Source organism: Urocitellus parryii, chromosome 7 (assembly GCF_045843805.1).
Source record: "Urocitellus parryii isolate mUroPar1 chromosome 7, mUroPar1.hap1, whole genome shotgun sequence".
Taxonomy (NCBI): Eukaryota; Metazoa; Chordata; class Mammalia; order Rodentia; family Sciuridae; genus Urocitellus; species Urocitellus parryii.
Window position 1 is genome coordinate 162,729,943 of NC_135537.1, and position 67,130 is coordinate 162,797,072.

At 38.8% G+C, this 67,130-nt stretch overlaps 4 protein-coding genes across 4 annotated transcripts; all 4 read right to left on the reverse strand.

Moving 5' to 3' along the window:
* Window positions 1–13,843: 13,843 nt before the first annotated feature.
* Krt25 (keratin 25) lies at window positions 13,844–19,666 on the reverse strand. The gene is made up of 8 exons (XM_026386990.2): window positions 19,238–19,666; window positions 18,832–18,914; window positions 18,265–18,421; window positions 16,057–16,218; window positions 15,844–15,969; window positions 15,021–15,238; window positions 14,284–14,351; window positions 13,844–13,953 (listed from the first exon to the last, which is right to left on the reverse strand). The coding sequence occupies exons 1-8, from the start codon at window positions 19,664–19,666 to the stop codon at window positions 13,844–13,846; spliced, it is 1,353 nt and encodes a 450-aa protein (XP_026242775.1).
* Window positions 19,667–28,277: 8,611 nt separating this feature from the next.
* Window positions 28,278–34,357, reverse strand: Krt26 (keratin 26). Its single transcript, XM_026386811.2, has 8 exons — window positions 33,914–34,357; window positions 33,158–33,240; window positions 32,138–32,294; window positions 31,868–32,029; window positions 31,657–31,782; window positions 30,677–30,894; window positions 29,147–29,205; window positions 28,278–28,429 (listed from the first exon to the last, which is right to left on the reverse strand). The coding sequence occupies exons 1-8, from the start codon at window positions 34,355–34,357 to the stop codon at window positions 28,278–28,280; spliced, it is 1,401 nt and encodes a 466-aa protein (XP_026242596.2).
* Window positions 34,358–39,086: 4,729 nt separating this feature from the next.
* LOC113181405 (keratin, type I cytoskeletal 27) lies at window positions 39,087–43,359 on the reverse strand. The gene is made up of 8 exons (XM_026386949.2): window positions 42,916–43,359; window positions 42,340–42,422; window positions 41,790–41,946; window positions 41,378–41,539; window positions 41,174–41,299; window positions 39,541–39,758; window positions 39,329–39,378; window positions 39,087–39,226 (listed from the first exon to the last, which is right to left on the reverse strand). The coding sequence occupies exons 1-8, from the start codon at window positions 43,357–43,359 to the stop codon at window positions 39,087–39,089; spliced, it is 1,380 nt and encodes a 459-aa protein (XP_026242734.1).
* A 6,253-nt stretch (window positions 43,360–49,612) lies between these two features.
* Krt28 (keratin 28) lies at window positions 49,613–58,555 on the reverse strand. The gene is made up of 8 exons (XM_026386971.2): window positions 58,139–58,555; window positions 57,406–57,488; window positions 56,719–56,875; window positions 54,241–54,402; window positions 54,034–54,159; window positions 50,889–51,106; window positions 50,262–50,317; window positions 49,613–49,755 (listed from the first exon to the last, which is right to left on the reverse strand). Exons 1-8 carry the CDS (start codon window positions 58,553–58,555, stop codon window positions 49,613–49,615), a joined length of 1,362 nt encoding a protein of 453 aa, XP_026242756.1.
* Window positions 58,556–67,130: the final 8,575 nt, after the last annotated feature.

A 67,130-nucleotide genomic window follows, 5' to 3' on the forward strand; every position in this document is an offset into this window, starting at 1 on the left:
ATCAGTTCACAAAGTTTCCCTTATCTACTCTTTGCTTAGGTTTTTCTGCTTTTGTTAAAAAGACATTTAGTTAAGAGGACCTGTACATACTTCTGATAACTCATTTTATGGTTGGGATCTCTGTGTCTGTTCTGAAATCCAGGGCCCTCCCAGTTCACTTTCTGCTTTGTGTTGTTCTGTCCCTGACTACTATAGATAATTTCCTTTCATTTCAGTTTGTAGCTTCTCTGGTTTAAAAGTATCTTTTAAAAACCTGGGTAAGTGGGGTGGCTCATGCCTATAATTGCGACAATTTGGGGGGCTGAGGCAGGAGGATGGCAAGTTTGAGGCCAGCCTTAGCTCAGTGGTATTGAGGCCTTGGGTTCAACCCCCACTACAAAAAACAAAAAACAACAACAAAGGGGCTGGGGATGTGGCTCAAGCGGTATCGCGCCATGCCTGGCATGCGTGCGGCCCGGGTTCGATCCTCAGCACCACATACCAACAAAGATGTTGTGTCCGCCGAGAACTAAAAAATAAATAAAAAAAAAAAAAAGCAGCCTGGCCTAAATAATACAGATAGGTACTATTTAAAAAAAAAAAAAAAAAAAAAAAAAAAAAGAACAAATACTGTATGATTCCACTTACATGAGATTCCCAGAGCAGTTAAATTCGTAGAAAGAGCAGAATGGTGAATGGGGGTTAAGATGTTGTTGTTTAGTAGATGTAGAGTTTTAGTTTTGCCATGTAAAAAGAGTTCTGGAGATCAGTTGCAAAACAATGTGAGTGTATGTACCACCACTGAACTGTGTGCTTAAAAACTGATTAAGATGGTAAGTTTTGGGGGGCTGGGGTTGTGGCTCAGGGGTAGAATGCTTGCCTAGCACACGTGAGGCACTGGGTTCAAACCTCAGCACCACATAAAAATGAAATAAAGATATTATGTCCACCTACAACTAAAAAATAAATATTTTTAAAAAGATGGTAAATTTTGTTATGTATATATTTTACCACCATTTTAAGAAGATTGTTTTTTAAAAAGCATAGCTGTTTCCAAAAAAATATTTCTTAACCTCTTTAGTTTTATACTTATGTAGTTGACTTGTGTTGATTTAAAACTTTCTTCCTGGTCTACTTGGTCTCCATTGAATTATGTGCATGCTTTAATATACTCAGTCATTTGTTTCCAATGTCCTGGCTTCTCTTAATTTTTCCTTAAACTGCTTTTATTGGGATGCATTATTAAATTAGATGAGGATTTCCTTTATGTAGCCCTGTAGGTTATCAGGTTTTACTTTACACCTGCAGTGTTTTCACACTAGCATGATGCTACTTCTCACATTTATGTGAGATGCCTGGTGGCATCTCTTCAGGGTGTATAAGGTGTTTTACAAGCATTTTTTTTTTTTTGTCTTTTCCTTTTTGGAACAGGGAATTGAACCCAGGGCTTTGTGCATGCCTATGAGGCAGGCATTTTACCAGTGAGCTACATCCCAGCCCGTGTTTTGCAAGCATTTTAATGGAATAATTGCCACAATGCCCTTATAAGGTGGTAAAAAAAAATGTCCCAAACATAATATGTTGGTCATCTTGCCTCATCTTTTTCCCAAATGATGAAAACAAGAAGGCAGTCTAAATACTAATGATAAAAGGGTATACAAATGTTGGAGATGTGGGGATAAGTCAGGTTTCTCTCCTTTTTTAAACTATGAAATAGAATTCTTTTCATTTTTAAACGGTCATTGGAAAAATAGAAAATTTAAAGAAAGGAAGAGTAGCTAAGTGAAAGAAATCTGGTAGAACTTACAAATTTCAGAGCCCCTGGGGAAAGAGCCTTACGTGCAAAGAATGAGGGAGGACAAGTTTTAATATTATCTTTTCCCTCTGAACTTGGCCTGGGGTTTGTGAATTTTTTTTTTGTAGTTATCATCTGAATTCAGTTTTTTTTCCATTTTTCCATCTCGTCTTTTGCTTTGTAAAATTAGGTTCGAAATTAAGTTCTTATGTTTCCCCAGGTCTGTTCAGAATTGACCGGCAGGAAGGGCGTTAATGATTAAAACAGCCATCACTGACTCAAATTCTTTGCCTAATGAATCAGCATATAAATCAACATATAGACAAATCCACAGGATCTTCTTCTTGTCTCTATTTCCTTAAATGCATTTCATTCTTTCTTTCAGGTGTATCAAGGTGACTTTCCTTTTAAATGATGACAAGACTGTTAAACAGGCTAATCTTAATTCTGTGGTTTGCAAACTGCCTAGAACATTGGTGTTTGGTGGATTAAAGGGTTTCAATCACATATATAAATACAATTATGTTCTTCACTGAAGTGTTAGAATTCTTTGGTAAACATGAGTTCCCATTGTTTTGAGCCAACCTCAAATTTAATACTCTGTTTTTATTTGAAATAATGACTCGCCAAAGAAAACAAATTAGTTCTTGGCATTTCCTTCATCTGTACATTGGAAGCTTCGAAAATCTGATGATGTTCCGTGAGGTAAAATGTTCACAAGTGCCAGGAGTTGTTTGATATATGATAGTTTAAAAAGAAATAGACTGAGTCCCACATATCTGGGCTCCCAGAACAACTCTCTGCCCTTAGTTATATGCTATTTTTTAATAGTTTGTGATTAGCAATTTATTTTGATTTGTAAAGAATCATTTACACTACATTTCATTATAGAATATGATTTTTTGTGGTACTGAGGTTTGAACCAGTAGCTCTACCATTGAGCTACAACTCTAGCCCTTTTAATTTTTTTTTTAAAAATATTTATTTATTTATTTTTAGTTCTCGGCGGACACAACATCTTTGTTGGTATGTGGTGCTGAGGATTGAACCCGGGCCGCACGCATGCCAGGCGAGCGCGCTACCGCTTGAGCCACATCCCCAGCCCCTCTAGCCCTTTTAATTTTTAAATTTTGAGATAGGTTCTTACTGAGTTGCCAAGGTTGGCTTTGAACTTGTGATCCACCTGCCTCAGCCTCCTGTAGAATATGATTTTTTTGTAATAACTGCAGAATGACTAGCAAATAGCAAATATTATTATTATTATTATTTTAATGAGGCAGATGACTAGTATTTTAAAAATTTCAGTTGAACATATTACGTGTATTTAGATTAGCAAGAAAACCAGATATTGCAAGGTGTGGCATATTGCTCCTGATGGAACTTTGCAGATTTGAGAATAGAACTCAGGGCTTTGATCTCTTGCTCATTCCAGAGAATATTCTATTATGTGTTTTTCAAGTAAGGCATAAGATCAAAATAATTAAGAGAAGTAATCGGACATAGAATATTTGTTGAATGGTGATAGAACTTTTTGTGCCGGACAACACAGAAAAATTGGGAGTGCAGATGTGAGGTTTGAATACTCTCACTGTAATGCTTGGCATATTTTAGATGGTGATAAATATTCCTTGAACGAATAAAAAAATTATGGTCTGATTTGCTTCATGAACATCCTGGATCACTGATTATTTTGTCCTTTTTTATATATATTCTGTTTTCTCTATCCTTGTTTTTATTTTTGGATATGATCCTGGGTTTATGATTCTCGCTTTTGCTGGCTTTGAACTCATGATTCTTCTGCCTCAGCCTCTTGAGCTGGTGGGTGGTGGGGAGGGAGGGTCAGTGAAGGCCATTCAAGATCACACGGACATTCCCTGTAGAGAATCATCGTTTCTGTTAGCTTTTTGGTTAGCTTGGAAGGAAAAAAAGTTTTCCAATAACATGTGAACTGAGAGAGACCACTCCTGTGGGTCCAGGTCTCGATGGGCAAAAGGTGCAATTTATGCAGTCCAGGGGGAGAAATAAAGAATGTCCACACGCTTCTGCCCTTTTCAATGCTTTATGCACTCAAATCACTCAATACAATTTCACTGTATAGGTTCTTAATTGAGAAAATGATAATCCTTAATGCTGGGCACTGCAGTAGACATAATCAATTCACAGCAAACAATCCAGATTAATTCTAAGCACTGCAAACACACTTAATCATGACAGGCTCATGACAGACATTCCCTCTGCCTGCTAAGCTCAAGTGTCAGATCGGAAGTCTCAAGCCTTAGGCTCTAAGTCCAGCAGATGCACACTCACTCAGACCGGGGTGATCAGATCAGGAACCAAGGCAGGCTTCTCCTGGGGTGAAGCTGACGGCTGGTTGAGGAGGTGGTCAGAGGGAGAAGTCCTTTTCTCACCAGAGTCAAGAGACTGCTGTAGAGTTAGAGAGACTACTGTTGAATTAGAGAGTCGTGAGAACAACTCAGAGGATCAGGCAGATGAGAAGAGTTGGGATGTCAGTCCAGTTCCTCATCGGGCTCTCAGGCTTGCGTGTGTCAGTGTCGGCTGGCTGAATGTCTCTTCTTTTGCTCCATCATTTATACTGAATTTTGGAGCTTCTGACTACCTTTCCATCCCTATCAGCTGCCACTGGATTTCTTGGTGATGTCATTTTCCCTGGGGTGCTCAGGCCCAAGGCCCAAGGCCATCCTTACAATCAAGTTTATTGATTCTAGTCTGGTGCTATTGTCAGACCCAAAGAAGATCTTCCAAGTGCTGTGGTGGGGCCTAGTGCAATGTCTTTTGTTTACTTCCCTCTCTTTTCCCCAAGCAATTGTTATCTTTCTGGGCTCTGCAGCCTCAGCTTGGGAGAAGGATGACACAGGTCATGTGCAACTGTCCTCTTACCCTCTTCATGCATGTTTTCTTATTATAATGCTCTAACCTGGTGATCTGTCACTTGGTGTATTTAGCACTAGGGAAGGTATTTTCATGTGTGAATAGTTCAAATTTATGTTTCTTTAGGACAATCACTGGTAAGCCCTGTTCTACCACCTGGCTCCACCTTCTGTTCTTTCTCTTAATGCTTCCTCTTTGCCACCAGCAAGCATCCGTTTGGTCATGTGGCTTCTGCTGGAAAGGCTGACAGGACAAGATGATAGAGTGGAGAGGCTACAGATTCAGGTCAGGCTGGGGAGCGTTGGCTGTGGGGTCACCTGATTGGGTTAACAGATCATGGAAGGGAACCTGGAGGAATATCGACTGCCTAACCAAATCCTTCCAGGGACAGAGAAAAGGAAAAGATTCAGCTTTGATGTGGGGCTGATTCGATGGAGCAAGGAGTGGGTCCCAGCAAGCAACTGTTTTCCTTTGGCACTCATGCCCCAGAGGGAGACAGAGAAGCCAGGCTCCAGGAAACCTTGGTTGAAAGGTGCCAGGTAAACCTCATGTCCCTCCCACAGTGGCATTCAATAGCAAGTCCAAAGCCTACCATTGTCCTTCTGGGTATAGAGTGAATACGAACAATACCCAAGGCTAATGGGTGATAACATGTGTACTAACTTCTGACACATTCACTGTAGCTGACTGTTTCTAGAAGAACTTTTGATGTGATTGATCTTGGAAGAAGACCTACCACCCACCCTGTTCTTTTTCTTTTTTTTTTCTTTCCATGAACCCCAATTTTACTGACTTTCCAGGGCTACCTCTTTTAGAAAACTTTTCTTGTCCCTGCTTCAACGCTTAATTCTAGTTTCTTCTTCCCTCACATAATTTTTTTCCTTATTGTTTTTAGTTTCTACCATACTATTTACTTATTACTCGACTATTCTTGTATTTTTTTTCTTGAAAATAAATAGGGTCTTCATTGTAAAAACATTTAAATGTGCAAATGTTTTTTTCTTTAGAATTTAAAAAATTTCCCAGTAATACATGCTTATTTCAGGAAATTAGAAAATGCATGTAAACAGGCAATAGAAAATAATTCTATTTTATTTCCACTATCCACTATCCTATCTTTCTACTCTTCCAGAACAGCTTTGTTAACATGTTGGTACATATTGTTTTAGATTTTATAAGCATATATGTAACATGTATGCAATTATTTCCTTACAAAAATGGGTCATATTGTATATAATACCTTGAAACTTTACTTTTTCTCAATAAATGATTGACATCTTTTCAGGTCACTGCATGAACCTTTTTAGTGGCTGCATGACAATCCTTTGATGGATGCTGATGGGTGTTTCACAACTCAGCTTATTGATTCTTCATTGTTAGATATTTTATTATGGCTAAGGTTTCACTCTGATAAACATAACTGATGGGAATAAACATGTTAATAATTAATTATGTAAGGATAAATTCCTAGAAATGGAACTGTTGGTTCTAAAGGTATTCCCTTCCCCCCCCCCAGGCTTTGATATCTGTTGCTGAATTGTTCTCTTGAAGATTTTTCCAATTCATACTCCATTCAGCAAGGTATGAGTGCTTTCCCTCTACACCCTTGCAAAAGTGGATATTTGTTATATTTAAACAAAAGGACCTGTTTTGATGCTACAAATGACATTTCTTTGTTTAAATTCACTAGAGATGTTGGGCATGAGGCACTTTGTAATGTTTGGGGGCATTCCTGTTTTATGAATTGCTGGTGTGTATCATATACCTAGTTCTTATTGATATTATTATCTCTAATATTAGATCCATTCATGAGTTTATATACATTCAATGTCAATGTAGTTACCTACTAGACATTGGCCACACAGGACAATCGCAGAGAAAACCCGTGTTATCATGGGGGCGCTGTTGAAAATATAGAGCTAAGATGGTTGGGGGTTGCCCAGGGAGGCTGGGCTAATGTTCTTATATTCTAGCGACAGCAGGTGGCGCTAAACTATAGCCAAGAGGAGATGACTTAAATGCTGCCGTCCAAATCCAGACTTTTGGATGCTTAGGTAGACATGGTTCTCCTTAGTATCAGGATAGGTTTTTACCATATTTCACTAAAGCTTGAAATTTTTTCTTTTAATTTTGGTTTTCTTCTTTCTACACAATATTTTCTTGATACAAACCATCCTTTTTTTTTTCTATTCATGCGTTGTGCTTTGTGTACATAGACATGTTTTAAATATTTTAAAATATGGGATCACATTGTGCAACATTTTTTTTACTATTGGCTTCTAGTTATTAAAACATCCTGAGCATATTTCCAAATCAATCATTACCTTCTATAGTAGCAGCAGCTAAAATAAGACCTGTGGGCCAAACTTGGCCAACTATCTGCTTTTGTGAATAATGTTTTATTGGAACATATCTAGGCCCCTTTGTTTACACATGGTCTGTAGCTGCTTTCACACTGCAGAAATGAATAGCTGCAACAGAGACCATGGAGTCTGCAAAATGAAAGTATTTATTATCTGGCCTTTTACTGATAAGTTTTCTGACTCCTGTTGTATAGCATTATTTTAATAATTATTTACGTTTTTCTTAACTGGATATACTACTAGGCAGATTTAACCATTCCACTAATGTTGGATCTAATGTTGAAATGAGGTTGTGCTGAGCATCCTGATAGCTCAATCTTTGTAGGCATCCATGACTCTTCTCTCACATGGACCCCAAGGTTGCAGTGAGTGTGGGTGCACTGCCCAGGACCCCCAGGAGGACTGAGGCACTCCACTCCCCTTCCTGCTTGGAGAATTAGTAATTGGGACTCTCAGCTGAGACCTTGTCTGGGAATCACACTCCCTGAGTAAATAAGTGGGAGCTAGGAAAGATGCAGAGATGAAGTTGAATTCTTTTTAAGACTCACTGCCCAAAGCCTGTTAGCTCCTGCAGGGTTCTCCTTGCTCTATTCTTGGAACTGACCCTGTACAAGGACTGAGTGAGGCAGCAACAGCCAAAGGCACTCTTCTTGAAGTGGCCACTAGCCAAGGACTGGCCAGCACAGGGCTATAATGTTATGGTGGAACAGAAATCTAAAATATACCTTCATTTTGTGTACTAATATATGTGTATGTGTGTGTGTGTGTATATATTTTTTTGACAAACATTGTATTAATTGAACTGTTCTTCAGCTTCCTTCTAGTTTTGCGTGACAAAAATTTCATGTTATGTTTATCATCATTCCAATGTCAAGACAGGTCTGCAGCTGGGGAAGTATTGCTCTTGGGAATTGTGCTACTACTGGAATATTCCTCTATCTTGTTGCCTAATTAAAAGAAACAGAAAAAATTAAAATGATCTAAAACAAAAAAATGTATATTTCTGCCTTCTGATTCTTTTTACTGCAATAAACTCTAAGGAAAACGATTATTTTGGAGGGGAGGTAGAAAAAGCACAATTCCTTTTTAGGATAAGTCGTATGTTTCAGTTTGGTTCTCATATTCATTTATGGGTCGACAGCTATTGAAGTTTCTAAGACATTACCTGTGCAGTTGATTTCCACTTTGTACTGTGGGTGAACCCTATTTTGATAACAATGTTTTTGAAAAGTGGCTAAAAATTGGTTAAAAAAGAATATTTCCAAAATATTTTCTATTAAATATGTTTTTTTCCCATTATCCAATGTAATGAGGAAAATTATTTGCTACCTAGAGAGGATGGGGAATTTAAAGTAGGTTAGACAAATTTCTCCATTTAAAATTAAGACTCAGAGAGGTTATTTCCTCAAGACCTTAGTTAGAGGTATTGCTTGAACCAAGAATCCAGACACTTACATTTTTATTTGCTTATTTACTGACATTCAAAGATTATTGTTCTTTACATTGCTTTGTAGATTTTTTGGTGGTATATCTAAAGAGGAAGTCAGATCAAAATGTATGATTGAATTAACTTTCTAAACTGCAGCTTTTATAAATTAAAAAATGGCAGTTTTTATAGCTTCAGGGTAATTTTAGGCAAAGATAGATTCAAAGCCTGTTTTATTTGTCACTTCCATCACATACTATATTAATAAGATAATACAATTATTTGAAATTCATTACTGTTTATGATGAATACAGAAGCTAACAGATGAGGCTCTTGTTTCATTTACTATTCACTTATTGTGTTTCTATTAACTTATTTATTATTACGATCCTATTTGTTTATCAAGTTCTCTACTTATTCTATTATTTGCTTTCTATAATTTATTAACTTTATCTGGTTACTTAGTTTGCATTTTATACAAGACTAATAAGTCAAATCTTATCAATTATTAATTTAACATCTTGCAAAAACCTTCTGTTAGATTTTGGAAATGAAAGGAACCTGTCATTGTACCTGCTCTTTTTTTTAAAGAGAGAGAGAATTTTTTAATATTTATTTTCTTTTTAGTTTCCAGTGGACACAACATCTTTATTTTATTTTTATGTGGTGCTGAGGATCGAACCCAGTGCCCCGCACATGCCAGGTGAGCGCACTACCGCTTGAGCCACATCCCCAGCCCCTGTACCTGCTCTTAAAGAACTTAGTGCACACCAGTCTACTGAGACATCAGCAAAATCTGTATGTCCCATGTTACCTCATCTTGGAAGCCTCAGTTCCAAATATGAGTGGAAGAGAAGGCAAAGGAGGCTCCTAGTTAGGGGCTGAAGGAAGAAATTTTAAAGTCTGACTCTTACTACATCATAACCAGGACACAGGTATTTGTTCTTAATGTGCTACAGGACTTCCTTGGATATTAGCAGAGTTATTGTTTACATGAAATTTCATTGTTCTTTTTATTATTGTAATATTGTAATTTATAATATTATATGTATTATTATCTTACATGAGTGATTTTTAAAGTATATAAATTCCTGGGGAATAAAAAAAAGGATTTAGTGCACAATTTTTGCAGTATTTTACATAATCGTAACAAGGATTCTCTTCTGTACTTTTCACAATGTGGAGAAACTGTCAGAAAAATAATTAACATCTTTTTCCCCACTGAGAAACAATAGGGAGAGTAGTCACTGTCCAAGTGTTGACCTCGATGCAATCTCTGGGTCCCAGATGGCTGGCTTATTATCTCCCCTTGCTTACAAACAGCTGCCCTAGTTAGAGACCCAGTTTCCATGGAGCTTGGCCCCAGAAGCTCACCTTGCCAGGCCACTGCCTACTTGTACACCTTCTGTCGCAGACTTGCAGCCGCATCCTGCTACCTAGCGATACAACCCAGATTCTCTCCCAGTTTCGCTGCAGAGGTTTTGTGCTGCTAAAACCAACAACCCCATCTGTCATCTGCTGTCAAAGACTGTGCCACCTGCATCAGACCCAATTGCCCAAATTCCAAAAAGTTAGCATGGCATCATGCTTTAAAAAAAAAAAAATCTTGAAGTCATGGTTTTGTATATTCAGCTTCCCACTGGTTATCTGGCCATTCACTAGCTCTGTGAACTTGAGAAAGTGACTTAACATCTCTGTATCTCCTTTTCCTCACATATAAAATGAAGATACTAGTTCCTCCTTTATAGAATTATCATAAGGATTAAATAAGTTATTTTGCATAAGACCAGGAGTAATGCCTGGCATAGAGTAAGTGGGAAATGAGTTAAATAAAAACATTTATAAAGCACTTTTCAAAGATGCAGACAAAGGGAAAACTACTATTATGCTACTTTATTTATGTGATATTAAAAAGATCTTGCAACTTTATGACATGATTCAAATGGACACTGGGAAAGTCTGGAGCAGGATCCTGGAGGTGCCAGTTTAGTTACTGGATAAGTGGGAAGGGAGAAGGTCTTGGGCAAGGCCAGCTGCCACAGTTGAGGGCCTTCAGGGGGCTCTAGGCAGTGACTACTTAGCCTTGTGAGGCATTGGTATTTTAATGATCTGTACCAGTCCCTTTGTAGTTCTGGATTTAACTTTGTACAATTTAAAGAAGGGTATTTCTCTTCCTGGGCACCTGGCTTGGGGAGGGGACTGTGGTCTGGCCACCCTGGTGTAAGGCATAACCTCTCCATGCTTTACAGTTAAACTTTTATAATAACAGTGGAACTCAACTGGAAGTGGGGTGGGGAGTGCATATCAGAATTTATGGTGGGTCTGGCTTACTGTTTATCATTGTTGCTTTATAACATTACCAAGGCAGTTTGTCCATGTTAGTATAGAGGGCTTTCTTGCTTTAGTACAGACAATGGCCAACATTTTGTTCTAAATTATCTCAGGAAAACTAGTCTATAATTTGTTCCCCCCACCTCCAATTGATTATCTGAATCTCATTTAAAAATTTAATAAAGTTTAGCGAAATTTATATTTATTATGCTAGTATATCTATTCTAATATATATATATATATATAATGAAATGTATTATTATGTTTATTCTAAATATGGTACAGAGTGGAGTGACCTGAGTTTATTTTGTTTATTTTTGCACATAAGTGTTTCAATGATTAATCATTTAACTTCCTTTTAGTCTTTAGGGGCAGTTTCAAATTGTTTTCTGGTAAGAGCCTGGCTCACATCATTCATTCAGCTCTGAATCTGGTTCTGTGCCAGATGCTGAGGATTCAGAGATGATAGAAATATGCCCTGCCCCAAGAGCTTACAGTTGGCCAGATCATGAGACAAATGGCTGAACACGATTGCCACAGAGTGGGGATATTTGTGGTCATAGGTCCTGCCCAGTGTGTGATCTGAGAGGAGGGATCCCAAGAGAATGAATGCCTGCTGCCACCAGCCTATTACATAGAATATGCACATATGCAACTTTGTTAGGAAAAACCAAACAAATTTTCAAAATGATCGTGTTTACAACCCCACAAGAGTGTTAAAGAGTTTCATTGTTTGGCTGGGGTTGTGGCTCAGTGGTAGAATACTTGCCTCATATAGGTGAGAAACTGGGTTTGATTCTCAACACCACATATAAATAAATGAATAAAATAAAGCTTAATCAACTCTCTCTCTCTCTCTCTCTCTCTCTCTCTCTCTCTCTCTCTCTATATATATATATATATATATATATATATATATATATATATATAATGTTTCATTGTTCCACAGCCTCGACATTTGCTACATAAGGCTTTTTGATATTTGCCACATTGCAGAGTTTGAAATGGAATTTCATTTTGATTTATCTACCTATCTTTTTCTTTCTGTGCTGAGTTCCAGATAATTTCTTCAGTATACTTTACAACTTATTAATTCTCTCTCCCACTGTGTGTGTGATTTAGTGTGGAATCTAAGCATTAAGATTTTAAATGTAATTTCTTATCTTCTTTATAGTTAGAAATTTACATTTGGTTCTTTTGGGAAAAAATCTTCTGTGTCACTCTAATGTTTTTTGGATTCTGCTCCTGTTTTCAAGGTTTCCTTTTATTTATTTAAGTATATTCATTCGTTTTAATTCTCTATATTTTAGAATTGTTTCTGTTGTTGCTTCCTTATGTCGTCTTGATTCTCCATGTTTTGTGATTTTTGATTAACAACAGCTAATTATCCTGAGGATTTTTATTTGTGAGAATACTTTGAGGCCTGGAATGATGATGAGTTTTTCCAAAGAGAATTTATCTCTGTGAGGCTCCCTGGACCCCTTAAAATAAATTCTCAGCTTAAAGTTATTTTGGAACAGCCAGATAGTGTGAATTTTGGCTTGCTAATCTCAGAGGTCATTTCCCCCTTTTCTCTTTACTTCAACCGTTGAGACAGGAAACTTCCCTTGTGCAGTTCCTGGGACATGGGGTGAGTTGTTTCTAGGTCATGCTTACAACTGATTGCATGGCCCAGTGGGGTTTGAGCTTGCAGGGAGGGTCTCTGTTTATAAATACTTCCTGCTTTATCTTTTGTCTTTCTTACTCTGTGGGGTTCTAAAAACTGAAGTCCAAGTTAAAGCTTCAGCAAATGTCAGGATTTATTTACATTTGGAAGCATTACCTGAGCCAATGGAGAGAGGATTAGGATGATAGGTAGGGAAGAGGCGGGTAGATGGCCTCAAAATTTGGACAATTACTAAATGCTTTTTTTTTTTTTTTAAAGTGGAAATTTCTTTGAGATTGTAATGTACTTATTTCATGTAATCTGTTAGGGAACATGATTAGGCATTTTGACTCTAGTGGTCCCTGGCTGAGACTGTATGAGAAAACTGTAAATGTAATTTGAGAATAATTACATACTCAAAGGTGACACCATCACCTTTTCAGCTTAGTATTTCCACATGGAACCTGTAATCGAAATTTCCTGAATGGATTACAGTATAGATAATTCATCCAGAGAGGACTCAAGTCTCAACTAAGTATCTAGGGGTAACATTTGGTCTGAGGAATTATGCTTTCAGTTCATCTAACATATCTCCCTTTAGTAGGGATGAATCCATGAGTCAAGAGAGTTATAAACATCCATCTTGACCTTGTAAGGCAAGTGGGTGATGCCATTAACTTTGGCTTTAACCTTTCTTACTTTTGGAATACTGTTTGCATATATATCCATAAGGAAAATGAGATTTGAAAATTAATTAATTGAATTGAATTAATTAACTGAATCAAATAACTGAATTAATTAATTCAGTATAAATATTGAATATTAAAAAAGAGATAGTAGTTAAGTGTCCTACCAGTGTATGTTATAAAAATTTACATTAGTCATTTGAAAGAAGTGCCTTCTTTATCCCCATTTATAGATGAAGAACCTGAAATGTGTACAATTTAGTCTTTCTCTTATATCAAGTATGGCACATTAAGGATTTAAATGGAGATTTTTTAATATCTTCTGAAACTGTTATGATTCAGAATTATTGGGAAAGGCTCATGAAATTCTAGTTAGAAATCAGTTAACTATGTTTTAAAGTATTCATGTAGATTGAAAGCTGTTCAGTGCTCATACAAAAACTTTCTAAAGACAAGACAAGATCATCGGTAATAACTTGCTGAAGGAAGAAGGTTTATTGAATATAAGGAATCCATAACAGATTTCTGTATGGTCATCTAGGTAGTCAAATGAATCGTCATATTTGTATGTGACGTTCTTCCAGATGAATGGGGAGGTACCTGTTGATTGCCCAGAAAGAGAAAGGGACAGAAAGACAAGAGGATAGGCGTTTCTTAGACTTGCTCACTTTCCCAGACTAATATAATAATGCCTTTTCTTCTGTGCTGGTCTTTGGCATATGTTCTATTTTAATTGCTTTGAGATTTTTCTTCCAGGGAGTGGAGCCTGGTGGTTAGGATTTTGCTGCGTTGATCAACCTCCTCAAGAACTTTCTTAACTACAATGGCTTTGGCTGGATCTAGAAATTAAAGTTTAAAAGGAGATTTTAGAGAGTTATCAATTAAAAGACTAATAGTATTTTTATATAGGATGGACTATGCAGTCAGTGCAAAAATTTAAAGATTCATTTTTGGTGAATTTTTATTACTTGAATAGGTAAAATCATAGTGACATATGACTGTTTAAGATGAACACGTGTCACTCTAGTTACTAGACATCTAGGAATCACTGATATCTACTACAAATCTTCATTATGTCTATCTAGTCTTGCTAAGCCACAATCACATAAAAATAATCAACTGTGCATTGGAAATGAAGTAATATAATAGTGGGATTCCATCTTAATTACCTTTGATTTGATTTCCCATGTTTCCAGATCCATAATCTTTAGATTTGTAACCTCCAGACTTACAGGCCCTGTGAAAACATCATGGAAGAGAGTGATTTGGAATCAACCCCTTTGATTTCGGATCCACTATTAGGTTTTCTTTAGCTCTTTGGTAAGAACATATTCAGTGCGTTTACACTGTAGAAACTGCTCTTCATTAGCATCAAGAGATGGTATTTTAAATCTTCACACCTTAAATACAGGGCTTGAATTTTGATTTTGTAAAATATTGCTAATTTGTATCTTGGCAGTAGAGTATTATGTTTAATACTTAGCATGAATGATAATAAATGTGATCATAATAATTTCTGTTCACTTCTAGGAGTCTAAGTTTCAAATTTCAGGAGAGTCATCCTTCAATATTGTTGGGGAACTGGTTCCAGGACCCCAGCAGATCTCAAATTCCAAGGATGCTCAAGTCCCTTATATAAAATGGCATAGTACTTGCATATAAAAACGCATCCTTCCCCATACTATAAGTCATCTCTATATTGCTTATGATACCTAGTACAATGAAAATGTGAGTCAAACAGTGTTACATTGTAGAGAATAATAACCAAAAAAAAAACTGTACATGTTCAGTACAGATGCAAGTTTTAATTTTTCAATAATTTTCACCTGTGGTTGGTTGAATCGAAGGGTGTGTATACTGAGGGCTGACTGAACATGACATCTTGCATGTACGTTATTTGACCTACCCATCATCTCCGCCAATGAGGAGGCAGTAGGTCTCAATTTCCTTCTCCAGGTGGACCTTGAGGTCCAGGAGCTGCTCATACTCCAGTTTCTGGCCCTCAGTCTCAGTCCTGACCTGGTGCAGCTGCTCTTCCAGGGCCCCAATCTGAGCCTGGATTTGCGCCAGCTGCGTGCAGTAGTTGCCTTCCGTCTCTGTCAAGGAGCACTCCAGGGACTGTTTCTGTTAGGGAACAAAAGACAGAACCTGAGATGGATATATATATATATATATATATATATATATATATATATATATATATATATATACAGAAATTCCTTTGATATGATTTTCTCCTCATTAATGTTACCTATAATTGTTTTGCATTTCACTTTAACACATAGTAACACTGACTCTAGATCACTGTTTCAATATAGTCAGATCTTTTTTTTTGGTGGAATAGACCTAAAGAGCTGGGTGGAAGAAGCATGCCTGGAATCCAAGCGACTTTAGGAGGCTGAGGCAGGAGGATCACAAGTCCAAAGACGGCCTCATCGACTTAGCCAAACCCTGTCTCAAAATTAAAAAAAAGAAAATAAAAAGGACTGTGAATGTAGCTCAGTGATAAAGTGCCCTCGAGTTCAATTCCAAAAACAAAAACAAAACAAAAACCTAAAACCCTGGTGTTGCTCTTTTAGCTCTTACACAGTACCATTCTTGTTTTAGGATAATGATAAGACTACATGTGGACATTTTTTTTTTTTTTCCCAACACGAGTATGGTCTTTAAAACCAACTGGTTCATATTTTAAAAGAACCTAGGAGTTGGTAAGAAACTGCTTTTCCTACCGTGGCTAAGAGAGACTGCAGTTCGATTTCCAGGGTCTGGAGAGTGCGCTTCATCTCGGTCAGCTCGTTCCGGGCGGAGGTTGTGGCTCCCACATCCTCAGAGATCTGCTGCTGCAGAGAAGCGCTCTGAAATGATGGAAGTGAGGGAGCAAATCTTAGTTTTTGTGAACATCACAAAAATGCACAGTGATTGTTTTCTGGACAAAAGTTCACCTTCTCGTTGAACCAGGCCTCGGCGTCCCTGCGGTTCTGCTCAGCCAGGGCCTCGTACTCCGCTCGCATGTTGTTCAGCAGCACCGTGAGGTCCACCCCGGGGGCGGCGTTCATCTCCACGTTCACGTTGCCTCCCGCGGCGCACTGCAGAGCCTGCATTTCCTAGAGGCAGAAAAGTGTACAGCTCAGTGACGCAGGAACCTTACGGAAAGTCTGGAAGCTTGGCTTTGGAAGAGTTCTTAGGAGTGACTGGTGGTCCCCTCCCAGACTGTGCAGAAACCCTCCCTCTCCCCTTTCCTATTTCCTGTCCATTGGGCTCACTCTCAAGGAGGAGTCACTCCCTATCACCTGCAGAAGCCTGTTTTATTCTAGAAGTGTCATTTTTTCCGGAGTTACTAAAACTCCAACTCATCGGTTGTAGTTCTGCTCCTCAGAACAAGTCTTCGTTCCTTTTCCAAAAGAAAGTCCTTAAAATACTTGGGATGAGTTGTTCTCTTATTCCAGGTGTTCATAGTGTAAATGTCTCCACCTTTGCTGATGCTCTTCATTACCCTCCAGACCCACTTCAATGTGTTCTCCACTAAGCTCCGCCCTGAATATAGTGTGGACGTGGTCCAAGGATTGAGTCTGAATGATTGGAATGATTATAACTAACTAAGTAAATGTGTTTGTGTGTACATTACGCACCCCCCACTGGAAGGAAAGAATCCAGATGTCTGTTCAGCTGACAGAGTGACATCATAGTGTCTTGTTGGTCAAAGCTCTATGTAAATTCTGGTTCTGTCTGGTATTGGCTATGTAAATTTGTTAAAGTTGATTAACCTAAGTTTCAATTTACTTATCTGAAAATTGAAGCTAATTAAAAACCCGTCTTTGGGTTGTTACAAAATAAGTAAACAAACTAATAATAATAAGACTTCTTAACAATGCCTGGCAGATAAATGTTGGCTATTAGGATTACTATCCCCATGGAAGCTGGGATCTTGTAGGCAAAGTCTGCATGCCATTCTGCCTGAGCCTGAGCTGCCTGTGGTTAGGATTCAGTGTCTAAGACCAGATGACAGGCATCACTCCTAAGGGGGTGTAAATTGAAATCTCACAGATCATCCTGTGTCTAGGTGTTAGAAACCCTCCTCCCCTCTCCTAGACAGGTCTGAATGGCAGTAACTGAAGCTTTCTTTCCTCCCTGCAGCACCCCTCCCCTCCCCCAGGCTGTTCTGGCATTCTTTCCTGTACCTTCCCCATATCCATGGGTACTTTTCCCTCCTGAGGATTGAGCAAAAACTCCCCTCCCTCCCCAAGTTCAAGCAGTAAAAGAAAAGGATGTATAAATGGGGTCACCTATAAGGGAGGCATTAAAAAAGTTGATTGTTTCCAATTCATCCTAAATGTATTGAGCACCTATCATGGATTATAACCATACTTGAACTTTTATGGCCACGTGCTGCTGCTCAGTTAGTTATATTTATCAGACATCATGACTAACTAAGTAGCTTCTTCGCTTGAGCTCCTGTTTATTTAAGGATTTGGCTTGACTGAAGAAGTCTTTCGGCTGTTTAAAAATATCAAATTCATTTTCAAGGGAATAAAGAAATCTTGTCTTTTTTAGAAAACAGTGGCTCTAAAAATAATCTAAAAGATGAAGTGGCTGCATGATCTGATTTTGAAGCTCGCTTTCAAATTGAACATTTGGAAGTATATTATATTCTTCGAAGTGAAAATTCTGGTCTAACAGTTCATCTGCAATTTCATTTTTATAGCCATACCTATTAAGAATGTCTTAATGTTGCCCGCACACACATACTTAAATGTGTGTAGGCAGTTTTAGTGTTTTAAGTCTGCCACTGTTTTGTAGAAATTTAGATCTAGTCTTTTTTAAAGATGTCTGTAAAGTATATTCATTTTATATAATTAAATATAATCTCCTAAAGTGGACTATTTTAACTTAGCTATAATTACATAGCCAAACATTGATCTTATAACACTGATTGGTCTGGAAAACATGGTTCCTTTTTTCCCATGGGAAACTGGATGAAAGAGAGTGTAAATCTCTAAGAATAATTTGATACTTACAAAGATGAGTCAGATCTCAGAACTGGCAATGGGTCTTCACCATCACCTTCTCATTTAAGAGGTGAGGTACATTATCTCCTGGCAGGTGGATAGTGTGTGTGGAGGAAGAGCAAAATGCAGATGTTTATCTCTTACCTCCTTATGGTTCTTCTTGAGGTAAGTCAATTCCTCACTCAGGGTTTCATACTGAATCTCCAGGTCAGTTCTGCACAGGGTTATTTCATCCAAAACTCTGCGTAACCCATTGACATCAGCCTCTACGCTCTGGTGAAGAGCCAGCTCATTTTCATACCTAAAAAAAAAAAAAATGTTAATGATTTTTCCAACTTGTATACATGGCTGGAGACAGTCACTGATCAAGGATAAAGGCTAGAATTTTAGAATTTCAAAGTGGCAAATTTGGCCTCAAGAAACATCTTTGAAGGATTGTATAATAATTATTATTTTAAAAATTTCGGGGTATTTGACAGAAAAGTAGATTATTGGGCACTAGTTTTCTGGCCGTTTACTAAGACTAGCCAAATTATACAAAAATGATAAACATTCTTAATTAAAACCCAAGTTGATTTTAAATCCAAGTGTTTCATAGTCCTGGTATATGAGTTGGTAATTTTTTTTTTTGGTGGAGGAATTAAAAATGGATTTTGATTTAATCTTTGCATTAATCGCCATGAATTCTTTTTACTCTGTGAATCTACTTACTTGAGTCTAAAATCATCAGCTGTCAGTCTGGCGTTATCGATCTGTAGGACAGCATTAGCATTGCTGGTGGTGGAAGCAATGATCTAGAAAATGGGGAGTGTGACTTTTAAAAAGGCAATTTATCACAATGAGAACAAAAACAAAAACTTTGTTTTAAAGAAAACAAACCCAAACTTTTGTTTTATATTAGGAAATACAATCAAAATCCATACAATTAGTAGGCAGTCAGTAACATTTTTATCATAAGATTAACCGAAAGCACTTATTTCCAATGCGAAATTGAAATTCCCTTTAAGAAATCACACACACACAAAAAAAGGGATGGGTAAATGTTTTTCAGAATTTAAGCGAAAAGAAATTTAGAAATAAAAGTATTTACAGGCGATGGCAAAATACAGTTTCTTACCTGATTTTTAAGATCCTCAATGATTGGGAAGTATCTACTGTAGTCGTGATCGAGACCCCGGCAAGAACCGGGTCCAAATTTCTCATACCAGCCCTTGATCTTCTGCTCCAGGTCGGCGTTGGCCTCCTCCAGAGCGCGCACGTTATCCAGGTAGGACGCCAGACGGTCGTTGAGGTTCTGCATGGTCACCTTCTCATTGCCAGACAGGAGGCCCCCCTCGTTCATAGTGAAGCCCGCGCAGGGGTTGCCTGTCCCTGCGTTTCCTCCTGATGAACTGCCCCCAAAGGCGCAAGAGAAACCACTTCCAATGCCTGGAAGACCGCATGCATTCCCAGCCCCGAAGCTGGCTGCCCCGCTGGAGAGCCTGAGCGATCCGGTGCTGGGACGGGTGCCGGACCTCCTGGATCCGCTGGAAAGTCGAAGAGACATGATCTCAGGGCAGGCGTCACAGAACTGTTATTCGTGAAAGCCAGAAAGGAGCACCTTCTCACCTGGGCAGCTTGCCTTTATATAGACAATTCCCAAGGGGGTTCTGGATGGGATTCTGCCTACATAGAATAAAACACAGCTTGCCAGCCTCAGCAAGTTAGCGTAATTGGATCATTTATTTTTTTTTCCTAATTAGTATTTAACTTTGCTGGGCTCATTTCTGGAGGAGGGTAGTTGCCCTCAGGTTGGTGGTTATCTGAGAAATGGGTCTGGGTGGAGCAGTGTCCAGGTTCATTATTACATTTTAAAATTGCTAGTGAGTCATTCCTCACTTCCATCCTAAGACGATAAAGTGCATCTGTCCATTACAGGATAGAAGTGCGGCATCCTGGTTTGGGACCAAGGTGGGTTTTAACGTTTCTGATTTCTGCTTTTCTTTTAAGGTCTTTCCACATCAGTGGAGAATAGAATTGGAACCTTGACCTTCCCAATCTGGTCCTTTCCTCATGAGGTTCTGGTTTTTGTTTGTTTCTAATTCCTCCTGCCACTGTTTCTGATGGGATGTTAACTTCCATTTTGGCTGACGTGCCACATACTTTGTTGACACTTATGACGGGATAGTTGTCTTCTCTTATCCATTGTGGTAATTGGGAACACACCCCTAATTGCTGTTATGTTTTGTGGGAGTTTGGAAGGATGTTAATTTATTTCCTGACCTTGCACATTTTTGAAGTGAACCTGGAAGGAACTATTCCATCTGTGTTTTTTTTTTTTTTTTACTTCTTGAGGTTTATTTAGTTCAGGTGAAAGTCATAAGTAAGTTAACTCTTTACTGAGTGTGGATTCCCACAAATTTGTTGGAAACCCTAAATATTACAAGAAATTTTTAAAATTGACAAGTAAAAATTTGTATATTTATAGAGATGATGGTTCAACATAGGTACACACTGTGGAATGGCTAAATCAAGCTAATTAACATATCCATTACCTCACATACTTAATATTTTTGTGGTGAGAACATTTAAAATGTACTCTTAGCAATTTTCAAGTATAAATCATTGTTATTAACTATAGTCATCTAATTGTACAACAGCTCTCCTGAACTTATTTCTCCTAACTGAAATTTTATATCCTTTGTCCAGTTTCTCCCCAATGCATTTTCCTGATAATTAGTGATATGGAGCATCTTTTCATGTGCCTATTGACCATTTGTATGTCTTCTTATGAGAAACGCTTTCAAATCAGTTTTTTTTTTTTTTTGTCATGGAATTTTTGAATTCCTGATGGGTTTTGGTGTTACACTTTTTTCAGATAAAAGGTTTACAATATTTTCTCCCAGGATGTGGGTTATCTCTTCACTATGTTAATTGTTTCCTTTACTGTGAAAAAATTTTTAGTTTTATTCAATCCCATTTGTCTGGGTTTTTTTTGTTGTTGTTGTTGCCTGTGTTTTTAAGAGTCATATAAAAAACTGTCCAGGGGCCAGGGATGTGACTCAAGTGGTAGCACACTTGCTTGGCATGCGTGCGGGCTGGGTTCGATCCTCAGCACCACATACAAACAAAGATGTTGTGTTCACCGAAAACTAAAAAATAAATATTAAAAAATTCTCTCTCTCTCTCTTTAAAAAAAAAAAGAAAAAAAACTTTGTCCAGACCAATATCAAGGAAATTTCTCTCTATGATTTCTTCTAGTAATTTTACAGTTTCAGATCTTAGGTTCAAGTGTTTCATTTGTGTTCTTGACATTTACTGAGAATTGAACCCAGAGGTGTTTTACCACTGAGCTATATCTCCAGCCCATTTTTTAAACTTTTAATTTTGAGACAGGGTCTTGCTGAGTTACTTAGGGCCTTGCTAAATTGCTGAGGCTGGCCTTGAACTTGTCATCCTCCTGCTTTAGCCTCCCAAGATGCTGGGATTACAGGTGAGCACCACCACTTCTGGTTTGTCATCTTTTTTTTTTTTAAATATATCGATTATAAATGCATGGATTTATTTGTGGGCTCTTAATTCTGTTCCCCAGGCCTATAGGTATGTTTTTGTGTCAGTACCATGATATTTTGATTACTATAGCTTTGTAGTTAGATTTTGAGATTAGGTAAAGTGATACCTCTAATTTGATCCTTTTAGCTCACTATTCAGGATTTTTGGTGTTTCCAAAGGAATTGTAGGGTTGCTTTTCTTTTCTCTGTGAAAAATTGCATTGGAATTTTTAGAGAGATTGCAAAGATCACTTTGGCTTACATGAACATTTTAGCAATATTAACATTTTTAGTTGATGAACATGTAATATCATTCTATTTATTTTTATCTTCTTCAGTTTCTTTCATAATACTTTAGAGTTTTTAATGTAAAAGTCTTTTACCTCTTTGATTAAATTTATTCTTAATTTTTTTATGGTTTTGTAAAAGGGGTTGTCTTCTTAATTTTTCAGACAGTTTGTAACTGTTGAGTAAAAATGCTATTGATTTTTGTATCTTGAAAATTTATTGAATTCATTTTTTAAACCAAGTGTCTAGGGTTTTCTATCTTTAACATTATGTCATTTACAAAAAGACAGTTTGATTTCTTCCTTTCCAATTAGGATGCCTTTCATCTCTTTTTCTTGCCTAATTGCTCTGGCTAGAATCTCTAGTACTATGCTGAATAGAAGCAGTGAGAGTGGGCACATTTGTCTTGTTCCAGATCTTAGAGGAAAAGCTTCCACTGAGTATGATGTTATGGGCTTGTCACATAAGGCCTTTATCAATTTGAGATACACTCAGTTTATGCCTAATGTGTTGAGAGTTTTTATCACAAAAGGATGTTGAATGTTATCACTGTGCTTTTTCTGTATTTATTGAAATGATCGTATGGTGTTTTCTTTGTCCATTCTGTTAATGCGGTGTAGCACATTTATCAATTTGCATATACTGAACCTTGCTTCCCAGGGATAAATCCCACTTGACCATGGTGAATATTTATTTTAATGTGCTGATAATTTCAGTAGTATTTTGGGAGAGAATGTTCACATCTATGTTCTTCATGGATATTGACCTATGATTTTATTTTTGTGTAGTATCTTTGGCTTGGTATCAGGGTAATGCTGCCATCATAAAATGAGTTTGAAAGTATTACCTCCTCTTTAGTTTTCTGGAAGAGTTTGAGAAGGCTTGGTATTAGTTCTTCATTAAATGTTTAGGGGAATTTAGATGTGAAATCCTCTGAAAATTTAGATGTGAAACCTCCTAGTCTTTTCTTTGATGGGAGACTATTTATTACTGATTCAATCTTCTTACTTTTTGGTTTGTTCAGATTTCTTATTTCTTCATCATTCAGTTTTGGTGTATTTTATGTTTCCAGGAGTTTTATGTATTTGTTTATCTATCTATATAAATATTTATGATTCTTTGTACTTCTGTGGTAACATTTATATCTTCCCTTTCTTTTCTGATTTTATTTAAGTCTTTCCCTCTCTCCCCCCCTCCCCTAACTAGAGTTAGTCAATTTTGTTTACCTTTTCAAAAAAACCTTCTTTTTGCTTCATTGATATTTCTAATTTTTATCTCTATTTATTTCTGCCCTGTTATTGGTTATCTTCTCCTATTAACTTTGGGCTTACTTTATTCTTCTTTTTCTAGCTCCTTGAGATGTAAAGGTAGGCTGTTTATTTGAAACCTTTCTTCTTTAATGTTGGCCTTTATTTCTATAAGGTTCCCTCTCAGAAAGGCTTAGACTGCTACAGTTTAAGGCTGTTTTTTTAACTGTGAAATGGAGAAGATGGGAGACCTAGGGGAGGTACTACAGAAAAAAAACTGAAAAAATGAGATTGTACACATGTATGAATATGTAACAACGAACCCCACTAATGTATATAATTATAACTCACCAATAAAAATTTAAAAAAAGGCTTATGTCATGTCCCATGTTTTGCTGTGCTTCCATTTCCATTTATTTTAAGATCTTCAAAATGTTTCTTCAACCCCTTGATTATTCAGATGCATGTTCTTTAATTTTCATGTATTTGTGAATTTTCCAAAGTTCTTGCTATCTATTTCTGGTTTCCTATCATTGTGATCAGAAAAGAGACTTGTTATTATTTCAACCCTTTTTAAATTTATTTGTTTGGTGGCCTAACACATTCTCTATCCTGGAGAATGTTCTTTGTGTGCTTGAAAAGCTTTTGTGGTAATGCTCTGTATGTGTCCATTAGGTCCAGTTGGTCTAAAGTGTAGTGTAATCTCCATGTTTCCTTATGGATTTTCCGTCTGGATGATCTATCCATTGTCAAAAGTGGAATATGGAAATCTTCTTCTGTGTGAGTTGGCTTTTCCTCACTGTCACCAAAATACCTGACAAGAACCACTTGGAGAAGAAGAAGTTTGTTGTGGCTCATGGTTTCAGAGGGTTAACCCATGGTTGGCTGAGTCCATTATTCTGGGGCCAAGGTGAGACAGAACATCATGGTGAGAGGGTATGGTAGAAGAAAGCTCATGGTGGCCAGGAATGAGAGAGAGAGAGAGAGAGAGAGAGAGAGAGAGAGAGAGAGAGAGAGCGGGGGAAGGGGCCACAGGGGAAGATGGACCTTTCCTGGACATGCTCCCTGTGACCCAGCTCTAGCTCCACCCCCTGGCCTAGAGTTACCATCTTGTTAGTCCATTCATGGGCGGATGAAGCTATAGCTCTCATAACCCAGTAGTTTTACCCCCAAACATTCCTGTATTACCACAGGAGCTTTCGAGGGACACCTCATGCCCACAACAGCTACTGTGGTAGTATTGCTATCTGTTTTTCTCATCAGATCTATAAATATTTGTTTTACATACTTAGGTGTTCAATGTTGAGTGCATATCTATTCACAATTGTTATACCTTCTTAATAAATTTATAATGAGATAATGACCTTTTACATTTCCTTTCATTATTTTTGATTTAAAGTCCATTTTGTCTGATATAGCACCCCTTACTCTTTTTGGTTCCATTTGTATAGAATATGGAATATCTTTTCCTATCCCTCCACTTCAGTCTATATGAATCATTAAAGATGAAGTGAGTATCTTATAGAAAGCATATGCTTTGGGCCTTATTTTTAAAAATCCACTCACTCACTCTGTATCTTTTGATTAGAGGATTTAATTCATTTATAGGTAACTTTTTTTTAGTAGATACTTTGTTTTTTTCTCTTGCTGTACTACTTTGTGATTTGATGGCTTTATTTAGTGGTATGTTTTGATTCTTTTCTATCTTTTGTGTATCTACTATTGGTTTAACTTTGTGGTTTCCATGAGACTTACATAGAACATCTTATTATTATAACAGTATTTTATTTTATTTTTTAATTTATTTTATTTTTTTTTAATATTTATTTTTTAGTTCTCCGCGGACACAACATCTTTGTTTGTATGTGGTGCTGAGGATCGAACCCGGGCCGCACGCATGCCAGGCGAGCGCGCTACCGCTTGAGCCACATCCCCAGCCCCTATAACAGTATTTTATACTGATAACAAACAACTTAACCTTGATCACATACAAAAGCTCTACATCCTAATTGGCCCCCATTTGGTGTTTTTTATATCAAAATTTGCATTTTTATGTTGCATATCCATTAACAAATTATTGTAGCTATAGTTATTTTAAAAATTTTTTGTGGTTGTAGATGGACAGAATGCCTTTATTTTATATGTTTATTTTTATGTGGTGCTGAGGATCCAACCCAGTGCTTCACATGCTAGGCAAGTGCTCTGCCACTGAGCTACAGTCCCAGTCAGTTATTTTGAATAAGTTTGTCTTTTAAGCTTCATACTAGATATAAGTGATATATATACCTCTATTATAATATTCTAATTTGTATCTCTATTAGTGAGTTTTTAATTTTCATGTTGTTAATGAGCCCTGTTGTTTCAACTTGAAGAACTTCTTTACCATTTCTCGTAAGGCGGATCTAGAGATGATGATCCTGCTTAGCTTCTGTTAGCCTGAGAATGTCTTTATCTCTCCTTCATTTCTGAATTACAGCTTTTCTGGGAATAGTGTTTATGGCTGACAGTGTTTTTTCTTTCTTTCTTTCTTTCTTTAGCACTTTGAATACATCATTCAATTCCCTCTTGTCTTGCAAAGTTTCTATTGTGAAGTCTGCTGCTAGCCTTATTAGGGTACCCTTGTATGTGATACATCTCTTATTTCTTGCTGTTTTCTTCTTTTTTGACTTTTGACAATTTGACTATAGTGTGCCTTGGAGTATTTTTCTCCAGGTTGATCTTGCCTAGAGTCCTTTGAATTCCATGAATCTGTAGGTCACATGTCTCACCCAAGATTTTGAAAGTTTTCAGATCCCATTTCTTTAAATAATTTTTAAAAAATCTTCTTCTATCTCTACTTTCTTTTGAAATGCCCATAATTTGTATATTTGTATGCTTGGTGGTGTTACATAGGTCCTTATGCCTTCTTCACCCTTTTCTATTCTCTTCTATTTTTGTTCCTTGACTTTACTCATTTCATGTCTGTAGTAGGTAGCACGTAAGGCTTAATTATGGAATATTGTTTCCATTGGAAACAATTGTCCCACACTAGAAACAACTCCACAATGGAATGCATAATTTGTGGCAAAAATTTTAAAAGTGTTTCCAGGTTGTTATTTAGGTAATGCTATTCAATATAGCTTAAATTTCTCTGTTTCTAGTTATTAATATAGTCAATACTTTTCCCAAATTTATGGACAATTTGGAATTCCTCTTAGAATGTTGAAGATATCAGTCTACTGTCTTTGACTTCCACTGTTGCTGTTGAGAAGTTGGTATGTATTCTCATTATCATTCACTTGAAGGGAATGATTTTTTCCCCCATATGACTGATTTTGAAGATCTCTTTGTTGCATTGTACCTTTATTATGATTTATTTATATGTGAACTTCCTTTTATGTTGTCTTTAGATTCGCAATTGGTGGTCTCAATTAAAGATATCCAATAAGAATTTTGAGATTTGTCAAGTATTGGTGACAGTCTTTTATCTTTAAAATGCATGTGTCTGTGTATATTTTTTGTTTTTATTTTTTTGCAAATGTTGACCATTTGGAAACAAGGAGAGGACCTAAATTTTTTTCCATTTTGAGTAGTATAGTTGCTTATTAAAAACATGCGTTTTGGAGTAACAGTTTATTCTTATATTAACTATAAATCCATCTTATGTAGATAGACATGTCTGTTTATCTGTATAAGTAGAAAAAAGCGGACACAGAAAAATAGAAGTTATTTGAGTGGTTCTCGGAAAGAAAAACAACTCTATTGGGAGCAAGCAGGAGTGACTAGTATTAGTACTGGTAGTCCCGAGAGAAAGAGCATCCAACACTGTGTTTGGAAGGTGGTAAGTTAGCAAAGGGTTTTGAGAAAGCAAGTGTGTGGCTTTAGTTCTCCTTTATAGGACATAGAGCTTTTATGTGACCCTAATATCCAGAATGAAAGAGTAATAAAGCATAATGAGGGAAACTGTAGCCCAAGGGATGGGGGCATCCAGTGACCAGGAGTTAATACAAGGACTGAGGAGGGAAGTGCAGGCAGAGAGACTGGAGGTGATTAATGACAGAGAGAAGAATATAAGCAGGGTGTAGACCCACTATACTAGAAGCCGTGTTCCTGGGTGTGTCATTGATGATTATTCATACAAGATTCTGCCTGTTTGTGGTCCCTCTTTGGTGTCAATGGAATCTTAGTGTGAAAACAGAATGTGCTTCAGTGAAATTATTATGCTGATTTTGTTGTGTGCAGTGGGACTCTGGTCACCATGGAGGAGAAGGTGATCGGCATTTGAAACTGAGCTCTACCACATATCAGCTGCATAGGAAATTCCTTAAATTCCTGCGGAGGAAATTCCTTAAACTGGTTGAATATCGCTTTCCTCATATATATAAAGTGAAGATAAAACACTTAACACATGAGCTTTTATAAAGATTAAATTGGTTAATGATTGTAAAATGAGTTCAAGCACACTTAATATAAAATATTGTCATTATAGTTCTGCAATCAAAAGCATTTCTAACCTGGGACCAGAGATTAGGGCTGTGATCTTTGCCATTTATCCTGTTATTTTTTTGGGGCAAATGTGACTTTGAATTGAAGAACATGATTTCATTAGCATGTCTTTAGTATTGTCATGTGAAAATTAAAAAGAAGCATATTTCTTAAAAAACAAACAACTTGCGGTGGGTATGGTGGTGCACACCTATAATCCTAGCGGCTTGGAGGCTGAGTCAGGAGGATCATGAGTTCAAAGCCAGCCTCAGCAACTTAGTGAGGCCCTAAGCAACTCAGTGTGAACCTGTCTCTAAATAAAGTATAAAAAAGGCTGGGGATGTGTCTCAGTGGTTAAGCATCCCCCAAAAATCCACAAAAACCCCCAAAAATCCACAACCTTGCAACGGAAAAATATTTTAATGAAATGTTCCCCCAAATCAAAATGAAACTAGGGACAGAGCAAGATTTTCCCCTTCTTTTAAAAAAGGGCGACATGCAAAAAACATGAGAAAAGTAGGAGAAGGAACCCAAATTTCAGTCCTTTTATTTTTAAGAAATGAAAATTTCCATTTGGCCCATGGAATTTTGCTAAGGCAGCAATTTTCTTAAATGATTTTTTTTCTCATTATGATGCTTTAGAAGGTACTCGTTGCTCCATTGTAATGTTGCTTATCTTAGAAGATTTTTCTTCTATGGAGTGGACTCTCAGTGAAACCAGATTGCCAAGTTGATCGAGTTCTTCAACCACCGTTTTGACAAACACTTTTTCTTTTGAGTCTAAAGGAAAATCAAAGTTCAGAGATCATTTTCAGCAGGTTGAAAAGTAGTCATGACAGGTATGCTTTCTAAAATTGGGATTTTGCAGAGATGGGGTGCAGCTCAGTGGTAGAGTGCTTGCTTAGCATGTGGAAGGCCCTGGGATCAACCCCTAGCACTGGCCCCTCCCCCTCCAAAGTTGTTTTTTGCAAATTTGCAGAAAATTGAGATACTATGTTTAAAGTCTATGTTTACCAAGATTTGAAACTATCTTTCTTATATTAACTACTGGTTTTTAGAGCAATGGGTATCTAGATGCATAAAGGAAATATGGATTAAAAACCACCTAGTAACAGGCAGGTATAGGCACGGAGAAAGTAATGCCTTCTTTTAAATACTGACTTGTCCTATTTTTTGTGGCTTAAAAGGACATTTTTTTTTAATAAAATTAATAATAAACAAAGTAATTGTTTATCAAAGCATTGAAACAATGAAAAAGAATATGTTCAAGGTAAGGAAGATATTGAGGGATTCAGTCCTTATCCAGTCATTTCATAATTTGACCACATCTGTTCCACAAGGATATAAAATGCAAATATTAAGAATGATCATAATGACTCCTCATTTCTTCATTCACTAGAACGGAACTTAAATTTTATTTGGTTCACAAATAAGTGATTTATGTTATAAAACAGAAGAAATTTTAAAGAATTACATCAAGGAAAAAGCCTTCTGTACCTTTGATTTGATTCCCAGGTCTGCACCCTTTTGCTTTGTAACACGTGGGTGTGCTCCTTCTGTGAAGATAAGAGTAAGTTAGTGCATTTTTTTCTTTCAAGAGGGAGCTCATAAAAAATAGGGAATTGGGAACAAAAGTTCTGGAGTTCTGGTTTCACTAAGATATAATTTTTTCTTATGTTTAAGGACATAAATTTTTTTGACATAGTGAAAAAAGAGATGTTGATGAGCAGATGTTGAGCAGAAATTTCCTCCTGACCAGATATTATCTTTTTCATCTCTCAACGTGGGGACTCTGAGTCTCACTATGCCTTTTCATCCACCTGGCTAACGAGCATGTTTGGAGCGCCTAAACTGTGTACAAGGGGAAGTCGAGGTGCAATGGGGCTAAGAAACAGCTGTTTGCATGGCAGGAAATAAAGCATATTCATGTAAAAATCTGTAGCATTTCATGAAAGGTGCTGTCAGTTCAGTGAAAAATGAATGGTGTGAAAGGACTTTGTTCTGAGAAGGGAGCCATCACTGTTGGGTTCTTGTGAGAATAAGCTGAAGAGGGCTCACCCTGGCCTTCCAGAGTACATACGTTACCTACTCATGGGTGTGTCCATGGGCAAGCATTGATTACCAAGTACTTTTTTTTGTGTATAAGCCATTGCCAGAAGCACTTTACACAGCAGAGTGAGATGCTATGCTAAGGATAGGCAACAGTATGGTTTTGAGCTGGGCATGGTGGTGCAAGCCTGTTAATCTCAGCAACTTGGGAGGCTGAGGCAAGAGGGTGGCAAGTTTGAGGCCAGCCTCAGAAATTTAGAGATTCTCTAAGCAACTTAGTGAGAACTTGTCTCAAAATAAAAAGGGCTGTATATGTAGCTTAGTGGTACAGTATCACTGGGTTCAGTCTCTAGTACCAAAGGGAAAAAAAAGATAAATAAAAAAATAAAAATAAAAAGTTTTGGTGTTATCACAGTTTTATCAGTGAGGAAATTGTGATTCAAAGAGGTTCAACCACATGCTCAAATTCACCAAGTATGTGATTCTCAACCAAAGCTGTAATTCTAGGGCTGTTTTGCTCTTGGATGATGAACTATGGTGCCTCTCCAGTTAGGTCTTCCTAATCATCATTGCTCCGCTTTTAGAGAGGGTGCAGGTGGGGTAATGAGTGATGTAACAATAAGATAGAGTGAGCTACTTAATTATAAGAAATATGCTCAAACACTAAATTACAGAAAGCAATTTCTGTAGAATCTCCCCCTCGGATTGGAATATTGTAACTGTTAAATATTTCATATTTAATTGTTCTTTATATTATCTTACATAACAAAGACTTGACATACTTAGAAATTTGATTTTCAGACTTCTGCCTGTTTTCATTTCACTTGAATGCGGCAGTGTCCATAAGGGAGACTACATTTGTAATAATGGGCATGATCTTCAGCACGGGAAATTCCAGGATGCAATATGGCAATATTTCTCCAGGAAAAAATACGGTTCCTGTGAGATTCATTTCCCCCCCGCACCATTCATATTTACCTTTCTTCTCCATCTAGTAAGTTGCAATATGTCTCAATTTCTTTCTCCAAGAATACTTTGAGATCGAGAAGCCGTTCATGCTCCAGCTTCTGGCCTTCCGTTTCCGTTCGAATCTGCTGTAGCTGCTCCTCCATGGCCCCGATCTGATCCTGGATCTGCTGGAGCTGAACGCAGTAGTTTCCTTCGGTCTCGGCCAGGGAGCATTCGTAGGAATGTTTCTGAAAGAGGAGTGAAGTCAGGCTGGACTGTGTAAAAGCAAAGGGCATGCTCCTATTTTAAGCATTCTCAAGGTGGAAAGAAATGTTGGCACAAGAGAGCTAAGTCTTTTCAGCTGAAAATTGAAATTGGTTAGAAGAGATTTCTTCTCCATTGGAAAAAGCCATTTTTCAAGTTTTGGGGTGGATGGGTCAGAAGTAATGTTTATTTTTCATAAACTTGTATTTTTAATTATATGTACTTAGATACACTGTACTTGTGGTATAGATTCATATTTTTATATATGTGTTTTCTTGTACCTATGCACACACACACACACACACACTCACTTCTATGGTTTGAATATGGTTTGATTGTATCCCCCAAGCATTTGTGTGTTGGAAGCTTAGTTCCAGTGCAGAGATGTTAAGAGGGGGTGGACCTTTAAGAGGTGGAGCTTATTGACAAGTAATGAGGTCATCGAAGGTGCTGCTCTCAGGAGAAACTGATGTAGTTCCCATGGAACCCTATTTGGTTCTCATGAGAGGGTTGTGATAAAAGAATGAACTTGGCCTGTGATCTCTCCCTCTCACACACACTCATTCCATGATGACATTGACCATGGTGTGTCACAGCAGGTGCTGTTTAGACTTTCAGCCTCTAAAAACCTTGAGCTAAGTGAGCCTCTTTTCTTTATAAAGCACCAGCCTCAGGTATGTTGTGAGAGCAATGGAAAAACGGGCTCACACACACACATATTCAATTCAATGGCAATTCCTACATACCATAGCCGTAAGGGACTGAAGTTCTATTTCCAGGGTTTGTAGGTTGCGCTTCAGTTCTGTCAGCTCATTTCTGGCTGCTGTGGTTGCTCCTGCATCATCTGAAATCTGCTGTTGCAATGATGCACTCTGAAGAGGAATTGTCAGAAGGGTTAGTGGCTAGCTTGATTGTTCCCTGAATAAGCCCTTCGCAGGTAACTTGCCATAGCTGTACCTTCTCATTAAACCAGGCCTCGATGTCTTTACGGTTCTGTTCAGTCAGTTCCTCATACTCAGCCCTCATGTTGTTCAGCATATCAGTTAGGTCCACTCCTGGGGCTGCGTTGACCTCCACATTCACGTTGCCTCCTGATGCATGTCGCAGGACTCCCATTTCCTAGAAAGGGGTCAATATTAATATCTGAGGGAGGATTTTGACTGGTATCCAAACCCTGCTTTGAAATGAAGAGTGGATTGTACATAGCAGCTCTGCAGGCTTCCTTACCTCCTCATGAGTTTTTTGGAGGTATGTCAGTTCCTCACCCAGGGTCTCACACTGAATCTCCAGGTCTGTTGTGCCCAGGGCCAGCTCCTCCAACACTCTGCGGAGACCGTTGGTGTCCGCCTCAACACTCTGGTGCAGGGCAAGCTCGTTTTCATACCTTAAAGTTCATGAAGGTGTTTGAGAATTGTAACCCTAGGCAGGTGCCAAATGCAACTTGTGAAGACACTTCATGTGCCAAAAGATGTGAGGTTCTGTATACACTTCTGAAGCTTTTTGCAAGAGCAAACTGTTAAAATACTGTAAGAGAACTACTGATGTATGAATATCATTTTGGAGGTGTTATTTCTTCAGAGTTAATTTTTTTTTTTGTCGTCCAATGTGTTAGTTGAACAAAATATTGCTAGATTTAAAATGTTATGATAGTTCTCTTTTTAAGGGCATATTTAAAGTTCTTTTTAAAAGGGCATATTTAATTTAATTTCTTTACTGATCTAGTATGGCTATCAATGTTTTAATATTAAAACATTTGGGTTTTAAAAACAAAAAAGGGGTTGGGGATATAGTTTAGTGGTAGAGTATTTGATTTGCCTAGCATATGTGAAGCCATGGGTTCAACCCCCAGCACTGTAAAACACTCAAATAAGACATTTAAATAATCAGTAAGAGGATTGGGGATGTAGCTCAGTGGTAGAGAGCTTGTCTAGCATGTGTGAGGTTCTGGGTTCAATTCCCAGTGAGTGTGGTGTGTGCTCATGCGTTCTTTAATTTAATTTTAGTATTTTTTTTTTTCCTGGTACCGGGGATTGAACCCAGCGGTGCTTAACCACTGAACCACATCCTCAACCCTTTTTATATTTTATTTAGAGACAGGGTCTCACTGAGTTGCTTAGGTAGGGCCTTGCTGAGGCTGACTTTGAACTTGCAATCCTCCTGCCTCAGCCTCTAGAGCTGTGATGCCGGGCCTCAATTTTAGTATTTTTACCTTTACAAAAAAAAAAAATAATAATCATTATCACCTACTTCAGTCTGAAGTCATCAGCAGTCAGCCTGGCATTGTCATTTTGTATAATGATGCTGGCATTACTTGTGGTCACAGAAACAATCTAAATGGGTAGAATGTGCAGAATGTTAAGAACCAAAACTCAAAGAACCCTCCCGATTTCGGTGAGATTCAATAACTTCTTAACCTGTTGAGCATCTATTTTAGCATCACTTTTTTTTCTATATTATAGAAATCTGAATTTTCTTTGGATAATAAATATCCAGAGCGTAAGAGCCACACGAACACTTTTTATTACTGTTGGTAAAGGCATGAGTTAAATATAAAAAATGACAGTGATTACTCTATTTCAATACTATTGCTCTTTCATTATTTTAATTCTATAAATTTTCATTGTTGGACACTTTGCTTTTAGGATTTGGAATATACAATTAACAAATTCTACTATATATATATAATTTTTTTTTTTTTTTTGAGGAGGGGTATGGGGATTGAACTCATGGGCACTTGACCCCTGAGCCACATCCCCAGCCCTATTTTGTAATTTATTTAGCGACAGGGTCTCACTGAGTTGCTTAGCATCTCGCTTTTGCCTCGCTTTTGCTGAGGCTGGCTTTGAACTTGCGATCCTCCTATCTCAGACTTCCTAGCCGCTGAGATTACAGGTGTGCCCCCAGCGCCCGGCTCCCATAAATTTTTAAAGCACGGTTTCTGTTTCCTTTAAGTTATGCCCCCTGGAAGTCTATAAGGAAAGTATGCAAATTCATACTTCTTACCTGCTTTTTGAGGTCTTCAATGACTGACAGATATCTGCTGCAGTCATGATCAAGTCCCCGACAACAGCCAGGCCCATACTTCTCATACCAGCTCTCGATCTTCTGCTCTAGGTCTGCGTTCGCTTGCTCCAGAGCGTGCACGTGGTCCAGGTAAGAGGCCAGGCGGTCGTTGAGGTTCTGCATGGTCACCTTCTCGTTCCCAGAGAGAAGGCTGCACTCATTTCCAAGAAAACCAGTGCTAACGTGGCTTCCAGACCCTCCACCACCGTTGCAGAAGCTTCCTCCAGGAGAAACGCCCCCAAGCGTACCAGAAAAGCTGCTTCCTGCTCCCGAGGACCCAACACACACATTGTCAGCCACAAAGCTCGCCTCTCCACGGGACAGCCTGACAGAACCAGCTCGCGAGCAGGACCGCCTGGATCCGCTAGACAATCGGAAAGACATGGCGACTGCACAGCCCAGCGACCCTTTCCCAGAGAGGAGCAAAGCTAGAGTCCACCTTCCACAGAGGGTGGCTCCAGTGGCCTTTTATAGGATTCAGTGGTCATTTCCATCTCACCTATGCCGATCTGTAATAAAATATAACTCGCATCCTAATTGCTGTTTTCCCTAACTGGGCTATTTTTAATAGTGTCTAGTGGGTGGCAAGGTGCCGCAAGCATATTTTTTATATGGAAAAAAGGTGCCAGGTGGAGTGACACTAAATCATAGCCTCCAAGGGTTAGTAATACTAAATCACAGCTTCATAGATCACAGAAAAGAAAATCATCAGTTCTTTTCCAAAAGGTATAAAGGGACATGTTTTTGACCTCTGGAATAGATTCCCCCCTCCCATCTAACAAAAAATGGTATAATTCAAATGAGAAATGTCTACTGCTCTTGTCCTGCAAATGCATATGAAGTATCTCTGTTATTCACTCTTTATTGAGTGTTGTTGGAATCAGAGACTCTCAGCATATAGTGATCTTTTGATAGTGGGAGTTTTTGAATTGATTTAAAAAAATATTGAAAAGATGGAATAATAGAAATCCTATAGTAATTTGCTTGTCAGTCACACTGAAATTCACGAGTATGTGATATTGGTAAAGAATTATTTGAATCACCTTTTTAAAATTTTTTTTTTGTTTGGTCCAGGAGTAGAACATCAATTCAGTTAGCTTCTGAGTCTCCAAATTATTAACTTCCCTGTCTTAAAAATATTGCTTATTGCCTTTTAGTTCAAACTTATGTATTCAAAATATTATGCATTATTTGGAGACATGAACTTCCTATAGATCTGCAGGGAAGGAAATACATGAAGGAGAGGGGTGTTTCCATCACTACCTAGGAACCCCATAATCACAGCATGCAGATCTGAGATGAGTTCCATAGGGAAGCAGGCGCTTTCTTCTTTGCCTTGATGTCCTTGGGAAGTTAGCCACTCTTCTTGGGCTTCATTGCCCTGGGAGGCAAATGAAAATAATAGCATTGAACAGTCTCAAATGAAGACTCCAATAATGAGCAGCTCCAATAATGAATGTCTATAAGACTGTCTGAAGGGCACAGACATTTTGCAAATGTTAATTATATTATAATAAAATGGACATTTCAATAGGGTCAGGTCTCTATCACTGACAATGGTACAAATTGAGTGCTTGATTGATGACAGGCTTAGTTTTTAAATAGTAATTTGTTTCCTGAATCAGAATTTTCTTTCTTTTTTTTTAAAAAAAAGAGAGAGAGAAGAGAGAGAATTTTTAATATTTTTATTTTAAATATTAAAATTTATATTTTAATTAAAATTTTAATTTTAATAAAATTTTAATAATAATTTAATTTTTTATTAAAATTTATATTAAAATTTTAATATTTTTATTTTTCAGATTTTGGTGGACACAACATCTTTATTTTATTTTATGTGGTGCTGAGGATCCAACCCAGCGCCTCGCGCATGCCAGGTGAGCGTGTTTCCACTTGAGCCACATCGCCAGCCCTGAATCAGAATTTTCAATTTTGTGAATATTGAACACTTTGAAAAATATCCAATTGTTAATTGTCACTAAAAGATATGGAATGTTCAGTGAACTGGGATGCATGAGTTTTTCTTTTTTTGGGGGGGGGGGTCCAGGGATTGAACCTAGGGATGCTTAAATAATTGAGTCACATCCCCAGCCCTTTTAAATATTTTATTTAGAAACAGGGTCTCACTGAGTTGCTTGGGGCCTCACTAAGTTGCTGAGGCTGACTTTGAACTCAGGAGTCTCCTGCTTTAGCCTCCTGAGTCGCTGGGAGTACAGGCTTGTGCTACTATGCCTGGCCATGAATTTATTTTTACTACAAATGTCTAAATTAATACAAGACTATAATTCAAACTACTGGCTTTTGTTTAGAATAGTGTATGATAGTAGATAAAGCTTAAGTTCAGAGACTTATTGCTGATTTTCTTGTGGCCTGGTCAAATTTTAAAACTTTTGCCCATGTTTCCCAGGAATAAAAATCATGACAAACAGAGTCTGTTGTCAGTGTAGTAGTTTATAAGGCTTGAGCTTCTTCGATAAGAGGTGTTATGGGATTGCAAAGTATTATTAACGTAATCTATTTATCTCAGGATAATTTACAAATACTAATTAACTTATCATCTTTTGTGAGACAAGTTAAGCATATATTATTAAGGCCATTTTGGAGATGAGTCGACTCTGAATCTACCATGGCAGCAGAGATCACAGAACACCCTCCATCACAGCAGGGTTGGAATGAATGGCTCTTAACTCCTTGATGGGTTGTTGCTATTTACTCATTGGGCAAATCTTTTGAATTCTTTTGATCATAGACTTCCTCTAAGCAAATACTCCCTTGAAGGGTAGAGGATAGATTGAACCAATTCCCTGGGCCACTTTTATCTATCTCTATATATTTTTTTCCCTGAGAGTGGACATTTTTTCATGGTAAGAAACCAGCATCCAGCAACAGATCATCATCATTTCTTGAGACTCTACTAGGTACTACAGTATTACATAATATGCATATCATAGGTGCTCAAAGTGATTGAGTTGAATTCACCTGTAAGTTATGCTGTTAATGTCTCTTTATTTCCAAATTAAATTTTTCACTATGTTATCTTACTGTAAAGATCATAGGCCAATTTCTCTTTTGATAAATTTATTTAGCTTTAAGTATGCTGTTGTTTAAATTTTACATTTTACATGCCTGTTAATTAAGTTTAGTATAGCATTTTTCTTGAACATGAATGAGGTTTCTTTTGATACTAGAGTCCTTGTGTTTTTCTGAGAATCATATTCTTGTGTGCTAATTCCTCCCACCAAGTGGCTTCCCTGGTTTGGGAAGAATTGATAATAATTGATAAAGCAGTATTTACCATGTGTGAGACACTGTTCCAAACATCATTTAATCCTCACAGTATCCCTATGAGGTAAAGACTATGATCATCCTCATTCTACAGGTAAGGAAATACCTCCAGTTACTGGCTCTGTGACCCTCTGCCTCAGTTTCCTTACCCATAAAATTCTCTCAATTCTTTCTCCCAAATTGATGCTAGTAGAGCTTATTCTCTGGATTATGATGAGTTGGTGGTCAGACATCTCAAATACTAAAGAAATCTGAGCTAAGTACTTAAAATTAAAAATAAAATTATGAAGACAAAATTTTTAGAGCCTTTTTAGGTTCACAGCAAAATTGAGAGGAAGGTACAGAGATTTCCCATATATTCCCTGCCCCCCCTCATGCACCCTCCTTCCTTGTCTACATTCCACACCAAGGAGGTAATACATTTATTCCAATGGTGAATGTACATTGATTGACACATCATAATCACCCAGAGTCCAGAGTTTACACTGGATGCACTCCTGAGGTTGTACATCCTGTGAACTCAGAAAATTATATAATGACATATGTCTCTTCTACTATACAGAGTATTTTCACTTTCCTAAAAATCCCCTTACTCCAACTATTTTTCCCCTACCCCACCACACCTAACCCCACTTCCACCTAAACCCTGACAACCAAGGATCTGTTTACTGTCTCCATAGTTTTGCTTTTTCTAGAATGTCATATTGTTGTAATTATACAGTACATAACCTTTTCTAATTGTCTTCATTTAATAATATAGATTTAAATTTCCTCTGTCTCTTTTCATGGTCATCTAGATAGCTCATTTATATTTAGCACTGAATAAAATTCTATGGTCTGATCTACCACAGTTTCTCTATTCATCTACTGAATGACATCTTGGTTGCATCCAAGTTTTGGAAATTAATAAATAAATCTACTGTAAGGATCCATTTTCTGGTTCTCAGGACCTGAGAAGCAGGTTGTTTCTGCTGCGTGTCAACATGTGGGAGACAAATCCTCTTACTCAAATAAACCTACGAGAATTTTTCTGCTGAGTTTATACCTCCTGGGCCTTTGTGAGACCTTAGACTACAAGCTAGAGAATAGTTTCATTGATGATAAATGCCAAATATCATTCATTTACAATTAAATGTAACTTGAGAGACACATCACTCTGCATCTTGGATGGCAAAAACTGGATAGAGTACTTGTGAATGTCCACCCTCCTGGTGGAGCGGTGGAGACTGCAACTTAAGACATCTACTAGAATTCACTTACACTGCTCCCCACCTCTCACTCTTTCCCCTTCTGCCTCCAAAACTAACCATGGAGAGCTGTTCCTTTATGTTTAGGATGTTTGTGATTCTTTAATTCCTTATTTCCATTTCCATGAGCATGTTGGACCAGGGTCTGGAGTTATTAAAATAGTTACTATTTTATGCTCGCTACCTGACACTTAGTGAGTGCTCAGTAATATTTATTGAAGAATGGAAGGATGAAAAAGTGTTACGGAAATGGGAACAAGACTCCCACCAAAAACTTACTTCTAACTTGTGAAGACCAGTGCCTTAAACAGAAGAAATTAAAGACCAACGTCAGCTCCCATGGGAGGGTATATTTAAAATGCAAAGATTGACCAGAACCAGGGCAGATGGCTTGCAACAGGAAGAACTTTTATTGAAACACCACCAAAGAGAAAGCTGGAAGACGAGTTACTACTCTACAGAGAGTCTGTCTTATTTTACTGGAGGAAAAGCAGAAAAATGAGAAGGCCCTCATTTAGGAAACGAGTTTCGACTTGGTCTTTTAATTTCAGGACCATTCTTTTTTATTGGGGTGCTGGAGTTCACGAGGGCACCCTCTGTTCACTCTTGTTGTTGGGTTTAGTGGGTTTCTCTTCTATGGTGTGAACTCTGGATGAGAGAATTTTGCCACGAAGATCTAGTTCTTCGACGACTGTTTTCACGATGGCGGTTTTAGATGAATCTAAAAATGACATATATGAATTTATGAAATTCATAAATGGGAAATCACTCATCATTTAAAACATCCAAAAAAATCTGAAGCCTTCACGCAGCTTTTGTTTACCTTTTATCTGATTTCCTGGTCCTCCGTGGCCTTTGGATTTGACACAAGATCTGTAAAAAATTGATTTTTGCATTCATTATTTTACTCTAGGGTTTGCTAAGAAAACCGAAAGGCAAATATTTAAGGTAGGAGTTCACTGAATGCAGAAATAACACAAGAAAGGTGTTTATACTTGATTTTAAATAATATTTAATAATATTAAATTGTCTTACTCATCATCTCCATCTATCAGGCGGCAGTAGGTCTCAATCTCCTTCTCCAGGTGGGCCTTAACGTCCATGAGTTGCTCATACTCCAGTTTCTGGCCCTCAGTCTCAGTCCTGACCTGGTGCAGCTGCTCCTCCAGGGCCCCGATCTGAGCCTGGATTTGTGCCAGCTGCGTGCAGTAGTTGCCCTCTGTCTCTGTCAAGGAGCACTCCAGGGAGTGTTTCTGTGGTTCGGTGAGACAGTTTTATAGAAAATGTCACCACACTGTTCAGAATGAGCCAAGTCACTTAAGAGATACAGACAGAAATCCCTGCATAATGCAAATAATCCAAAAAAATCCGTCTGTTCAGTATTGTGAACAGATGCCATGGTATTTTTTTCTATTTGTGAATGACATCACTGGTGGTGAATGTTACTCATAGGCCCAGGAGTATTAGAAAAAATGAAATTGTTTCTACCTAGTGCAGAGTCTAAAGAACCCTGATTGGGGCTGGGGCTGGGGCTGTGGCTGTGGCTTAGCGGTAGTGCACTTGCCTGGCATATGTGAGGCACCTCATATAAATAAATAAAAATAAAGGTCTATCAACTAAAAAAATAAGAACCCTGACCACACACCAATATGTTCCTTGCTTGTGGGGTCTGGCACCTTGCCATTTTCCCGGAAGGTAAAAGTCCCCCTGCATTTTGACACCTCATTTCTAATCATGTGGCTGCCTCCTTTCATGTGGATTGCAGCTCTTCTATGAAAAAACAATCGTACTGTCAATTGCATAAAGTTTGTAAAAGTAGAATGAACTATAGAATTACCCTTTTAAGTTTTGAGTCGTTTGAATTGTAAGTGTATGAATCCCAATGAGTTTATATAGATGCAAAGAGGGAATACCTGCTGTAATTTTACATTGAATGAAGACAGAAAAGTCTTACCCTTTTATATGCAAGAATTTTTGTATGATCCCTGATTTTGTATGCATTCATGATTTCTTTTGTGAATAAATACTGGAGGTTTCCTAGCCATAGTGGGGAAAAGGATAGGCTTGGGAGGATAGACTCGAAACTTTGAAGAGAAATTCTGTGGAACTCTGTGAATCACTTTTTTGAATCTCAGATTCAAATAATGAAATGAATTATAAAGTCTGCCCCACCCATGCCTCAGGATAATTGAGGGCAAAACTACTGGGCAAACCCTTAATGAAAAAGGTTATTATTATCATTATGCATGTTTAGCTTTAGAGTCAATCTTCCTGTCTCTCCTTTGCTTCTTGTTTATGCCACTTAAAAAGAAACTTAAAAAGGAACTTAAGTGTTCTTAATTAGGTGGCCAAAAGGAATGCTAGATAAAGAAAGCAGGAAAGGTGCTAACAGCTTTCCATACACAATGGTTTTGATCTTTTGACTTGGGAGAGCAGATTTCTGAGCACCTCTAAATAACTGTATGTGTTAATTTATAACGCTTCATAATTATTAGCATCTAGGTATAACTTCCAGACAAAGATAAGTATCCGATGTAAAATGCAAACGTGCCTTAGGTCTACACAGTCATTTGTGGATAAAAATTCAAGTAAGTAACACGGGAAGAACATTCTTCTTAGATTCTTCCCTCAATTTCTAGAGGAAATCCGTTTGTACTTGGGGACTCACCATCGCTAAGAGGGACTGCAGTTCAATCTCCAGGGTTTGAAGAGTACGTTTCAATTCCGTGAGTTCATTCCTAGCGGAGGTGGTGGCGCCAGCGTCGTCGGAAATCTGCTGCTGCAGCGAAGCGCTCTGCAACGTCAGGGGCTGGTGTCAGTGGACGTCCGTGTCCGCACCCAGCGCGGGTGAGCGCGCCCCTCGTGGTTTTACCTTCTCCTGGAACCAGGCCTCCGCATCCTGGCGGTTCTGCTCAGCCAGGGCCTCGTACTCAGCTCGCATGTTGCCCAGCAGCACCGTGAGGTCCACCCCGGGGGCGGCGTTCATCTCCACGTTCACGTTGCCTCCCGCGGCGCACTGCAGAGCCTGCATTTCCTGGGAGAGATTCGTTTAATCAGATCAGGATTTGACTATTTTTTTAATGAGCTGGACAGACAGCATCAGTATGGATAGAAGCATTTTGTAAGTTTTCTTTTGAGAGGGACAAATAGACACATTTCAAGAAATAATCTGAACCCTAGGGAGAAATTGCCATGCTTCTTGGTATTAAGATATTTATCATCTGAAATTAATTTTTAATTTGGGAGGGAGGCAGATATGAAAGTCAAGGAGGTACAGTGCCTACCTCCTCGTGATTCTTCTTGAGGTAGGCCAGCTCCTCCGTGAGAGTTTCCAGCTGGACCTCAAGGTCAGTTCTGCACAAGGTCAGCTCATCCAGCACTCGACGCAAACCATTGATGTCTGCCTCCACGCTCTGGTGAAGGGCCAGTTCGTTCTCAAACCTTACAGACATATTTGAAAAGTTCATTCTTAGTCATTAGACATTAATCACGTCACTTTTTAGATTTTCATGAAACCCAAACTAAGATTTGTGATAAAACTGTTAAAATAACATGTAAATTTTCATTTGGATCATCCACATTACAATATATATTTATTTATTTGAAGCAAGAGAGTGGAAATAGTCAAAATCCTCTTTCCCTGTGACTTTGACATTCATTTGTGTTAGCCCCCCAGTTTCCCAAGTGAGATGTGCTATTCCACTAGCCACTCCAGTACATATAAGCTTCAAAACAAATAATAAACAAAAGAAGAAAGCAGACCTCGCAAAACCTAAAAAAGAGGGGGTGTTTCTTAAGAGAACTTTTTGTGTGTTTCTCTTTAGCTCTACTTACTTCAGTCTGAAGTCATCAGCAGTTAGTCTCGCGTTATCATTTTGCAGGATAACGTTGGCATTACTGGTAGTTGCAGCAATTATCTGATAAATGGAGAGTTAGTTAAGAGTGAGGAAATATTTTTTTAAAAAAATCAAATTTCTTTGAATAAGGTTCCCTATGAAATTATGGTAATATTTATGGCAATATTAATGGCACCTGTATCTAATAATAAGGTAATTGTTTTGCATGTGGGAAATTGAAGTATGTTCTCTTTTTATTCCCCATTCTATCCTAAAAAAAAAAAAAAATCTCTTTCCATGGGAAAGATTATAAATACAAAGTTGGAGACACTCACTGGCCAGATTTTGATATTTTAATATTACTAAAAACATACATGCATTCCTAAAACCAGATGATAGTTGGGCCACGTTCAAAGATCAGAATTTTAATAGAAATTATTTTAATCTTGATAAGGAACTACCAAAATTTAGAAGCCAAGCTCAAAGTCCTGTCCTGACAGCTTACACATCTGTGTGTATATGTGTGGCTAATTACTCTCATGAATTTTAACACCCATAACATTATGTTTCTTACCTGGTTCCTAAGGTCATCGATTATGGGAAAGTATCTGCTGTAATCATGATCAAGACCTCGGCAAGAACCAGGTCCAAATTTCTCATACCACCCCTTGATCTTCTGTTCCAGGTCAGCGTTGGCCTCCTCTAGTGCTCGAACATTCTCCAGGTAGGAGGCCAAGCGGTCATTGAGGTTCTGCATGGTCACCTTCTCATTGCCAGAGAGGAGGCCGTTTTCATTCCTGGTGAAGGTAGCACAAGAAGCACTTCCCGCACCCAGCACTCCACCATAGCCTCCTGCCGCTGAGCTGCCCCCAAAGGCACAAGAGAAGCCACTTCCAATGCCTGGCACACCGCATGCATTTCCGGCCCCAAAGCTGGCTTCCCCACCAGAGAGCCTCACGGAGCCTGCACCCCCACAGGAGCCCAGCCGTCTGGATGAGGAAGAAAAGCGCACAGACATGATGCCCAGGCTGGAGGGTTGCTCTAATGGCGAGACTGTCCTACTCAGTTCATTTTGCTTTATATACACACCATCAGGGTGTTTCTTGATGGACTTTGCTACTCATAGCAAAATGGTGTTTGCCAGCTCATTGTGAATTATCCATAATTGGGTGATGTTTTTTAATGAACGTCTTTACCCGACTGTGTCCATTTCCGTAGGTGGATAGTTAGTACCTTGAGGTTATTTGTTATCTCTGGAATGGGGCAGGGTGGAGTATTATCAAGGTTATTAAAGGGATACTTTTCCAATTTAGTCTGAGTAACCCTTCCTGTCTTCCATGTTTTAGGAATATAAAACTCCTGAATGAATAAAACACTGTGATAGACCAATTTCTCTTTCCCTTCCCAAACCATCAACATTGCATTTTCCCCAGAAGGCAAAGCATCGTAGTCATGGCTTTCTATCAGATATGTTGAAAATAATGTCAAGACCATGGACCCATGAGAGGGAGAAGGCCAGGTCCTCGGAGAAAACTGAGGAACTAAATGGGATCTTCTTTGGAGACAGAAAGTCTTTCCTTGATCCTTATCCCTCCTGAATTACCATTTCGTCTCCACTGGCTTTCTGTCTAAGCTCCGTTGCTAATCAGGTTGAGTAAGGGGATTGGGTAACCTGTCTGGGCCTCAGCTTCCCCAGCTGTAAAAGAAGGAATTATAAGTTAGCTTCTATACTCACTCCCTTCTCATCTCTAGATTTCTCATATTGTTACATTTCTTCCTTTCACTCTTTCTGGAATACTTTTCTGCATATTCTTTCTTCCTCTTCACTTCCTACTGTTTCCTGATTTTGCTCCCCACTACTTTAGAGAGTTAGTGATTAAAATCACTGATCACTGCACATAGCTGATCCACTTACTGTTCCTTATAGTGATTCTCCTGCAGCCTCTTGGTTGATTGAGCTTCAGACAGTTGCTTTCTGAGATTCTTCTACATCTCTGGTCGCTTCCATTCATAACTTCTGCGTCCTACATTTTGTCATTCCTTCCGGTTTGTTGGTTGGCGTGTAGGACTCTTCTTGAGGCAGCTCTTACCTTCGTGGCTGGCCGTTCTTTATATTGCCACTCCCCTTACCCATCTCTTTGCCTCTCTGCATCTTCTTCTTTCCACCTGGTTTTTTCTTCTTAAAATTAAAAATTATTTGAGATCTTGCATTTTCCAAGAATGATTAACATCACTTCAGTTCTATAGACTGAAAATGAAGTTGCTAAAAATATAAAATTTCAAGACCTAATAAATAAGCTTGCAAAGAAAGCCAGAAAAATTCCAATAAAAAAGAAATTACCTTATTAAGTATGACAACTTGTTGTATTACCTAAACTTATGACATCAAAGTATTATTTTTTTTGCAGTTTGTAAGTTTATGTTGTTAGATATGTATCACTATTATCTTTATCTCAGTTTTTTATTAACCTTTATTTTATGTGGTGCTGCGGATTGAACTCAGGGCCTCACACATGCTAGGCGAGCGCTCTACTGCTAAGCCACAACCCCAACCCATTATCTCAGGTTTTAAGTAATAAAATATTTTTAAAAGAAAACATCCTGGCCTTTTAGGATTCCCAAAGTTACATTTCAAATAAAATACACATATGAAGAAATAAACCACATACAATTAATAAGAACTAACACTTCTGCCTGAAGACACAAAAGACCAACAAGAACGAAATTACAAGATGGTATATACAAAAAAGTGTGCTTCTAATATATATGAAATGAAAGAGGACTGGAGTCACTACCAATTAACAAGTGATTCTCAAAGAAGTTCAGCTCTATTTAAAAAAATAAAAACTTAATATCTAAAAAAATAAAAATTTAATATCTAAAATGGCTGATAGATTAAAAGAAAATAAGTGAATAGCAGAAAAGACAGAAGGATATTATTGTAAGTGTGTGTGTGGGGACGGGGGAGAAGAGAGGTTAAGAGAAAGATTTTGAAAATTTATTTATTTATTTATTTTGCCATAAGGTGTCACTATAAGGGATGGAACCCAGGACCTTGCACATTCTGGGCAAGTGCTATGCCACAGAATTACCCCCCTAACCCCCTAGGGAGAAAAATGTTAAAGCTGCCAGAGAGAAATTAGAAATCATCTACAAAGGAAGTGTGATTAGATTTCAGAAGCTCCCCACAAGCAACATTGGAAATTAGAAACACTGAAATAATCTCTATAAAATACTGAGAAAATATATTTATTAAAATTGAATACCAACCCAAAGTATCTTTCACAAATTCTGGGAAATGGTAGCAATGGTGGCAGAGTTTTTGAAGCCCCACATGAAAATCCTGTAGAACGATCATCTCCTCAAATCAAAGACCAGGTACAATATTTACAACAAATCTAGATGGCGATGTGTTATCATGAACCTCAACGTGTAAGCTGGTAGAACGAACTACCATCAACTACGAGACCTGCATATTATAAGCATTTCTGTGGGACCCGGAAGGAATCCAGAGGCATCTGAAGAATCTGATTATGGGAGAATTCCAAAAAGCCAACTAAAAATTGTAGCAGGTGAATTTGAGAAGAGCAGGGGGTGCAGGGAGAGTTCTGCTCACCCCTGGTGAGTGAAAAGATTCTTCCAGGAGGTCAGAAGAAAGTGAAGCCGTCTAGGCTCGGTGAGTTCTCAAAAGTGATCAGTCACGGCTTCTCACCAGAGGAATAGTCCATGATAAGGAGAAAATGCTGGGAGAGGGATCCCACTGATCAAGATAGGATCCTAGAGAGGGAGGAGACAGAGGATCCAGGGACAAGTCGGGGGAGGGGAGATGGGAAGTTTCAGAAATCAAGCCAACGTGGTTTTGAATTCTAGGTTTAAATAAGAAACAGGAGCTTCGGGAATTAGAAGGTTAGAAGATCTATTTGGAATTGTGACTCACTTTAGAAGTTAAAGAACATGAATTGCCTATAAAAATGAACAAAGGAGGGCTGAGACTGTAGCTCAGTGGGAGAGCACGTGCCTTGCACGTGTGAGGCACTGGGTTCATTCCTCAGCACCACATAAAAATAAATAAAAGTATTGTGTCCATCTACAACTAAAAATATTTTTTAAAATGACAGGAGAAGGAGGGGGAGGGGGAAGAAAAAGGGCAGCAACGTAAATCTTAGAGGTGAGGTGACAGAATTTAGAAAAGAATTAGAAATAAAAGGAAAAAAAATCATTAAACTAAGTAAGATATAATCATAGGAAATGGGAAGTTTAGGGGAAGTGAGTCCCCAGAAGAAAAAAATCATATTCTGGAAATACATAATTTTAAATAAACTATCAGTAAATACTGTTTGATAGTATATTAGATACCATGTATTATCCCAAGGGAGTTATTTACAGGAAGTGGTAATTTACTTCCTTGCAAAGAGCTCCCACAAATTTTGGGTGTTTGTTAAAATAAGGAATGGCAGATTGTGATTGCCGCTTTAACAATTAACTACCCCGGCACAGTGGTTCAATTGCCTCTCTTTCACATGGAGACCGATTTCTTGGAATTCCTGCCAGTTCAGAAACCCGATATAGCAAAAAGCAGCATGCACCTTCAAGCACCAGAGAAAAATACAAAGTCATTAGGGAACACCTAGGGAACTCAGGGAGCCCTGGAATTCTGCAAAGCAAAATCATAGAACTGAAGGCCATGGTCAGTTCTCACACTCCTAGGAAGGAAGGGCAGATTTAAGACTACAGCTTGAGGACCAGATGTTTCCTTCCAACCTGTGAACCCAACAGAATTTAAAAGAAATTCACCTGAATTTAATTCTACATTCATTCCTTTGCTGAATAGATACACAGGGATTTCTGGCAAGAAATGTTGCATGGGAGTTGTTTTCCTTATAAGTCTTTTCACATCGACAGCAACCTGACTACAAAGTACTCTACGGGGCCCTGCTGTGGAAAACAGATCACCACGAAGACAGTGTCTTAAAAAATCAACCAGTTATGAGCATACACGATGAGCAGGGATGGCTTTGAGGGTCTGAAGCTTGTGTAGTCGCACAGGATCTTTTGTTCAGCAGACCCCCACACTTGGATTAATGCTCTCTGTGCCCATCTTGAAATTCTTAATAATTCTATTTTGGGACTTGTGTCTTGTAAGTGAATTCTGATGAGACCCATGAGGCATGTGAGTGAGCAGAGGAGTATGCGAGGTATGTGTACATGCAGTTGGTCCTTATTGCCTCTGTGGTGTATAGTGCGTGCAATGCCAGTGTGCGTTGCATTCTGGTGGACCTGCGATGCACAGGGGTCCAGCAATACACAAAGTGAGTATAAAATCAGTACGTGCCAACTCTGGCTAAGTGAGCCAGGTCTCTGACAACTCCAAGATGCCAGGCTTTTCATGCAAACCAGCACTTGCTTCAAATGCAGAAGGTGATGGCGTTCCCAAGAACCATGAATGACCCAGGAACTCTACTATGGCACCTTTACTTTCTTGTACTGGCCAAACACGTATGCTGAAAATAATGTGTCAACCCAGAGTTCCTTTTGCTTTCAGTCTTTTCTTACTCATCAGTAAATCAAGGGTAGAGAATGTTGGTAGAATGTGCATATATAAAGAAGTAGAATAGAGCTGTAGGTGTATCTCAAGGGTAGAATGCTTGCCTAGCGTGTGCAAGGCCCCGGTTCAATCCCCAGTATGGCAAAACAAAACAAAACAAAAATGGTTAAGTTTGTTTTGAGTAGTGTTCCCACTGTTTTGGGGAAAACAAAAATACATTTGCATATATGAGCAACAAGATAGGAATTGGGTAATTTCAGTGTTCTGTGTACAAGTTAAATGTTCTTAGGGTTGGATTTAAAGTTGGCATTGATTGCATAATATAAAAATGAGTGTTAAAAGGTATGCAACAACTTAAAATTTTATTTTATTTTTACTTAGAATGACATTAAATAGTTTAAAAAGAAAAGATCCAAAAACAAAACAACAAAAACCCAGCACAAGTTGAGAATGCAGCTTCAGTAGAAGGGAAAAAACATTCTATTTTAATACCTTTAATGACATTTTTTAAAATCTGAGTTTTGAACAAGGGACCTCACATTTTCATTTAACACCGAAGCCTGTAAATAAGTAGCTGGCCCTATACATTGTACATTTGGAAAGTCATTTCCTCATGAATTTCTAGTTTTTGCATTCTTTGATGACTTTTGGTGGAAGAGTTTGTAATCCTGTGCTTTGCACCACTTCTTGGAACTTCCACGTGACTCTTGGGTTGTTGGGTAGAAAAACAGCTCTCAGTGGAGCTTTGCATTGGAATCAGACCATATAGTAGAGAAATAAAAAAGCTGCTTTCCTAAGGTAGAAATACACAATAGCCAGAAAGTTCATCAACCCTTTGAGACTTGGAATTCTAGAATGGGTGTTGGTGGATTAAATCTGACCTGCCTTGTGATTTTATACAGCCCTTGGGTTAAACATGGTTTTTACATTCTTAAGTTTTCGAAAAAAATCAAAATTTACAATATTTCTTGACACATAAAATATTATTTGCAATTCATATTCCAGAGTTTTGTTGGAAGGCAGTCTTGTTCCTTTTTGTCTGTGGCTGCTTCCTGTTACAATGACCAAGTTGAATATTGAACAGAGAAACTCTATGATTGCAAAATCTAAAAGATTTACTAGCTGGGCCTTCATAGAAAAAGCTTCCAATCTGCTTTAGGAAAAAAGTCATTAACATGAGGCTAATGACTGTGGATCTTTTTGAGACGTTCCTGTTTAAATGAGGAACCTGTCCTAGGGAGTATCCAGTGGCCCCAAAAGGGCTGGAGATAGGCGATTGGTAAAATGCTGTGCATGCGCCATCTAGAGGTGGACTTTTCAGTTGCAGAATTCCTGAGTTTTCCCAGACTCTTTGCCTGTGCAGACACTTGGGCTTTCACGATTATGCCTAGTGAATGTTTAATACTTAATTTCAAGTGCTGGTACCGACTGTTATTAAAACTCAAGTGAAATTTAGTTAAAAATTGAGTCCATAAATATCTCCCTAAGGAAAAAAATCACAACTAATTATTTATTAGTCTTCAAAAAACAGAAATGTGTGCACATCAACTTTTTTATTTATTTGAAACCAAACACCCAACAACCTGAAAAGGTTATTAAGAAAACAGGTATTTTTGCTAAGGAACTTTAAGAGTAGAAAGTGTTTTCTATTTCTCTCTCATATTTAAAATAATTCAGTGGTGCCAGATCTTTTCTCAAAATATTATTTTTTTCTCTAAAATGAGAGCTAGAAGGGAACCCTTTGTTCTGTCTTGCCATTGACTATTTTAGATGTCTTTTCCTCAATGGAGTGAATTCTGGATGAAAGAACTTTACCACGTTGATCTATCTCTTCCACCACCGTCTTTACCAGTGTGGTTTTGGCTAAATCTAGAAATAAAACATATGTGAATTCATATATTCAGCTTAAAAGACTATATGACAAAGAATTCCATTGTTGGTTGTAATATAAAACATCATGTACATTTTTATTTAGTGAGGAGTAAGTAAAGATTTATAATAATAATTTGAGATAGCTGGATAAAACTAAAACCAATACTTTCAATTCAGAGCACTTTTGTTAGAATTATTTAATTATAGACAGTTGCCATAGCATATGACATCTGTTTTGGGAGGCAGGTACCAGGGATTGAACTCAGGGGCACTGAACCTCTGAGCCACATTCCTAGCCCTATTTTGTATTTGATTTAGAGACAGGGTCTCACTGAGTTGCTTAGTGCCTTGCCATTGCTGAGGCTGGCTTTGAACTCATGATCCTCCTGCCTCAGCCTCTGAGCTGCTGGGATTACAGGCGTGTGCCACTGTGGCCGGCCATATATGACTATCTTTAATGCAAAAGTATTTACTGCAACAGAAACAGAATTAGATTTTATTACCTTTAGATGAATTTCCTGAATTTTCTGATCCAAAGCTTATTGATTTGGAGCATGAACTGCCAAAAAAAAGTTTATTCTTTTATATTTTTGTTTACTATTACATAAGAAATATTCACTGAATCAGTGAGCTCGAGTGAACTTTGTATGACAAAAACAGATCTTAATTTTCTATGGAGAAAATATTAAGCAGGAGCTGAAAGTAATTAAATATTATCTAAGGAGAGGCCAATTTTAAAAACCATTCCATTTTTTTTAAATCCAAGAGTTTAAGATAAATATATATACTCCCCCAGGATCCACATATTTACATATATATGGATCCTGGGAGTGCATTTGTTTTAGGGCAGCAGTGATATTAGGAATGAACTGAAGGAAGGATGAAGCCTGGGATTGGGGGGTTGGGGAGAATCTTGAAACCTGCAATGATTAAAAGTACAATGAATGGGAAGTTGTGTGGGACACGTGGAATCCTCCAAGGCAGATGAGGAGGATGCTATAATGTACAAGGTATGCAGAGGACCCCTGAGGCAAGAAATGGACATGCTTTTGTACAGTGGGAATTAAAAAAAGGCTTGGATGTGTGGAAGGCTAAGGGGCAGTGTGGAACTTTCCAATGGTTTTACTTACTTTCCATCTCCATCTATCAGGCGGCAGTAGGTCTCAATTTCCTTCTCCAGGTGGACCTTGATGTCTAGGAGCTGCTCATACTCCAGTTTCTGGCCCTCGGTCTCAGTCCTGACCTGGTGCAGCTGCTCCTCCAGGGCCCCGATCTGAGCCTGGATTTGTGCCAGCTGCGTGCAGTAGTTGCCCTCAGTCTCTGTCAAGGAGCACTCCAGGGAGCGTTTCTGAGGACATCAAAGATACAAAGCAAAGGATGAAACCACCCTGAGGACTATGTAGTACCATGTTTCTCAGCAACCAGCAGGACTGTTCCCTGGGCAAAGTTTTGGAAATGTGTGGGGCTTGTCATAATCAAACGGGAGTTGGAGGCTGGGGTGGGGACAGGCCTGCTGGATGACCTGACAGGGAATAAGCAACCCTTTCCCCACTAGACTTCTGAATGACCCACTAGATATTCATGGTATTTAGGTAATACTTCCTATTAGGACCAATCTACATATGAAAGTACTTTTGGGGGTAGTACAGTAAGAAATCAATATGAAATCAAATAACATTTGTCTTTTTGAAGTTACATATTTATTTTTGGGTTGCCTGTTGTATTTCAATTTCACTCTGCTGTGTCCCTATCGTATTCCGAGGCCCACTGTGCTATGGTTTCCTTTTCTAATCCATCCTTGACTTTCTGTCATCCACCAAAGGATGGACACACATGAGACGGAACAAACACCTTACTGAGTGGGTTTTCAAAGCCAGAAGTGCATTTCACAACACAGTACAGGCCATTATCTCGACCCTACTCTTATGAATACTATACTTCCTCTCTTCTACTCCCATAGTCTGTAATTTGTCTTGGCATGTGATCTTTACTTCAATTAAGGTAATTTCCCTCTTTCCTTTATCATGTAGAAATATGACTGGGCAGTCATTACTTCTTTCTGATATTCATTATTATCAGAATATCTACCGCCCCTCTTCTACTCTTTTATTTTCTTTTTTTTTTTTTCTTGTGTGGAGTGACTCCTGTTCTTATATTGCTAAAAATAAAACATTTATTAAAAGAAGATGCAAGGCTCTGTCTGAAATTTTCTGGGGTGGTTGGGCCCAAGTTTAAAAATACTTTTCTTTTTTCCTTTTAATTGTGATGGTGGCACTAGTCTTAGAAATAATTTTGTGCATTGCTAAATATTATGTATAATCAATATTATGTATTGATTTTGTTTTAGGATTGCAAAGAGGTAGATGTAAAATATTCATCATGGTAGCAGACATAGGCCCAAATGGTACTAACTTAGGAAACCGAGTGGGCTGACCAGGAATTAGGCTGGTCAGGTCGGGGGGTCCTGGACTCTTCAGGAGCGTTTGGGTGGAAGCTAATCAGGATGGTATAGGGGAAGTTCAGTTAGCAAGTGGCAAGATTCTGGTGAAGTGAGGTAATTTCAAAGCTCAGCAGTTTAAAACCTTAATTTCCCCAGAGGTGTGTCCTCATAAGGCACTCTTTTTTAAGTTTGCTAATGCTCTCATAAGTTAGAGGAGACAACAACTCTACATATGTCACAGCTTTCCACTGTAAAGGCTGGCCTATCGTGAGGAAAGTAGGCAGGATGAACTTGGGAGTCTGCATACTGCAGGAAGCAATGTGAATGTCAATAGATCAAGACAGTTCCCAACTCACAATTGACTTACGTTGTCTAACTATAGGAAATTGCACTTAGATTTTTTTTTTTTTTTTTTTTTTGGTGGTGCTGGGGATCGAACCCAGGGTCTTGTGCTGCACTTAGATTTTTATCTTAGGTGAAAAGGAAGGGAAGTTAGGTTCTATGCCACCATTATTCTATAATTCAGTGGTGTTGGATGTTAAATGGGCTTTCTTGGGAGGATTCTCTCATGACCCCAAGCTATAGTACTATGGGTTGCACAGAATCTAACTGCTCTGAAATATCATAGCTTCTTGGGTGCAGATACTTTAAATTCTGATCTGGGGGCTCAGGAATTTATTTCCTGAAACAGAAATTCATGAGGCTACTGTAGCAGGAGCAGGGTCCTCAGAGCTCTAGTTTGAGGGGAAAGGGGAATGCGGAGAGAAAGGTTCTGGAAACCCAAAGTGGCAGGGAGGGGCTGAGGAACCAGCTAGCAGCAGTGGTAAGGGGGTAAGAGGGACATGCTGGTTAAACTTGGGGTTGGGTAGTGGTAACAACAAGTCTCTCCTAAATATTATAAAGTAAGAGAGTATGGAGTTTTTTTTTAGAATGGTTAAATAAAAACTCCTCATTTTAATATTTACTTATTATTTATTTATTTTGGTGCTGGGGATGGAACTCAGGTCCTTGTGCATGCTAGGCAAGTGCTCTGCCACTGAGCTACACCCCCAGCTCAAGACCTTTCCTATTGTTTTGAGTTATCTTTTTCCTTCTGTCTCACTGAGTTCATCTCTATGGTAGCTGTTCTTGTCTTTATATTACAACCTGATATCCTCAGGGAGCAGAAAACCTCTTGTGAAGATGGAATTCATAGGCCACATGTGCCATAATTCTCAAAATCAAGGCTTTTGGGTGCTGCCAACTCACAATTCAGAAGTGAAGTGGGCTTTAGTTCTAAATTGTCTCCGTGGTAATCTCTGAAGCAATCCAGGTACCCTAGTATATGCTGAAGTGGCCGACTGCCCAGTTCTACTAGGTGTGTGCTCTGGGATGGGACCTCTGCCCAGGAATGTGGGAAGGATGGTTCTGAGAGTGCCCATGTGGAGTGCAGGTACGTACCCTCTTTTCCTTTGCCTGGTGAAAACCACAACGTGTCTTTTAATATGTCTTCATCGATATTAGGAGATGCTGGTATGAACTAGCTTTGCCCTATGTGACGGAGTGACCTGTCACTTAATTTTCAGATGGAGCGATAATGCTGGTACTTGCTCTGAGGGGCTGATGAATTACCCTAAGGTGGGAACTCTGCCACAAGTTGGTTATTTCCATGAAATGAGCTCTGAGCACCGGCCCGCAGGGGAACCTCAATAAAGTCAGAGAGGAAGACACTTTTTCTCTGGGGCCATTTTTCCTGTTCTTTCCCACTCTATTTGCGGGTGGAGCTGTTGCAGGGACGAAGGGACAGGCCACTCTTGGGGCTTTTTGGAATCAGGCTGACCTGCGCTCGCACCTACCGTTGCCAGGAGGGACTGCAGCTCGATCTCCAGCGTCTGCAGGGTGCGCTTCATCTCCGTCAGCTCGGTCCTGGCGGAGGTGGCTGCCCCAGCGTCGTCGAAGATCTGCTGCTGCAGCGTGGCGCTCTGGAAGGCAGGGGCGCGGAGTGTCACACGAAGTCCGCACTCGCCAGGGTGGTGTGGGTGGCCCGGGGGCGCTGACCTCACCTTCTCCTGGAACCAGGCCTCGGCGTCCCTGCGGTTCTGCTCAGCCAGGGCCTCGTACTCGGCTCGCATGTTGCCCAGCAGCACCGTGAGGTCCACCCCGGGGGCAGCGTTCATCTCCACATTCACGTTGCCTCCCGCGGCGCACTGCAGAGCCTGCATTTCCTAGAGGGGAACGCGAGGGTGCTCACAGGCAGCCCGAGGAGAGTTCTGAGAGGCGTTACTTTAGGTCCCCCAAATAGGAATCGGCTTATTCCACCCATGTTTATGCCAGCCATCTATTTAATTAGTTATTTGTTCATTAAATCAACCATGACCACCACCTCCGCGCAAAGCGGACGTTTTTCATTTTTTTCCATGAGAAGGGACTACAAAGACCAGAGAGCCATTCACCACATAATCGTTGACTTCATGGTTGATAGAAATAAAGTGGGGAAAAAAAAAAAAAATCCGAGTCCTTGGAACTTTCATCTTAGGGACAGCAGCAATTATTTATTGAATGATTATTATATGCCAGGCACTGTTTTACGCACTGTCTTCATGTGTACTGATTCAAGACTTTCATCATCCCTCTAAGGTAGGTACTACTACTACTACTACTAATATTATCATTTTATAGATAGGAAACTGAGGCACAAAGAGGTGAAATAACACGCCTGAGTCACCAGGATTTGAAAGAGGGCAGTTTGAAGATGGCACTCTGGCTCCTGAGTATCTGTTCTGAGCAACTGTACAGGACAGCCTCTCTGTTCCAGGATAAATCACGGGGCAGATCATTAATCTGCCTGATAAAGTCAGAGAAAGGGTTTCTGAACAGAGAAACAAACCAATGGCCTGAACTTAGTTCTTTGGGTGGCTGACCTTTTCATTTGAAGGACTGATATCCCTGCTTCCTTAAGCCATTTTTTTATGACTCTAAATCTATGACCTTCAGTGCATTGATCAAGAAAACCACTATTAATCTATTTTCATATTTTGAGTAAGATTCTGTGGTGAAGAAAAAAATTCTTGTTGCTCTAAAAATTTGAAAATTGAGTTGCTTGAAGTTCTACACTCCGTGCTTTCAAAGGCACCCTTTTTCAGTAGGTGTATCTTATCTTTGGGGCCAATGAATCCTGCTGTGAACTTACCCTTCCAGGGAATGTCCCCTGTTGGCTGGTTGGCTGAGGTTGTCATTTCTTCCCTTCCTTCCCCATGATTTTCTTTTCTTTCTTTTACCTTTATTTTGTTTAATTAGTTTTTTTTAATTGGTGCAGGGGATCCAACCCAATGCCTCACTCATGCTAGGCAAGTGCTCTACCGCTGAGCGGTAACCCCAACCCAGGATTTACTTTTTTGAGGTCACTACAGGGCATGATCTCTTGGCTGTCCTGCCAACACTTTCTGGTGGTCCAACTTTTCCCTGGCTCTTTAAAAAAAAAAAGTTTTTTTTCTTGGGGCTGGGGCTATGGCTCAGTGGCAGAGTGCTTGCCTAGCATGTGTGAGGCACTGGATTCGATCCTTAGCACCACATAAAAATAAATAAAATAGAGGTATTGTGTCCAACTATAACTAAAATAAATAAATAAATAGTTTATTTTCTTTTAAAATTTTCCTTCCCTTTTCTCTTTTCCATAATGTTCCCATGTGGGACAGGTAGACTTGATGTTTTGGCTCTTTTAAACCATTAATGGAGTACCTCCTGTCAAGAGGGGTTTCTGAAAATTTGTCAACCATTTTTTTCAGAGATTTTTTCAATTACTTCTGAAACAATCTCTTTTTTTGGGAGGTGGGGAGGGGATCGAAATTTCGTGGTATTTCATGTTAAATAAGGGTTTATTATTGTGCAGTCCTCGATATTGAAGTAAATCCAGGTTCATTAAATACAAAAAGAAAAAATAGCTTGGTGCAGTGGTATATGCCTATAATCCCAGAGGCTCAGGAGGCTAAGGCAGGAGGATCACAAGTTCAAAGCCAGCCTTAATAGCTTAGCAAGGCCCTAAGCAACTCAGCAAGACTGTCTCGAAAATAAAAAGGTCTGGGGATATGGCTCCGTGGTTAAGTGCTTCTGGGTTTAATTCCTGGTACAAAAAAAATAAAATAAAATAAATAAAAAGGAAGGAAGGAAGAAAAACATCTTTTCCTAGTCAGAGAGGTCCTATATGAGAAAAGTGACCTCAAGGTAGGCTTAAGTAGATGAAATAAATAATCGAATACAAAGAAAGATGGTTATATTCATGCATAAGTAATGTGTTATTTTCAAATGGATAGAATTGTATCAATCTGAAAAGTGGAAGGGTACAGATTAATTGTTAATATTTATAACCTCCAGGAATGGGATTAGAGTAGCAGATTAGGAGAAATGAAATCTTCCTTTATATGCTTTGGTGTGAATGAATGATTACAATGAGCATGAATCACTATTATCATTTTAACACCCCTCCCACCAAATGTTTTAAATGTACAGAATTCTGATTTAACCAGAAGCGAAGCTTCTCCTACCTCTTCGTGGTTCTTCTTGAGGTAGGTCATCTCCTCACTCAGAGATTCATACTGCAGCTCCTGGTCGGTCCTGCAAAGCGTCAGCTCGTCCAGAACCCGCCTTAACCCGTTGATGTCTGCCTCTACGTTTTGGTGAAGGGTGAGCTCGTTTTCATACCTTGGGGGTGGGTATTTATTTCAGTATAAGTTAGACTACTTCAAGAAATGGGAGAAGAAAACCTTAATTGACTGAAACTGAAAATTAAAAGCTGAATTAGCGCTCTAAATATTATAAAAAATATACAGAGAAAGAAGTCTTCTATCTTGCCTCTCAATTCTGTACAGGATAACCAGCAGTTACTCAATCACACAAATTCCAATACCATATTCCAATCAGAAAAAAATATATCATTTTGAAATTTTATTTTAGTTTACCCTTTTGCCTAGTTGGCAAATTGTTACTGGCTCTCTACTTTGTCCTTGGCACTACTCTAGGCAGGCAAAGTCATGTCTAGATATTTTGTTTGAAGAATGTAATAAATATATATAAATTATGAGTATAGTTTATTGTCATGTAATGTAAATCATTTGCTTCCTTGAATCTTTTGGGTTATAGTTTATTCTACTTGGGGTGAAATCAAAATTCTATTTGACAACTTAAATAGATAGGAAACTTTTCCCAGAGCATGATTGTTTTCTATCACTTACTTTAGCCGGAAGTCATCAGCAGCCAGTCTGGCATTATCTATCTGCAGAATGACATTAGCATTAGCAGCAGTGGAAGAGATAATCTAGAAGAAATCAAAAGGGAGACCACAGTAAGTAGGTGTACTCTTATTAGTAATTATTTCAGGAAATAAAAATTACCCAAGTAACTTTTGCATAAAAGCTTCCTTCCTTATGTCATAATCAAAGCATTTAAAACTTAATTAACATATGTTTTCATTTATTTTCATTCATATAACTTTCAGAATATAATACAAGAAGTGTATGAATATATTTCAGAATGAACAGAACTAAGAACATTATAGATATGTGGAAATTTACGAATCAAAGTGTGTATTTTTGAGTCATGAGAAGAATCATATATTTAAATAAGTAAAAATAATACAAGTACAGCCATGAAGCATTTCTTTCTTTCTTTTTTTAAACTGGGAATTGAACCCAGGAGCACTTAACTACTGACCCACATCCCCAGTCCCTTCCTCCTTTCATATTTTTTTGAGACAGGGTCTCGCTAAGTTGCCTAGAGCTTCCCTAAATTGCTGAGGCTGGTCTCGAACTTGCAAACCCTGCCTCAGCCTCCGGAGTCGCTGGGATTAGAGGCGTGGGCCACCGTGCCCAGGCATGAGCATTTCTTAACTACAACAAGATATTTCTTTTTTGCCAGGAATTTCTTACTTTGAAATACGTTGACTAGTTCCAACTTCTGATTTCTCACCTTATTTTTCAGATCCTCGATCGTCAGGTGATATCTGCTGTAGTCATGATCAAGTCCACGGCAAGACCCAGGTCCGTATTTTTCATACCAACTCTTGATCTTTCTCTCCAGTTCAGCATTTGCCTCCTCCAGAGCCCGCACGTTATCCAGGTAGGATGCCAGGCGGTCGTTGAGATTTTGCATGGTCACCTTTTCGTTCCCCGAGAGGAGTCCTCGTTCATTTCCAGCAGTGTTTCCAAGGGCGCCTCCCGCATGGCTCCCAACATTGGGGATCCCCAGGGCACAGGAAAATCCACCGCCAGCCACGGAGCTGCCGCCTGCACTGCCACCTGCCACACCTCCGCTGGGTGGTCTGACAGACCCAGCTCCAGACTGCAAGCAAGAGCGCCTGGACCCGCCAGAAAACCGGAGCGACATGGTGTCAGGGCAAACGTGGCCTCTGCTGTGGGCAACCGTCGAAGAACAGAATGTGGACCGGGCGCCCGATGGTTTCTTTGAGCTTTTATATACAGTCATGGGGGCTGTTTCCATGTGAGTTATGTCTGCCAAAAGAAAAAATGGCATCATTTAGATTAGCACGAAATTACGTATAATTGGATGATTAAAAAAATAATTAATGTCTAACATCTCTGGGTGTTGCTCCAGGATATTTATCTCACCCAAAATAGGGTTTGTTCTATATTAACTTCATTATTTTAGCTTCTAATTTTGAGTGAGTCATCCTTTACTTTCATCTGGATCCTAGGAATATGCCATCATTATCTAGTGAAGGGTGTGATCAAATGTTAAAAGGTAAGTAAGATCAGGAGAGGGCACCCTCAGCTGCAGTAGGGTCTCAATTACCACTGAGATGTATGAAGGATATTAACTACAGTCACAGATATTTCATTCCTCCCCCTCAAAGTGTGTTAACACACACACACACACACACACAACATCTATTTATTACCTTGAACTGTGACACAAATGTGGACCTGTTCCTTTATTTAACATATATGAGTACCTGCTTGGTGCTGTGTGTTAAACACAAAAACAAAAGACCTGGTGCTAAATAAGTGCAGAAAGGAAAAGGCTGTTATCGGAGTCAGAATCTGTTGTCAGGTCTAGACAGGGGCTGGATTGCGTTTAGTCTTCTGTGTTCATCTAAAGAGATTGGAATAGAGACTAAGGGAAAAGCAGAGGATGATGTGACCAGGCTGGATTAAAAGAAGGCTTATGACAAGGTTAGAGCAATGGTCCAGGTGGGGAGGATGGAGGCAGTGGGGTTGGGGGGAAGATAGAGTTGGGAGAATATGGGCTTCCAATGACCTTGGAGAGTAAGGACAAAGGGAGGTTGGGGACTCCTTTTAGTAATTGATTTCAGATGCTGAGAACTCATAATATTAATTCTGGGGTGGGGTGAAGACACTAAGTTTAGTCTTGGATCAACTGGGTTCAAGGGTTTGGTGGGATGTCCCAAAGATGACTGATAGGAAGAGCGAATGTTCAGAATAAGTCCACTGATCTGGGAAAATACCTGATCAGTGGTGAGTGAGGGATTGTCATGGAGTATGAGAGGGTCGAGATCTCATTTGTGTTGACATTCAGCTTCATATGTGGAAGTAATCTTGGTGAAGGAATAGAGAGGACGATGCATCAGACTGATGTGGGTTTGGCAATTTGAAGCGGGTTTAGAAGAAAAAAGAAAAGAGTGCCAGAGAAGTTTCTAATCCTGAGAAAATGGCTATGTGATCATATAGAAAGAAGAAAGTGACACCAGAGAGAGTCTGAGGGAAAAGACAGGTTAAGTGATAGGGCATCATTATGAGGTCATGTAGCAGGCAAGAATGTAAGAGATTGATAAAGGTGAAGGAAGACAGGTTGCTGTATTAGTCCATTTTCTGTTGTTGTGTCAAAGTTGCTGAGGCTGGGTAGTTTAGAAAGAAAAGAGGTTTATTTAGCTCACAGTTTTGAAAGTTGAAAGTCTAGTGGGTATCCTCTAACAAGTATCCTCTTGGCTACCTCACAACATGGTGGGCAAAAGGGGAAGGGAGATAACCACATGATGCAGGGGTAAGTGCTTGGGGTGGCTTTGCTTTCTGAGCTTCAGGCTCAGGTAGAGAAGAAAGGTATGTAGTTGTGTTATCACAAGGACAGTCAGGAGTATCTCTGGGAACAGTGTTGCTCTAAGCAGCCTAAAGCTGGTCAGCTGGTACTGTGGGCAGCATTGGCATAGCCTTTAAATGCAGAGTCTAGGCAATGTTGTAGGATATTTGTAAAGTTGCAAAGAGCCTTAGACATCACTTAATTCAGCCCCTTATTTGCAGATGATAAATACTAAACAATTTATTCAGGGCCATGAGGCACATTCCCAGGTGAAAGCTGGTGATGTTCAAGGTGACCTTGAGATTCTGGCCACATGAGGAGCCTATTTTAGATATAAATAATTACTCTATCATGCATGTTAATATGAATATCTATTTTTTAATTGCCTTTCTTAGTCAACATATTATATGAATTATAAAATTTTTCTTTGAATTGTTGAAGTTGAAATATTAAAGAATCAGTGTATTAACCAATAGAGAGAATCGTAAAATATCTTTGGTGTCTATTAAGTAACTCATTTATTTTTACTACTCTTTATTATTATCTATTGCTAATTGTTTATAATTACTTATTAAATAATAACCAGACAACTAATTGGTTTAGCACATCTGCATTTTCATATGTAAATAAAGTGTTTCCAGAAGAACATTTCACAACAAAAAGAAAAGAACAATGTATTTTATACTTAAATATTGCTAAGAGAACAGAATAGATTTTGAGTCCTCACTATAAAAAAATGATGATGTTAATTGTTTGAGCCACTTCAAAATGTATACATATTTCAAGAGATTCTGTTGTAGACTGTAAACACATACAATTTTTATTTGTCAATGCAAAATAAATAAAACAGCATAAAATAGAAAGAAAACAAGCTGTTAGCTTTTAAAGTCATTCTAAATAGTCAATTCTTTACATTCAGCATCTATCAGGACCCCTGGTAATTCCCGGCTGTGGAGTGTGTCTCTACCCTCTATTTCCACCAGGGGGCAACGTTCACCTTCAAATGAGTATTGCTGCTCAGGTGCTTGGGTTGGAACCTCCCTATCAGCCTGGATCCTGTGTGCCCTCAGCTGGAAATGATTAAACCACTGACACTCACTCAACAATGATCTTTTTCTGAGGTTCCAGAGTTCGGTGAATATAAAGATAAGATTGCTTTACATTAATCGTGTGCTTTACCACTTCCAAAAGGAATTCTTGTATATCATCTCATTTGACCCTTACAAGGAAGCTGGAAATTCAGGGGAGGGTCCCTCACCCTTTTTAAATATGAAGAAACTGAGGAAAAGAACTGCTAAAGGATAAATACCATAAAACGGGATGAATAAAGCCCAGAATGGGCCTGGTGACTCATTGTGTCGAACTTTTCAGTGCGTATAATTATCCTAGGATCAGGTAGAAAAATAAAACTCAACCCCCAAATTCCTCTCCAAAAAAAAAAGCATAAGCACCGTTCTTACAAAATTCTCTTCAGAATGTCAAGTTAGTAGCAAATCGAAGCTTTTGGCTACAGTTATGCTGCCTATTAAGTGACATTCATTTATTTATATAGAAATAGTTAAGGAGCATCCATTATGTGCAAGCACTGTGTTAGTAGCAGGTGATTCAGTCGGGAAGGAAACAAATGCTTTATCAACTCTTATGGAACTTATTGTTCACTGGGGGAGATGGGCCTTAAGTAAATAATCATGAAATTAAAATTATATTAAAAATTTGGGAAGGAAAGAACATGGAACTATTGAGGGAGGACCCAATTTAGGTTGGGGCCACCTCTTGGAAGAAATGACATTAAGAAAATACCAGAAAGATGAGAGAGTGATTTCCAGGCCAGAGAGTGGAGGGGCATTCTGGGAGGAGAAAATATAAATATTAACACAACATTTACACTTAGTATGAGAAGGTGTATTCGTCTGGTTTTCAGGTCCGTAACAAAATACCTGAAGCTGAGTACTTTATAATGAAAGGAGGATTATGTAGTTCACAGTTCTGGAGGTCCGAGAGTGTGGCATTGTCCTGGGCTTGGCTCTGGTGGGGACCTCATGCAGATGGCATTATGGTGGGAGTACCTGTGACCACACAGTGAGATCAGAAGCCAGAGCATGGGGAGGCACCAGACTCCCTCTTAGAACAATCCTTTCAAAGATCTAAGCAGGATCTCATCAATTCCTTCCAAAGGTAGAGCCTCCAGTGACCTAACCAACTCCTCTACCTCTCAACATGAACCCCTGGGGAACATACTCAGACCATCTCCAAACCGTAGCAGGAAGGAAGAATGTGGTGCCTTCAAGAACTGAGGGGACCCTGCTGGTGATGAGCATGCAGGGGTGGGGGGGGCCCAGGAAGAGACCTAGGGGCCAGGTGAAAGATTCTGAATTGGGTCCTGGGTGTAAAGGGAGATAGATGGTTGAGAGGTTTAAGCAGATGAGTGATTTTAGAAAGGCCACTCTGGCTGCAGTGTGGAGAATGGATGGGGCAGGGGGGCCGGAGAGTAGCTGTGGGAAACCATTAGGGAAGCCAGCTCAGTAATTTAGGTGAGGTGTTAAAGTGACCCGAGTCAGGGAAGTGGTAGTGAAATTAGAACTGGGCGGAATTGGGGTGATTTTGGAGGAAGTCTCTCCCTAGCACCTGGTAATGGCTGGTGTGGTAAGGATGTGGGGATTAGGGAGAGAATCCAGGATGTCTCCTGGAGTGGGCAAAATAATGGTCTACCAAGGAAGACCACACCCTAATCTTCAGAACCGTGAAATCTATTACCTCACCTGGCAAAAGGGACTTTACAGAGGTGATTAAGTTAAGGATCAGACATAAAGATTCTATAGAGATTTTTTTTATATGAATCACAGTTGTGAAGCTGGGTACCTCTGAACAGTCCTGGTAGCTACGCTCGTATTTGTTTTAGAGTTGACTTCCCACCTTTTAATCGTTCAATTTGTGCTGCTCTCCATGGTTCAGTCCAAGAGCCACATCTTTTAGTGAATCTTCCCTGATGAGCCATTATAATTCGTATTCCAACATTGGCTTGCCCATGATCTCCAACCCCTGACACATACTTCTATTGTGGCATGTATCATGGGGGACAGTTTTGACTCATTTAGCTTTTTATTTGCAGGACCCAGCACATGGCCTGACATTTGGTGTTCAATTGTGTTTTCTGAATAAATGAGTGAACTTGATCCATTGGGTTAAACTTTCAGGGGCTCCAAACCCTTCCCTCCTCCTGGCAGAGTTCTGAAAAGGCTTCCCTGCTGGAGTTCCACAGTGCACCACACCCTTGACATTGTCCAGAAGGCTTGATCTTTCTCTGGCACCGCTGTTTCTGTGGCACTTTTCTTCTGCTTTATTCATGGAAAGAAGGGTTCTTTTTGTATTGGTGCAAAACACCATTGGTGTTGGCAGCTTTTACTGAGCTTCCATTTCAGTACTTGCCTTCTCTTACCTCAGTCCCAGAGAAACATGGAAACAGTGAATGAATCGCAAAGCACTGGAGGGACCCTCTCTGCCTGCATTCACATTTAGAAGTATCCTCACTGGCTCTGAACCAGTGTCTTAGGTTCTAAAATCACCTGCTGGGAGGGGGGAGCTGCTATTACTGGAGGTGAGAGGAGTCTTCTAGAAGGTTGGGACCACCATTAACTGAGTTTAGATATTTTCCATAAAAGAAGTAGTGAGTGTGGAAGGCTAGAAAAGTTCCTAACACATGGGAGACCCTGGATGACATGGCTGCTCCTTCTCTTTTTTAACCTCAGCCTTTCTGGATTTGCCTTGGGAGGTGTTGCAGGCACTTAACTCACTCATTTTGTTACTTACTTGACCAACATTTATTGAGCATTTGCTATTTGTGTGATGATAACTGTGCTGGGCTTGGGTTTATAGTGATGGATAAGGCAGACATGGTCCCCATTTCACTGGGATTACAGTCTAGTTTATTGAAGGACTTCCCAAAGAGTTCCTGGGGAACATATGCTGACAAGTTTTTTCCTACAGGTACTCTTCATGTGCAAGGAATGAAAGCTTAGTTCTCAGTCTCAGTGTAGGGAGACAGTCCTCTAGGGCATATTGTGTGTGTGTGTGTGTGTGTGTGTGTGTGGTCATCACAGTGATAGGATCATTGCTGGCATGTGGTTGGGCAGGGGGCAAGGATGCCAGCTATCCAGAAATTCACGATACCGTCTGACACAAGGAATTGTCTTATGTTCCACATGACTTTTGAATCTCCCATGGGACATTCATTGAAGTGAAAATCCTATTTATAATGATCTGTCTGGAAACTAGTTCCAGTTTATGCTAAATTGCAAGGAATTCTGTCTGCATAGCTGTGACCAAAATTTTCACTGTGTTTGCACTAATATATGTTGTGCATTGAGCTACAGTACAGCACATATATGAAGGCATGTATTTATATATCGTTTAAGGTAAGTAATATACTCATTGTGCACATCAGAATATTTTTATTGACTAGGAGTCTGTAATGGAAAATGTCTAGAAATCTCTATAAGAAGGAGCTCTAGGCTCAAAAATCAGAGATCCTGGGTTCAGGATGTAAGTCTGCCACTTGCTGTGTGTGAAGCTTTGCGCAAGTCATTAAGTATTTCTGAGCTCTGCATAGGTCCCAAGGTGGTGCTGAAGATGATTTTCCACATACAGAGATAAGCACTTTGATAATTGTAAACATCTATGTGTACATACAGAGTGTCATTGTTCTCCATATCATTTGATAACAGAAGCAAAGACTTCCTTACTTTGGTGTGTCCTCACCATATAATACAGTATCCTACACACAAAGAATAATTATATACATATAAATGATTCTAAACAGTATTTATGATCATTAGAGTCTTGTAGCTATGTGAATACCTTTCCCTTAATTAGAATGAAGTAGAAATTCCATTGTGATTGTTTCATTTCTTCCATCTCGACATAGTTTCCACAAATAAATAAATGTCATGCATGTTGTCCCTACCAAGATGGGACATCTTGGTCTCTGTCACCAATTTTGGAGAAGATAATCAGTTCTTCTAAGACGGCAGATGAAAAGAAAAAAAGAGCACTTACCTACCTGTATCTCTTCCCACCAGAAATGAGAAGATTGAAAGTTTGGTTTGAATCTCTATGTAAACCCCCTGTGGACATTTCAGAGGGCATAGGTTGCTAGGGATGATCTCAATTGTACAGGAAATATTGCATTTTAAAGCTACCATGGCAACCTGGGATTAATTCTGTGTAGTGCGTTCTGCCCTCTGAGTGGCTGTCTATTTCTGCTATTTATGGGCTCTTTGAGGTCAGAAATTGTGTTCCATTCACTATTTTATCCCCATTACCTGGCACAGTGCCTGATGCTGCTAAATGAATGCTCAACCAACCAATAAATGGTGTGCACTGTGAGCTAAAGTCTGGGGTAGACATTAGGTTCCTTTAGATCAATAACTGGAGTTATTTTAAGAAGGCAGAAAGACAATGGACAGGTTTGGGGAGAAGGAGGTGAAAAGGAATGAGTGATGGGCAGCAGGGAGAACGTTATTTCATTATTTTTCTAAAAAGGCAATTGGGAAGATGAACTTCTTATAGAAGAAAAAAAAGACCTCAAGAGGGAGGTGACATGGAGCTTGGAAGGGCGAGGATACATCAGAGAGGAGACGTTGCTGTGAGCCTGTTTCTCTTGGCTGCCTATCAAGTAGCAATTACCTACCAGCTCCCTGTATCTCTTCCCAACAGAAACAACCTAGTTATCCAAATATGACTCATCCACACCCCCAAACTGACTTTGATAACAAGATACCAGAAGAAGCAGGGGGAAGAATTTTAAAGATTGTATGTATGTTATGACTCTTTTATCTTTTTTTCCTCATACCAGCCTTGCAGGTATAAACTGATGTGATTATAGACAGTCTATGGTTCAGCTTTACTTAATTCCTAGGCTCTTTAGATTAATAAGAGTATGACTCACGAAGCATGGTCATTAAAATGCATTATAATGGAAATTATTTATTTGCGCCATATTCCTTGTTATAAAGAAATTCCATGCTTTCCAGTTGTTAGAGTATAAGCTTTGTTTTTGGAGCTAAAAATAGAGTAGAAATCGACAACATTTAACACACTGAAAAATGAAATGTTCAGTCACAATTTGTTTATTTTCACTTTTTAAAAAGGAAAGGTTATTGAGGATTAAAACCCCTGTGAACTTTATAGCAAATGTATAATTCAATTAACTTCGACACATTCAGTTGTATTATAGCCACCAGAAACAAGGTGGAGAACATTTCCATAATTTTGAGAAGTTCCCTTGTACCCCTTTGTGGTGAATGCCCTCCCTTAGCCCTCTGGCAACCTCTGGTCTGTTTCCTAAATTTCCAGCTTAACTTATTTAAGAATATCATATAAACGAGATGCAGCACATTAGCCTTTGAGTCTGGCTCCTTTGACTTAGCTTAATGCTTTTGAATTTTCAACTTGTGGTTTACAGTAGTTTCTCATCATATGCGGTTTTGCTTTGCATGGTTTCAGTTACCCACAGTGAAGTGAGGTCCAAAAATATTAAATGGTAAATCTCAGAAATAAATAACTTACAACTTTTAAATTATGTAATGTTCTGAGTATTGTGATGAAATCTTGTGCTATTCCTTCTGGGGTATTGCAGTGGTTGTTTTCCTCAAATCCTTATGTTACTTAATAATGGCCCTAAAATGTAATACTAGTGATGCTGGAAATTTGGATACACTGAAGAGAAGCTGTAAAGGTAAAAATTTATTATAGGGTATGTATGTATGGAAAAAACACAGTATGGGGTTCTGTACTAGCAGGCATTCACTGAAAGTCTTGCAATGTACCACCCTTGGATAAGTGTGGGGAGGAGGCCATTGTTTTGTTTTTATTGTACAGATAAAAAAATATAATGTTCAGAAGTAACTTC

What these genes read in the sequence shown, in the direction of transcription:
- Krt25 (XM_026386990.2), bottom strand. Translation starts at nt 19,666, where the DNA reads ATGTCTCTTCGACTTTCCAGCGGATCCAGGAGGTCCGGCACCCGTCCC. An exon ending in TTGAGGATCTTAAAAATCAG is followed by an intron (nt 18,915 to 19,237) that starts GTAAGAAACTGT and finishes CCCATTTTCTAG; the next exon opens with ATCATTGCTTCCACCACCAG. An exon ending in TCAAGAAGAACCATAAGGAG is followed by an intron (nt 16,219 to 18,264) that starts GTAAGAGATAAA and finishes TTCTGCCTCTAG; the next exon opens with GAAATGCAGGCTCTGCAGTG.
- Krt26 (XM_026386811.2), bottom strand. Translation starts at nt 34,357, where the DNA reads ATGTCTTTCCGATTGTCTAGCGGATCCAGGCGGTCCTGCTCGCGAGCT. An exon ending in TTGAAGACCTCAAAAAGCAG is followed by an intron (nt 33,241 to 33,913) that starts GTAAGAAGTATG and finishes CTACCCATTTAG; the next exon opens with ATTGTTTCTGTGACCACAAG. An exon ending in AGGCCTGGTTTAATGAGAAG is followed by an intron (nt 31,783 to 31,867) that starts GTACAGCTATGG and finishes ATTCCTCTTCAG; the next exon opens with AGTGCATCATTGCAACAGCA.
- LOC113181405 (XM_026386949.2), bottom strand. Translation starts at nt 43,359, where the DNA reads ATGTCTGTGCGCTTTTCTTCCTCATCCAGACGGCTGGGCTCCTGTGGG. An exon ending in TCGATGACCTTAGGAACCAG is followed by an intron (nt 42,423 to 42,915) that starts GTAAGAAACATA and finishes TCCATTTATCAG; the next exon opens with ATAATTGCTGCAACTACCAG. An exon ending in GCTGATGACTTCAGACTGAA is followed by an intron (nt 41,947 to 42,339) that starts GTAAGTAGAGCT and finishes TATGTCTGTAAG; the next exon opens with GTTTGAGAACGAACTGGCCC.
- Krt28 (XM_026386971.2), bottom strand. Translation starts at nt 58,555, where the DNA reads ATGTCGCTCCGGTTTTCTGGCGGGTCCAGGCGCTCTTGCTTGCAGTCT. An exon ending in CTGATAGATGGAGATGGAAA is followed by an intron (nt 50,318 to 50,888) that starts GTAAGTAAAACC and finishes TTTTTTTGGCAG; the next exon opens with TTCATGCTCCAAATCAATAA. An exon ending in TTCAGGAAATTCATCTAAAG is followed by an intron (nt 49,756 to 50,261) that starts GTAATAAAATCT and finishes TTTTATTTCTAG; the next exon opens with ATTTAGCCAAAACCACACTG.